Here is a 72,089-nt window from a genome sequence, read left to right on the forward strand (position 1 = left end):
GGGGCGCCAAACTTTCTGACAAGCTCAACATCTTAGCCACTGAGACACCACGTCCCTTTAAGGATACATAAAATAGTATAAATAGGGCAGTGGTGGGTTCCGAATCCCGTTGCAACCGGTACGGCGTCCTCCACATGTGTGCAGCATGCATGCACATCATGCATCTTACTGTCCAGCACGCCTCTGCAAGCCTTCATGACGCTCCAGCAGCTTGGCCGTGCATGGAAGCGCTGGAGTTTAAAGACAGGTAAGGACTGCGTGCAGGCAGGTGGGCCCTCCTGGAGCACCGTACCAGAACAGTACCCGGTTCTTCGGGCAGTCTCCAATACGCTTGTACCGGGGTGTACCACCTGCAACCCACCACTGGAATAGGGGCATTTTTAGCCGTCACATGACGTTTCTGAATAGCAAAGCAAAATCTACCAGTGGAAGTTGGAGAGCTATCTTCTGTGCGTCCAACTGTAGAAGGCATACACATTTTGCTTCCTTTGAAGGGTAACTAGTTGACTTAAGTAAGAATTAAGAATATTGAAATCAACTAGTTTCTAGCACTTAGAACTATTTTCACAGATGTTTTTATTCAGTATTTTATACCAACTCCATAGTCTCACGACAGTTGTCTATTATGTTGACTTTTTTTTAATTTAAAAAAAGCACTTTAAAAATTTTCTGTTTTATTGCAAGATGGTTGATTTGTCCATTTTATAGTTAAGACTTTTTCACTGTTCTCTCACAAACTGCTGTGGGGTCCTTTGAGAGAGAGGGCAGGAGATGCAGGCCTAGAAGGATGATGGTAATGATGAGGGGGTGGAATAATTTGTGTAAACAGCCCTGGTGATAAGGACTTTTGCCGCAAGCAACAGAGGAGCACAGTTCCTTTCCCTGCAAGCCCCGAATCGATCAGCCTTTTATGTAATCTATTTTTAGTCCGCTGGCAAGGCTTCTCTGGACGGATTACGTCGAAGCCCAAGGGCCCGCTCTGCGCTTAACTCCCGCGTCGAAGCGCCTTTCCCCACGACCAGGTGAGCCTTCGCCATCCCGAGCCGCGCCCGCCAAAATAGAAGGAACGCCAGCCACGACGCGCATGCGCCCAGGGCTCAGCTGGCGCGTGCGCCCCCCTCCCTCCTCCGGCCTCTTCATCCCTTCGGTTCTTCCAACAAGCCGGCCGGAACGGCCCGCGCCCCAGTTATTCCGCGCATGCGTCTTTGGCTTGTTCCGAGCTGCGCTCGTTTAAAAAAAAAATTGTTGTGGGAGTTTAAAGGCGAAGAATCGAGCCGAGGGGAGGCGGTGGAGGTGAGTCAAAAGAAAGTGGGGACTGGCAGGGGAAAGTTAGAGCGTACCAAGTGGGGGGGGAAGTAGAGGGGTCCCCCGCTCTTTTCCTTTCCCCTCCTTTAGTCCCAGAACTTTTTGGAGTTTGAACTTCGGTGTGGGATGGAGAGGGACTCCGCGCGAGGCGGGCGCCGAAGGACTCGCTTGGCCTTCTCTCTCCCCTAAAAACCATTTTTACCGTCCTCCACCCCATCCGCCGAGCGCCCCCCCTCTCCTCTCACCGTTAGGCTGCGCTTCCTCCCGCCATTTTGTGCCTGAAGGGGAGAAGCCCGGGGTGTGGGGGGCGACGGTGTCCCCGTCCCCCCGCCTCAGGGCAGAGACAAACCCGGTGAGGAAGGAGAAGGGGGGGGGAAGTATGGAGGTTTCCCTTCTGGCGGCTCGGAGGGTGCTCTTTGGCCGCCAAAGTTTGGGGGCTAAAACCGGCTGGGGAGTTTAGTTGGAATAGCGTAGCAAGTTGTTCTCTCAGAACGACCTGCTCCCCCCCCCCCCAGAAATGGCTGTTATGACATAAACCAAACAAACGTCAAGCAGAGGAAGGAGCCTCGCTCAACTGATGCTCTTTTCCTCAACCTGGTTTGTGTGGGTTTGTTTGTGTGTGTGTTAGATGACAGCGCCGTCCGCAGCCTGAGGCCTTCCTGAACTGAATGGGGCCACTCTTGGTCGGACGGGATTGGGGCTACCACCTCCATCTTCAGCAGAACGACTTGACTCCAGAAGTTGTGAATGCTCCAACACTAGAAGTGTTTTTAAAAAGAGATTGGACAACCATTTGTTTGAAACGGTATAGGGTTTCCTGTTGCAAGGACGTTTGCTTCTCATCCAAGAAGCTTCTTCAGCTCTGACACTGCCCCCCTACCCCCCCCCCCCGTCAGAGTTGAAGAAGCTGCTTGTGATGAGAAGCGAAACTTCTTAAAAAAGAAAAGGGGGAAAAATAAGTCCAGTTGCCTCCTAAAAAAGCACCTTTGGGATTCCAACTCCTCTTGTTTTGTTGTTTTCCCAACCATCGCAGTTATTTGGAAAGGGTGTGCGTGAAAAAGCTGCTACACTGGCACATGAGGCATGAAAGTTGAGGGGATGGGGACATCATGATGTTTGTGAGGGTGGTTCTTGCTCTCTTTGGTGTTGGCTTTATCCTGTATCTGGTCATTAAGCAAAATTAACTTTTATCTGAGATAAGGCATCCAGAGCGTGGCTATTAAAATGGGTTCAACCACCAGGTGGCAGCAAAGTGGGGAAATGATTACCTCTTGGCTGCCATCCAGTGATTGCTTGGAGTTTTGCAGGCCAGATCCATCCCTGGATTTTAATTCTGAATTACATAACATTTTTCTTCTGTTCGTAGAAAAGATAGCGCTTGCTTCTTCAAGCATTCCACTCACATTTGATCTGTCTCCTTGTTGGCATACTAAAACATTCACAGAGAGGGACAGATGGGTTATGAAATGTTTTATGGATATCTGTGTCTCTGTAATAAAGAACTCTCATAAACCATATTTAATGGCCTAATGACCTCACTGTTTATAATTTTGTGTCTATTTAATTGTCTTACAATCATCTATTTCGACAGGCATCAGCTATTCCGAGTTTCATCAAAATACTTTTTAAAAAACTTTTAGTTGGATGCCAGGAATTAAATTTTTGCATTTTTTTCTACTGTACCCTTCCTTGATAGTCAGAATTCACTGAACTCATTCCCATTTGCTATAGCCAGGATTACTGATATAAAATATACAAACTAATAGTACCTGGAAGGTAGATTGTGTATCCCTGTATCATAAACAAACCACAAAAATAAATAGCAGAACTTTGTGTCCAAAATTAAAATGAGTGTAAATGAAGTTTCTGCATCTGCAGAATGTTCTTTACGTATGAGTGTGTATTTGAATATCAAAAACATATGCAACTAATTCTGAAAAGTGACACCATTGGGATTTTTTGTGGGGCTCCTCTCCCTGTCCTTGAAAGGAAAGGAAATCTAGTAATAATATTCAGTAAATTGTTTTAGGTTTCCTATGTGCTTTTGTACACATAGAGTAATATTTGGTACATTTAATGAAAGGTGTGTAAAAGTTTAAATCTTAATAAACTTTTACCTTTAAAATACGTAAAGGCTCACATTAACATCTGTATATACACATACATGAGCCTATACATGTACATGTGTGCATTAATCTTATATAAATGAGATATTTGAGATGTATATAGTCATTGAATTGCTTAGCAGAACTATTAGTATAATTGAAATTGCTCCTTTGATGAAACTGCTAGCCTGGTATTAACTAACATATTCAGATGAAGAACATCTTTAAATGTAGTTTTAGTACTGTGTTCTTTGAGTAATAAATAAGAGGGGCTGTTAATGCTGGCCACAGTAATTGTGCATGTGAACATTTTGAGCAGAAATAATTGTATATTTTAAAGACATTTTTCTCTGCTGGAATTTCTGTTTTGAAATTACTACCAGCCTTTAGTGTACAGTAATAGTGATAATGCATAGGAAATAAATGGAAGTTATGGCTTGCATTTCTAACATAAGATTTGTTTAAGCTTGTTTCAGGATCTCTAGGTTGCTAATACTGTAAGTAAAAGTGGTAGGAATATACAGTAAAATGGTAGAAATTGTCATTGAATACAGTACTGGATATCTTTACAGAGGGAAGAGGTAGTTCACTATCCTATTTTCCCCTTTCACAATATTTTTCAGCCTTGTTTATTAAGACTTTAAATACTGGTATTTTTTTTCCTAATTATATGACTAGGTAATTAATTCAACGTAAGGCTTGCAGGTCCGTGATACTTATCAATATGGGGGAGTTAGTTTATTCATGGAGTGCTTATCTCTTGATTGTAAAAGGCCTGTGTCAGGTTTTGACTGAGTAGTCCTTCACTATGCAAATGTTCCACACTAAAATTAGTTGCTTGGGAAATGTATTTAATGGTGCCAAAACAGATACCTGGATTTGAAGCTATATGGAATTTCAGTGCAAAATACGTGATGAAGATTACTTCTCATTTGCCCTGATTAGCATAAACCTCTATCGCTTTATGAATGTTCATCACAACAACGATCAACAGTGTTAATTTTAATGAAATGAATAGCAGAGCATTATAGTCTGTGAATATCTTTCTCTCTTAAATGTGTTGCTTTTAGCATATTACATTACATTGCCACTACTCTAAATTTTGGATATCTTACTGATTTCTTGATGTGGAAATAGTTGTTGAAATTAATTTTTTCTGATTACGTAATCTATACTCCATACCCCATAATAACAAAAGTGAAAGCAGAATTTTAGAAATATCTGTAAATTTATTAAAAATAAAAAATGGAATATGTGGTATCATATTAGTATTACCCAGTCACAGTAATTACTTAAAGGTAGACTTTTCAGAAGTAAACCTATTTTTATTTACTATTGTCACTTAAGTCCTATGCCATACTTAAGCCATACGAGGAAATTATTTTAAATGCAGTCATTCCCACAATTGATCTAACATTTTACATATTGTAAAATTTTGTAAATTTAAATGTATATAGAAGGAAATAATGTATGGTATCTTAATGATGAGTATGTCTGTTAGCAATTCTTTGTAGCTGCTTCCTAACTGCACATAGTTTGTTTCTTACTCTGCTGAGTCTCACATTTTGGGGGGTCCTTGGTGATCTCTTAGTTGTTTTCTTGCAGGCGTTTAGAAATGTCTGCAAGAAAACAACCAAACTCAGAGAGTGCCAAGGACTCTTCATATCAACCTGAGCTACAAATATCCTTTATTGGTCTCACGTTGGTTTTTGACATAGTGCTACAGGTGGTTGTGTGCACTCTATTGCATATATTAACACTGGTTCTCTGTATTTGTGAGAACTTCAAAAAGTCTTAAATTTCATCTTGAACTAAAGGAGCCATTATTAGATCCTTCAAATTTAAACAGCTGCATCAGTAATCAATATTGTTGAGAGTAGTAGATTCTTAGCTCTCTGACTTTGGAAGAAATTCATGCTTAAATAAGAATGGATCTAATAACCAGTTTGGGTTTGGCATACACTGGTGGGAAAATTGGAGGTTTTACTCCTGGATGACCTCCTGAGGACTATATGGAAAGAATGCTAGTTATTTGATTCTTCTGGACTTTTCAATGCTAATTGAAATTGCAGGACTTGATGTCTATGGAGATTCTCAATCATCCAGATCACCATTGTCCCAATGGTGCTTTTCCAAAAGGGAAGTGGATTTTCTTGAGTTTTTTCCTTGAAGATATTTCACTTCTTATCTTCTTCAAAACTAAAGAAACTTCTTGGATGAAACGCTAAATGTTTTCAAGAAATAAACCCCAAGAATGTCCAGTTGCCTTTTGGAAAAGCACTTTTGGGACACAGGACTTGATATTGTATCATACCTGTCTGGATTTAAGATATTAAGGTGATGTCAGTCTTTGATAATTGATGCTAAAAAGTCATGCTAAATAATTCACATTAAAAATGTAATGACTGTAACAGCCATTACATAGGACAAACAGGCAGAACACATCCATGAAGACCAACTAGCAGTCAGAAGACATGATGAAAGCTCTTTAATTTCACAGCATATAAACAGACTTTGCCATAGCTTCAATTTGGAATCTGACCATCCTAGACCAAGCCAAATTCAAATCCAAAGTGCCAGGCTTCTAGGGAATTTCTAGAAACCTGGCACTCTGACAAATTAGCCATCAGTAGAAACATAGATATAAGCAAGAGATAAAAAGGGTAGAAAAAGCCCCAAATACCTCCCCACCAGCAGTCAGCACTTAGAGGAGCATAGATTAATTCCCACATTAACATCAGACCAATCATCAAGTAAACTATACCCTCATCAAGAACCTGCCAAAGAAGCCAAGATTACAAGCCGCCCAACCAAAGAACATCTACCTTCCCTCACCAACATTGACAGGGCAAGTCACTAGAATATAAACAGGAGAGCAAACACCACTCCTGACTAGCACTTCCCTAGTTTGTGTAGTGAAATTAGAGTTTATGGATCTACTGTTTTAACCTTACATTGTGCTTTGCTGTCATTAAAGACAATAGTTCTTAAGCATTACCCACAAGATAATTGGAGGAACTGTTTGATGTTAACTGCCCAAAGTTGTTACACAAATTGTGCCTCACTAATCATGTATGGTTCTTCAGACCAGAAGACTTTTCTGTTTCAAAGGATGTCTTTTTAATTAAAGTGAGTGACATGATGTTCTATCTTCAGACAATAACAGACAGGGAGCCCATGCAAATGAAATGATAGTCTCCTTTCCCAAGGTTTTTTTTTCTTCCCAGCAAATGAAATGAATTGGCTATCCATACCTCTGCTCTTGATTAAGTGTAATGCAGTTTGCAACCGAAAGATGATTAAGAATTTGTGCAAAGGTAGTCATTTTTCATCAGTGTTATTTAAGATAAGGCATGTTTTCCAATTCAGTTATTTTCTAGAAAATAGTTGTATAATTATTGGCACAATAATGCAGTAATAGTCCCCATATCATTGTGAGCATAAAACAGCTATTATACCATTAGCAAAGCTGAATAGAGCGAAAACTAGCTCCACACATTTAAGTCCATGAACTCTAAAATGAGTATTTTTGCAAGCTAGCTCAAGTTTTTATATTCATGCAATAATGAAATAAAGGAAGGTGAGTTTAGAATTCTTTAGAACTTAATATTTCTGAACTTAATATTCCAGAGCCAAACTGATAAGAAATTTTATATTTTTCAAGTGGAAGAATTTGAGTGATTAATGTGTTGCCAGGAATGTGAAGTGACATCTCTCAAATAACACTGGGACAGAGATTATTCATGGTAGAGAGTATAGTGTGTGAGTTAGTGTTTTGAGTACAGATGAGCTTTCACAGTGTATCTTTAGAATTTCTGAAATGAATCTAACAACCGTTCTTAAACAACTGTCTGTCTAGCAAGATTTTATTTATCCTGCTTGATAGCAGCTCTCCAATAGTGTCAAATCATAGTATAGAAACAAGTTGCCTAATATTCTTTTGTCTAGATAGAGAAAATGTATTGCCCTCCTTCATAATTTGCAGACAAAAGGAAACAGATGCCAAGGCTGAAATTTATGGATGTCTAGTGTTGGCTCACTGTGCAACAAATATGAAGTTTCTGGAGACAAGTTTTAAGAAATGCATTTTTACCCTGAGATAAGTTGTTTCATACATTTACAGTTCTTAAAGAATACTTAACTGAGAAGAAGAAAAAAGTGTCCTAAAAAACAATTTGTCAGACCAAAAATTTCTCTGATCAATTTTCATTGGTCTTTCCTTTGTTCTGTCTATGTAGTAAATGGGTTATAGCGTCCTTCGGACTTGCTGGCATACACAGTCTTCCCCCGCTGTGCTTTCTTCTGCATTGATATGGATCTGTGGAAACTTGAAAACACAGTTTTTGGTTCTATGATATTTGAAAGCATTGTGGAATAGTCTGTAGCTCTGAATAGTCAGAACCTGGTTTGAGAACTTGTTCCATATCTGTTACCTGTTGAAGAACGTACTCTTAGCCCCACCTTTTGGGACTGTCCGAAAGATGCTTTTCAAAAGGCAACTGGGCTGTTTTTTTCCTTGAGGAAGAAGAACAAAATGTTTTGTTTCTCACCCAAGAAACTTCATTAGTTGTGATTTGGGGGTGGGTGAGTGGGGGAATGGAAGGATAGGTTCTGACCAGATGGTAGGGGTGGGGGTGGAGATGGAAGGATTGTGTTTCTTTGCAGTCACTGCAGAGTTGTGCCTTAGTACAGGCAAATTTTATTACACCCAAAATAGTGTTTCATGTACTGCAACTTGCATTATATAATTTATTCAGTTTACTCTGATAAAGGCTTTCTTTATCAGCCTTTCTTAGTATCATTAAGTGCTAAGTAGCATTACAGGATTTTATCTGATGCAGAATTCATTTAGTTATTATGAAATACAATTATCCAATAGAACAGAATACGTGTAGTTCTGAGTTGAACCTTGCAGGGTCCTTGCAAAGTACCCTCTGAGCTTTGCTGTTTGCTTACAGACCTTCCATTAACTCACTGTGTAACATTGTCAGTGAGACTAATTGTGGGATTTGCTCCCCCTTTTTTCAACCCAGTAGTTTGTTCTGCCAGTGTTGGTGGAGATTTGATTTTCTTGATAGTTCCTTGATTAGGTTATTGTTTTCTTAATCCCTGCTTATCTAGGGGTTGATTGCTGGAGAAGATACATTCTGGTCTTTTTGTTTCCTTCTTAAGTTTTTTATTCTCTTTTTAAAATGGGATGTAAATGTGGTTTATCTCTGTTATCTATTGATGTCTGATTTCTGCAAGCAAGCAACCAAGCTGAGACAGCATCAAGAATTCAACAATAGAAGTATCTAGAGAGTGTTTTTTCTGACCTCAGAACTGAGGCTTGTAAAAATCACAGAGAATGATGTTTAAAGTTAGCTTAGGCACATTTTCTTAATCAATAACAGGCATATTTAATCGGTTAATTTAAAGAGTGGTGTCGTGATTAGCATAATTTTAAAATAAACAATAATATTATAAGAATATTCAATAATATGATCATCTCCATGTAATTTTATTTTATATATATATATTTATGCTGAGGTCATGATTTTAACACCCTTTCCCCATGTGCATTCTCTTGTTGTTCCATTAATAAAAACCATTGGGTCAGTGTATATCTATTGACCAATAATTTCTCTGAGCTGCATTTTTTTAGTAAGACACTGTTATATTGACCTGGGATAAATCAATTTAATTGTGGAACAAATTATATAATAATATTCAGTTGCTATAATCTAGTTAAAACAAAAAAGGTTTTCCCTTATTTTTCAGGGGTTTGCATACTTAATTTTCTATCATTTTTTCTGTATTTTAAAATATGATATTGTCTTTTAAACATGTCTATTGCTAAAGTGGGATAACGTCCAATCAAAACAGATCAACTTGGATTTAATGCACCTTCTTAAATCTCTTATACTGAAATCATTAGAACTTAATGTTTAACATTGATTAAAAATAATGACTTAGTAGACAATAGCAGATACTAATTAAGTATTAAAAGGAGCTTATGTAGAGATATAAATTATGCAATAGAAATGTTATCTACACTCTTTAAGGATAGCTAAATAATTACAACTTGTTATCTGATTAGTAAAAAAAAAAACATTGCTTTGGATTATTACTTGTATATACTGAAACAGTTTCTCCCAACCTGGAAGATTTCTAAAGGTATGGAATTTTACTTTCAGAATTTCTCAGCCTCTGTGTCTTTTCTTAAAAATTTGAGAGCTAAACCCCACACATTTGGAAAGTCCAAGATGGTATTTTGAACTGTGACTAAATATCAACATGATCTTCTGAGCCCATTTCAAAGCACCAGATACTGGCAGTCATTTTTCTCTTTGCAGATTTGGATTTCATACACACACACACACACACACAGACACACACACAGACACACACACAGACAGACAGTGGGGCAAAAAAGTATTTAGTCAGCCACCAATTGTGCAAGTTTTCCCACTTAAAAAGATGAGAGAGGCCTGTAATTGACATCATAGGTAGAATGTGATTGTCTGGATTTGTTTTCTCATTTTGTCTCTCATAGTTGAGGTCTACCTATGATGTCAATTACAGGCCTCTCATCTTTTTAAGTGGGAGAACTTGCACATTTGGTGGCTGACTAAATACATTTTTGCCCCACTGTGTGTGTGTGTGTGTGTGTGTGTGTGTGTGTGTGTGTGTGGCCATGTATATGGAATTCTCTGTCATACCTAGGTTTTTGCCAATAATATTTGCACCATGAATATGGAGGTAAATTAATACATATTTCATATGTGTCTATGACATAGTGGTCATATTTTAGAAATGGTCCCCTACATTTCTTTGATAGAAATGTCTTCTGTACTTCCTTCTATAATTGTTGGGGATGAGCACAGTGGAGGTGGTTGATTGAGTAATAACAAATCCCATCTAACCACCACCACCCGCCTCCACCCTCCTCCATGTGTTTTTGGTTTTAATATTTGTTTTTAACTTTTTGTTTTCATTTTTATGTAACTGTAAACTGCCCTGGTATGGTATGGTATGGTAATATGGGTGCCAATAAATTTTATAAATAATAATGCTAATAGTGGGTCACCTTATCAGTGTCTGCAGCAAACTCTCATGGACTAATTATATTCAACATCATAATTTTTCGGGCACTGGTGCCTGGCAGGGACCCACCCCTGGTAATCTCCCCAGGTGCCATGTGATGAAATGGGTAGAGGGCTAATCCTATCATGTCCTGGGGGCTATGTCTTAATCTCATCACCCTGGAGCTGAAAGCGGGAGGGGGGGGGCAGGGAGCTGCAGGAAGCTACTTTGTCTTTAAAAACTTGTTTCTCCTTTTCTCATCCAGGGAAACATTTTTAATATTTCCTAGAATATTTCATTTTTCTAGGAGAGGGGTGGCTGCTGACTTCCTACAATATATTGGAAGCTTTTCAACTTACTGACTATGACTGGGGTTAATGTTCTTTTTGGATACAGAAGATCATTCCTGACTTAATTTTTCTTATGGGATCTACCAGTAATTTTGGCTTCATCTTTGCCTTTGATTAATGAGACATCTTCCAGAGATATTTTTGCTGCTTAGTAATGAAATCTGATCTCAACTCTCATTTTTTCCTGTATCTCCAAGCCTGCGCATCCAATTTATATTGTTTTTCAACCTGGGTCTACACATTTACGTAAATGAATGGTTCATTACACTCAAGTTGGAAACCCCTGCTTAGTTGAATATAATTTACTCTTCAGATATTATTATTATTATAAAATTATTATTGCATAAAAGACTAAAACCAACTTCTGTACATGTATTTTATGTAAAAAAAATCATATATTCAACTATAATACGTTATTTTCAAGGCTACAATATCTAGTTACAGTATACTGTATCTCTCAGTTTTATTAAACATTACTGGTGTTTAAGGGATTCATCTTGGTTAGAAAGAAGTTCTGAAATTCAATTAAGTCCTCATACTTAGTTCAATTACTCATTTTTTGACTGTGTCCTTAAAGGGATTTTCTTTTTAATGAAATGTCTATAACAACTGTTAAAGTCATTTATTATTCTTTAAAGTACTACAACATTCTCCTGTTATTGCAAAGAATACAGTTTTGTCCTCTACATTTTTTCAATGTAAATGAGTATCCAGAGGCGCTCAACAAATTTTCAGACTTCTTATCTCAGAGGTTTCTTCCACAATTAAAATATCACCGGATATGTCAGCTGTTTGTGATTTGGGGCTTAGGTATGAGTGGCATAGCATTTTCATTAAAATCCATGGTGATTAATTCAGTTGCAGGAGATTGTGAGATTCAATTAATGAAAGGCTGAAAAAGCAGAGAGAGAGAGAGGGAATTTGTTATGTAATAAATATTTAAAAACATTTTTTTTTCCGTTCCCAACTCTTGGATTTTGCAGAACCAAGACAGGAATCGTTCTAGACCAGAACTCAAGAATCACCTGTTCTGGACAAATGGAGACTTTTGAGAATTCTCACCAGGAGAGTAAAGACAGGTAATACCTTTTGCTTGCTTTCTTCGTTTCATTAAAATGCATTTTAACATGGATATACTCTTGGGGTACAAGCTATATTTACAGGTACTCCTCAACCTATAACAGTTCATTTGCTGACCATTCAAAGTTACAACAGGAATGAAAAAAAGTGCTCTTAGGGCTGTTTTTTTCAAACTTACTACCAAACCTTTTGGGGACCTTCTGACAAGCAAAGTCTATGGAGAAGCCAGATTCACAACAACCTTGTTACTAACTTAGCAACTGCAATGATTCAATTAACAACTGTGGCAAGTGTTGTGGCCTGCCAGCAGCCAGCAGATTCAGACAGTGAGGAGGTTGGGGAGCAACATGGGCCAGTCCTGGAGTTTGTCCTTCGCGGACCCTTGGGCCAGATCTAAGCACCCCTGCTTTAGAAGAAATAAGAGGATACACGGTTCACATCCATAGTTTTTGAACTGTGTAAATCATTTCTAAAAGGCTTCTGGATTCTCATGCCCATGTTTTGGAAAGGATATTGAAAACCAAAAGGAGGGCAAGAAGTGGGACTGTAAATGACCCAAATGATATATGTAAATGATGAGGGACGTGGGGGTTAAGTGGGTAAGATCCTGAGTTTGTTGATCAGAAAGGTCAGCAGTTCGGAGGTTTGAATCCCTAGCACCGCGTAATGGAGTGATCTCCCATTACTTGTCCCAGTTTCTGCCAACCTAGAAGTTCAAAAGCATGTAAAAAATGCAAGTAGAAAAATAGGGACTACCTTGGTGGGAAGGTAACAGCGTTCTGTGCGCCTTTGGCGTTCAGTTATGCTGGCCACATGACCACAGAGATGTCTTTGTACAGCGCTGGCTCTTCAGCTTTGAAATGGAGATGAGCACCGCCCCCTAGAGTCAGGAATGACTAGCATGCATGTGTGGGGGAACCTTTACCTTTACCTTTAAATGACCCAGTCATATCAGAATATCAGTAGCAGAATTTCATTTGCAGAGGAATCTCAGTTTGCTTTAATTCGGTTTAATGTTTTTTTTTTAAGTAAAAATTGAAGATGGGCATTGGTCATCATAGTTTCAGAGAGATACAGAAAAAGGAACCCTAACTCTTATGGTGTTAATACAAAATGCAATTCTTTTTTTAAAACTTTGCAGTGCCCCTCCTGGATTTCCCCCGTTGTAGGCTATTGTATCATACATTCTGTGTGCAGTTACACAATGTATGTATATATTTATTTATTTCCATTTATATGGTCACCCGTCTCATCTGTGCAACTCTGGGCCAATGCTTCAAGTGACATCATCTTTGTCTGTGGTTTTTGTGTCCATAAAATCCATGCATTTCTGATTAGGGGAAACTAATATTGAACAAATTTACCACATTCATATATCATGTTAAGTCAGACTGATATGGGTGGGTTTGTTTAAGTTTCATAATTAGGTTAGGATAAATGCAGCATGTGATTTCCAAATGGGGAATACCCACTCTTTGCTGAGCAGACAACACAGCCTTAAAAATCAGATTGGAACGTAGAACTAAGAATGACAACTGTTTGCTAAGCAGTTGAATTAATGCTCTCTATATTAAACCATTCTTGTGGCTTACTATCCACGTGCCTTAGTGTCTGTCCTGGATCAATTTAGAAGACTTTAATATGTTGGCTTGTCAATAATATGAAAACAAGGAATTAAAAGAGCAGTAATACAAGAGACTCAGAGAGAGAATGGTGCGGTGGCCTAAAGGTGGAGCTCTCGCCTCACAATCAGGAGGCTGTGAGTTCAATCCTAGGTAGAGGCAGATATTTCTCTGGGCACACCAAGAATATATTTGCTGAACAAAACTCTGTATTGCCAATAGGAAGGCATCCGGCCATTAAAACGCTCTGCTTTGTCCATTCAGTTGCCCAGACCCTGGGTCTTAAATGAAGATGAATACAGAAGAATCAGCAATGATAAATGGAGCACAACCCTAAATGCATACCAAAGTACCAATGCTGATTATCTAACTTATGAATGAGAGTTTGACACAGGCAATATCAGATATAGCCACATATATACCTGTGTGCACATTACCCCTGAAGAATGTAGAGCCTCACAATATTATTTAAATTTGTAGAGTTTTGTAGAGAAGAAAATGGTGCAGATTTAAAATATGTTAACCAATGATGCCATCTTAGAGTACAATGTTTTCTAAGTGCATGTGAATTACATCTTTTGGTAGACTGTCTAAGGACAATACCACCAACTGTGGGAAACAGACAAATAACAGTCAGACTCGTGAAACCGATAGACCCTCCAAGCGGCTTCGAAGGAAAAGGAAGCTGCTTTTAGATTCTGAAGAAGAAGAAGAAAATGGAGATGAGGATGAGGTAATTAAATGTGATTTCTTTAATTGAAAGAGTAGCTAGAATGCTGTAATGAAACTTGTAATGATAAGAATTTACCAGGTAAATTTAATTAATCCTTTTACATTTAAGTAATATTTTTAGAAATATTACTTACTGTGTCAAACCAAACGAAACCAAAACATACACATTGTATACATATAACTCTGATAACATTGTGATTTTGCATTAAAACAAAAGGGGGAAAAAAGATTATTGGACACATTGTATACATATAAATCTGATAACATTGTGATTTTGCATTAAAACAAAAGGGGGAAAAAAGATTATTGGACACATTGTATACATATAAATCTGATAACATTGTGACTTTACATTAAAACAAAAGGGGGGAAAGACTATTAGGCACATTGTATACATATAAATCTGATAACATTGTGATTTTGCATTAAAACAAAAGGGAAAAAAGAAGATTATTGGACACATTGTATACATATAAATCTGATAACATTGTGATTTTACATTAAAACAAAAGGGAAAAAAGGAGATAATTGGAAATCTTGATGCTTTGCCCTTTTAGCAGAAAAAAAAATCATTGCAGAATCAGATTTTGAAAAGTAACACATTCCACCATTTCACTACTGGAAAGTAGAAATTAGTTGACATGTTGAAATTCAGCCATCAGAGAACACTACTTCATTAGAAAGTTTAAAATTGTTATTTTGCTGTAAATGGTAGCTAATGTGTTTCAATGTATTTAGTTTATTTGTTTCATTTATATTCGATATTTCTGCTGGTAGTTTAAAATGCTAAGCAAAAAATAAACATTGCAAAAGAATGAAAATGATGTTCAACAATATATGAAAAACATCAGTGTATTTTCATCTGGTTTGTATTATCTAGGAAAAGAATAAATTGAATCCGAAAAACCGCAAGAACGCAAAACCAATGAAGCAAGGTAAGGGTGCAAAACTCATCTTTAAACTGTTCCATGGCAAAATGCTGCTATAAATTCAGTACTTTGGCAACCTTTGTAATAATACCCAGAGCACTAATGTTCCAAAGAGCAGTCCATCAATTTCACACTTATCTTTATAGTCGGTGAAATGTATTACTTGTAATCCTTGACTTAACAACCATTCATTTAGTGGCCATTTGAAGTTACGACATTAAAAAAGCAACTTATGACTATTTTTCACATTTATGACCATTGCACGTTGCAGCAGCATCCCCATGGTCATGTAATCAAAATTCAGGCACTTGGCAACTGGCATATATTTACAATGGTTGCTGTGTCCCAAGATCGTGTGATCCCCTTTTGCAACCTTCTGACAAGCAATGGGGAAGCCAAATTCACTTAACAACTATGGTAATAACTGCAGTGATTCACTTAACAACTATGGCTCAAAAGGTCCTAAATTGGGGCAAAACGCACTTAACAACTACCTTGCTTAACAATGGAAATGTTGAACTTAATTGTAGTCATAAGTCGAGGACTACCTATATTAGAAAGGCTACAATATTAGAAAGTTTTCCTTCATGTCATCTGGCCACAGTCTCTTCTGTAAACAGTAATCTATATATGTCCCCTCCCCTCCAAATTGCCAAAATTGTTTGTTTATGCTCTCAGACCAATAAAAAACAAGTGCAAAATTTGAAACGCAGGGAAAAAAACCCCAAACTTGATAGAAGAGGTATCAGCTGGCTTCTGCAAGCCATAGCTATTGCTAGAAACTTGACAGACTTTACAATATTTGTCCAAGTTAAATCTTGCAGAAGGAAGATTGTGAATTTGTTGATGGAAAAAGACAACTGAGATTTCTGATATTTTGGGTTTTGAGTGGGGTGATGCAATGGGCAGTGCAACAATATATATATAAATTGTAGGTATAGTATTATATTCCTACTTACTTGTAAGTTCCATTCCAAAGAATTTAATTCTGAGTAAATATATAATACGAGTTTGTGTTGTAAATGTTATAAATGAGAAGATTCAAGAAACCCCTAAAAAGAAGGGATGATTATGCCATTGGAATTGTGATTTTTGAAATCTCCTATCCATCTATTGTGATGAGAAGGTTAAGTCTGTCCAATCATATTCACATGATGAATAGAATTATTATATTTATTAGGATACACACACACACACACACACACACACACACACACACACACATATACACATATACACACACACACACGTAAAGGTACCCCTCCCACTGTCCGAAGACATCTCTGTGGTCATGTGGCTGGCATGACTAAACACCAATGGTGCATGGAACGTGTTACCTTCTCACCAAAGCTCTAACTGTTCTATTCCTTTTTTATCACAATGTTGCACACAATTGCATAAGTACATTATGACAAGTGTGCTATCGCTTGTCCCACGTGGCTCTCTCTACGGAGCATACTCTTTGTCTCCCAGAAGCAATTTTTTTTTTCATTCTATCTTTGATTTCTCAGCTGCACCTGCAAAGAAGAACGTTTGGAACTGGATGACATACTTAGAAGAAGAACGAATGCCAGCTGCTCCCTTGAAACTTTTCAAAGAGGTTTGCAATCTCCTAGGTGTTTTCTTGTGGATGAATATTGAATACAGGTAGTCCTTGACTTAAAACCATTTGTTTAGTGACTGTTCGAAGTTAACAACAGCACTGAAAAAGTGATGTGTGGCTGTTTTCATCCTTAAAACCATTGCAGCATCCCTGTGATCATGTGATTGAAATGGAGGCGCTTGGCAACTGGCTCATATTGATGACGGTTGCAGTGTCCCAGGGTCATGTGATCACCATTCGTGACCCTCTGAAAAGCAAAGTCAATGGGGAAGCCAGATTCAATTAATCTGTATTGCTAACTTTAGATCTACAGTGCTTCACTTAACAGCAGTGACTAAAAAGGTTGTAAAATGGAGCAAACTGTCTTGCTTAGCAACCGAAATGTTGGGCTCAATTATGGCTGTAGGTCAAGGACTGCCTGCAAGTGACTGCCTTTGCATTTGCCCTTACACCAGATTTTTTTGGGGGTGGGAAACTAAAGAACCAGATCCTGTAATGAGATGGAATGTGTTAAGGCTATTGAAATCCCGTAAAGAGCTTCTTCAATGCTGCAGGGAGACCAGCCTGGGTCCATCATCGTTCTAAGAGCAGAGGTGGGTTGCTCCCAGTTCAGCCTGGATTGGGCGAACTGGTAGTAGCGGCAGCGGGAGACTCTGCCCACCCACCTGGACACTTCTGTGCATGCGCAGAAGCGTCATGCATGTAGGCAAGTGTGCATGCAAGCGCACCCGAACCGGTAGTAAGAAATTACCAGTAGCAACCCACCTTTGTTACAAAGGCCCAAAAGTTGTTGTTATGATGATGATGATGATGATGATCTTTGGTGAGATTCACAGTCTTTGGGGCTGGTTGGTAACTCAACAGCTCGAGTCCTAACCAAGGACCTAGGAACTGTTAAGGTGGTGGTATTATGATGTTGATGATGACGATTATGTTTTAGGTTTAGGTTTATTGGACTTATATGCCGCCCTTCTCCCAAAGGACTCAGGGCGGCGTACAACATGAAAAACACATATTACAAAAGTTAAAAGAAAGATTAAATAGAATATCCAAAGAACCCAATAGACATTTACGATGAGATTTAGAATTAGATTAAAATTAACAATTAAAATTAAATTAATTTTATTCAGGCCAGGCCAGCTTGCTGGAAAAGCCAACTTTTTAGGGCACGCCAGAAGGACCGGAGGTCGGGAATTATGCGAAGCTCCGCAAGCAGCTCATTCCAAAGGGAATGCGCTCCCACAGAGAAGGCTCTCCTGCTGGGGGTCGCCAGCCTACACTGCCTGGCCAACGGCACCCTGAAGAGGCCAACTCTGTGGGATCGTACTGGACGGTGGGAGGCTACCGGTGATAGTAGGTGGTCTCGCAAATACCTTGGGCCTAAGCCATGGAGTGCTTTAAACATCATAATTAACACCTTGAATCGCACCCGGAAAACAACAGGCAACTAGTATAGGCCAACTAAAAGGGGTATAACATGGGAGCACCTAGGTACCCCCATGACAACCCATGCGGCTGCATTCTGGACCAGCTATAGCCTCTGGGTGCTCTTCAAGGGCAGCTTGTTGTTGTTGTTATTATCGCATTTCACATTGGTTTTGCATCTCCAGAGTTTGTTGATGTGGAGAAGAGAATTCCTTCACCACCTTCTTCATTCTCTCTTCTTCTCTTGCACAACTGCCTGTAGAAGAGAGATACTAGTTTTCTCATGGCATCCAAGTAGGGAAACACATCTCAGCACTCCTTACGAGTGCTTACGAAGATTATTAAATCTTCACACTGCATTTACTTTGAGTTCAGTAGAGAGAAGTTGCAACTAGGGTTAAGGTTTCTTGTTGGGAGGAAATGGTGGGCATCAGAAAGAAGGAACAAGACAAACCTCTATCGGTTTTTGTCTGGAAAGGGATTTGGTGCAAGTTGGGGTGTGTGTGTGCTTTATTGTGCATTTTGCTTGTTAAAAGGGTAATATGTGAATTAACCATTGTAAGCAGTTTAATCTTCACATTTAATTTTACCCACAACCCCTGTTTTAATTTGTGTCTATGAAATTGCTCGACACCAGTATTATATCTCAGCCAGCAACTGTATAAAGCTAGTTTTCAGCTTTGATAATTAGCATAGTGCTGACATTAATTGGTTCTTGACTTTTAGCATGTTGTAGATTATCTTATTAAAAAGTAATCATTACAAGTGAGGGTACAAGTAGCAGCCAATTGCCATATCTAACAACATGCACAAAATCAAATCACAGAAAATGTGAACATAGCATCCTTCCCGTCCACGCTAAATTATTTCAATTTCTTCAAATAAAACGGACATAATCGAAAACACAGCATTGGGAAGATGCTTGATTTGAACCATATTTCACTGCCAGTTTTTATATGTAAAGCTCAGCTTCTTAGAGGAATTTTCAAAAACATTTTCATCTTTCTTATATTACTATATTATGACATTGTAAGCCGCTGAGGGTCACTTGATAGTGATATGGGCAGCACATAAATTGAATGAATGAATAAATGAGCCAAGATTTTAAAAAGTCTTTCAGCTTTCAGCTTAATGTTTGTCTGAGTCCAAATTTCAGAATAATACTGTCTCTTGGTCTGATGCTTCTCCAGGTCAGATTCAGAAATTCAGTTCAGACACTATATAATATCATGGTGTGAGCTAACTAAAATTTAGGATATGAAGCCATACTTAGGGTATCCAAGTGTAGAAATGTCAAATTAAATATTATAGCAATTTGCCTCCATTTCCCGCTTTTCTATTTAACTTCTTAGGCTTATTTCCATCTCCAGAGTGTAGCAATCTCAGAGTATAGGTAGTCCTCAACTTATAACCATTAATTTAATGACCATTTGAAGTTAACAACAGTACTGAAAAAAGCATTTTATGACCTTTTTTCACCCTTCATGTAGCATCCTTGTGGTTACATGATCAAAATTCAGACAGTTGGCAACTGGTTCACATTTATGACCGTTGCTGTGTCCCAAGATCATGTGATCTACTTTTGTAACCTTCTGACAAGCAAAGTCAATGGGAAATCCAGATTCACTTAACAGCCATGTTACTCACTTAACAGCTGCAGTGATTCACTTAAGAACTGTGGCAAGGAAGGTCATGAAATAGGGGGAACATTCATTTTACAACTGTCTTGCTTAGCAACAGAAACGTTGGGCTCAATTTGTAAGTTGGTTGCAAGTTGAGGTCTAATTGTATCATAACAGCAATCTGTGTTTTACCAGTTAAGAAATGAACATTCCATGGATTGTCATTAAGGCATCATTTTAGACTAGAAGCACAAGTCTGTCAATTCAAATGCTGCACTAACTGATCATTAAACTTTAACAGTCCTTCATTTCTATAAACAGCTTACTCCCACATAAAAAAACAAGAAAACATTTTTAAAATCTCATTTAAACCTTAATTATAGAAAAGGAATACTATACACTTGATATTCCTGCTGTTCTGACCTAGGCTTCACCAGAGCAGTGTTTCTCAACCTTAGCAACTTGAAGATGTCTGGACTTCAACTCCCAGAATTCCCCAGCCAGCGAATGCTGGCTGGGGAATTCTGGGAGTTGAAGTCCGGACATCTTCAAGTTGCCAAGGTTGGGAAACACTGCACCAGAGCATAAAGCCAACTCCTTGTCCCAACAAAAACCCCTTTTATTAACTTATTGTGAATTCTTCTCATTCACATCCAGCAAAGTCTTTCAAGGGGGAGGATTTATGGTCACAGACCTTATCTGGCTTGAAGAGCTGCCAGGCCAATATCTGCAAAACGTGGCAAGGAGTCTCAGAGAGTCTCGAACTAATTGTCTCCTGCAAACTCCACTCCCCTTTCTCTCCTCTGTTATTTCCTCTGGGAGAGGCCATTCATCATCCACCTGTGGCCTTTATCCCAAATCGACCTCTGTTCTTTAGCTGTTCCCTTTGTCTGGCAACTCTGTCCATGCGCACACTGGGAACAGGCTCCAGCTGTTCATCTGCCTCACTGCTGTCCGACTCCGAAGGCAGCTGATAATTGGCATACGGCTCTGGCCCCCTCTCTGCCTCCGACACAGAGCCTTCATCAGAGCCTTCCCCAGACTCCAGGACTGGCCCATGTTCCTCCCCAACCTCCTCACTGTCCAAATCTGCTGCCAGCTCCACTGTCTGCTGGTGGGCCACAGCACCTGCTTCCTTTTTTTTCCCCCCGGCAACCTGGCAACAAGGAGTTTGTTAAGTCTACAATAATATTTCATTTCTTTCTACCGTAGTCTCAGTCATTTCCACAAAACAAAAATGGATTTAAAGTTGGAATGAAGCTTGAAGGACTGGACCCTGAACATCCATCTTTATTTTGCGTTCTTTCTGTTGCTGAGGTACTGGTCTGATTTTTTCAAATAACAAAGAAAATAACTGGGAGAGAGATGAAAAGCATGTCAATGATCAGTTAATTAATTCTGGCCGAAGTTAATGAAATGCCTACTGGCTTAAGGAATGCTTTTTAAAAACATTTTAATATACTGTCTTGGTGATGTTGATATACATTGGTAAATTAACTGAATATTTTTCACCCTCAAAAAAAAATATTGGCAGCCTGAAAAGATATTGACAGATAAGACCAACAATCTGAACATTTTTAATTGGTTTTTTATATAGTTCTTATACAGGTGGCTCAGTGGGTAAGTTGCTGAGCTTGTCGATCAGAAGGTCGGCAGTTTAGTGGTTCGAATCCCTAGAGCCACGTACAGCGTGAGCTCCCGTTACCTGTCCCAGCTTCTGCCAACCTAGCACTTCAAAAGCATGTAAAAATGCAAGTAGAAAAATAGGAACCACCTTTGGTGGGAAGGTAACAGCACTCCGTGCGCCTTCAGCATTTAGTTATGCCGGCCACATACTTGAGTTCTGCTAAGTAAAGTGTGCAAAAACAGTGTCTGTGAACTATGGCGCCACCAATAAATTAATACAATTAATGCATCCACTGTTAAAAGTTAATCTTGTTGAAAAAGAAATAAGAGCAGAGCTTTTTAACACAGGCTTTTGGTGTGTTTTGCAAAAGTAACAATCTCGCCATTGTGGTCGGTTGTAGGTGCAGGGATACCGACTGCGGTTACATTTTGATGGTTATTCAGAGTTTTACGACTTCTGGGTTAATGCTGATTCAACAGACATCCATCCTGTTGGCTGGTGTGAAAAAACAGGTCACAAGGTGCTCCCTCCTAAAGGTAGAGTGTGTGTGTGTGCGTGTGTGCATATATGTATATGTGTGTATGTGAATGTGTATGTATATGTACATGTACTGTATATGCATATGTATCTACCGGTTATCTATCTATCTATCTATCTATCTATCTATCTATCTATCTATCTATCTATCTATCTATCTATCTATCTATCTATCTATCTATCTTTCTATCATTTGTCTGTCTGTCTGTCTACCTATCTTTTTAACCATTCTAATCAGAAATGGGACTTTGGACTGCAATATTTGGACTACAGAGCCTCTTGTAAGTGAAATCTTTCAGGAGAGAAAGTTATTTCTAGGTTGATCATTTTGAGGTGTAACTTAATTTAGAGACCTTAAATCTTTCTTCTTCCCCTCTTCTCCATATTGTACTGAAGCGAGTGGACACGTCTTCTCCTTCCACCCCCCAAAAGAACAGTGCATTCCCATTTTCTACAAACTGGGAGCGCTGCTCTTTTTGAACTACAATCTTATCAAGGCTTGTTTCTGAGAAACTTAGTTTAAACTAATAATACTTGAACCAAGTGATAGCTTTAATCAAGAGTCTAATCTCCTGTTAAATCACTGAATTGGCTAAAAAGGAAAGAAGTGAGATTGATCCTTTGCACAATAGCCACAAAATATAGATTTTTTTCATGAAAGATTAACTACATTTTTCTACTACTATGTGTGTGTCTTCGAATCAGTGTTAACTGCTGGTGATTGCCTGAACTAGTTCCTGCAGTTTTCTTGGCAAGTTTTGGGGGAATGATTTGCCATTGCTTGTTCCTAGGGTTGAGAGAGAGAGAGAGAGAGACTGGCCCTAAATCACTCAGCTGGATTTATGCTATCATGAAAACAAATGATTAGGATCTTTTGTTTTGTTCTGAGGACTATATATTGGAGAATCTAATGGAAAGTAAAGCTTGCATGTATTCACATTATTATTTAAGAAGTAATGCATGTTGTTCCATTAAAGTTGAGCATTAGAAATGTTAAACAATTGGAAATTCTTTCAGCGATACATAATTTAACCAATGAATTCAGTACTTATTTTGTTTCATACGGACTTCCAAATTTTCAGATTAATGACTCATAACTGCACTATTGTATTTAAAACACACAAAAAAAGAAAAAAAGGAGAAATATTTATAAAAGCCCAGAGACCCTAATTGTTCCACAAACACAGCTATCACGCACATTTCAAATGCTTCCCATACTGTTTCTAAATGTGAGAACGCAGTCTGTGGTACACCACAGGCTTTTTTTATTTATTTATCAAAAATCTTTTTTTCTTTCTTTCTTTGTCTAGGTTACAAAGATGGGGAATTTAACTGGGCTTCCTATTTGAAGACCTGCAAATCTCAGGCTGCCCCCAAAAACCTTTTCAAGATCCTAAGCACAGTGAGTAGCAACGCCAGTTTCTAGTTTGTCTGTTTTGGGTCTTTTCTGTCGAAGGTATCAAGGTGCCTTTGGCTAATGCTTAAAATTGAAACAAAACCGCTGAGAGAGAGCGCGAGAAGGAAGCAAAAATAAAATAGGAACTATTATCTCTCACGTTATATTTAGAATTCAGAGTTTATTGCCTGCATTTGTTTGTTTAGAATTCAGAGTTTATTGGTTTGTGTTTATCTGAGCAGGGGAGTAAATTAGCCAAGCACAGCTGGCACAGAGTAGCTGGCTTTTTATCTCCTGTGTTAACCCTGCTCACAGAACCTCCGGCATTTGTTCAGTGTTCGAGCTGAAAACATTTATTGATTCATGTTCCTGCTGCTCATCTGGGTATCTTTTTCTAGTTGCACATCCAGTGTTTTTCAGGTATTTTGGTTCCTTTGGATTCTACTCTTGTCAAGTAGCCACATTTCTTCACTCATATGCCAATCCTTTAGATTTCAGTGAATTAAAAAGATGTTTTTAATTTTGCATTCAGAGTTTCACAGCTTTACGGAAACTTAACGATCAAGGTCACCCATCTCATGAAGCCAATAGTTCAAATTATGATTTCTTAAATAAAGCACAAGTCTCACAGCCTATTAAACCAAAATCAAACATGTCCTGCAGGGGTGGGCTGCTAGGGATTCACAGGGGTTCAGGAGAACCTCTAGCTAAGTTTCTGTACAGTTTGGAGAACCCCCAAATCCCCGCCCACCCCTCCCCGGCCTTCCCAAGAGTCCCCATGCAGCCCATTTTGGATGCAGGTAAGTGCAGGGCATGTGCGGAGGCTCAGGGAGGATGAAAAACGGGCCTACTAGAAGTTCAGGAAGGCTGGAAATGGGCCCATTTCTGGCCTCCAGAGCCTGGGGAGGCCATTTTCGCCCTCCCAGAGGTTAGAGGAAAGCCTCTGGAGTCCGAGGAAGGGCAAAAAGGCCCTGTCCTCGCCATGGTGCAGGAGGCCAACTAGGCCACGCCCACCATGGCCACACCCATTCATCAACCGGGCAGAGAACCCCTCGCTAAAATTTTTGAAGCCCACCCCTGAACATGTACTATTTTGATTTAGAATCTTATGTGGATCCAGCAGTAAGATCAGATTTTTTTCAACTCAGTGCAGACTGAAATACATCTAATGGCAATGTTTTTCCCCTCCCTGTTTTCTCCTATCCAATAGCCAGTCACACCTTCTGGTTTTCGGGTGGGCATGAAGTTGGAGGCAGTGGACAAAAAGAACCCTTCCCTGATGTGCGTGGCAACCATTGCAGACATGTTGGATAATCGACTGCTAGTTCATTTTGACAACTGGGGCGAAAGCTATGATTACTGGTAAGAACAAGAATTGGTTGTGTTGGTCAGAGCAATCAGGTATTGCTGAAGAACTGCAGAATGTAAAATCATTTTGAGATAGGGACACCTCTGGAGCCAGTTCTGTGTTCAGCTGCATCCAACTTTATTCACCATTCGGTTTGTTGAAGTTCTAATTGTAAGCCCCTGGTGAAATACGTGCAGCATTCCATCCAGATAACTATATTTTGGACCACATAGCTTGTCTACAAACTGTAATGAATAAAGAATTAAAATCTAAACTTAGTTTGGTCTAATGTAGAGAGATAAATTCAAACCATATAGCTTACCATGTATGAGATAATACAGGAATGTGCAATTAGAAGAGAATATTTGTATCAATTAGAAGAGAATATTTGTAGCTCAAAGTTGAACTGTGAAGTCCTTGGTGCTCTCTTGGTGCTTTTCTTGCAGACATTTCATTACCAAACTAGGTTACATCATCAGTGCACTGATGCATTGCAAGAAAACCACCAAGCTCAGAGAGCACCATTTACAACTTAAATTTACTCAAAAGTCTGTTTGACAGGTGTTTGGGATAATAAAGGGTAAAATGGGTGTTTTAACTTCCTGGAAATTGGATTTTTCAGTTAGAGCTTGTTAAAAAAGCTCCCTATATTTCATAAATACAAAAAAATCATTCTAACTCTGGATTACCATTTTCGGATCTTGAAGGCTACAAAAGAGATGCTATTGACTTGCCCTATTGCATCCTTGATATTAATGCTCAGCATAGAAACATTAGGCAAAGTTTACATAGCTGTATTTCATCGTGTATAATATACCTTTGGTGCAGGTGTGATGCAAGCAGTCCATATATTCGACCAGTTGGTTACTGTCAAGAAACTGGAACTCCCTTAACAACACCAGCTGGTAGGTTAAAAGCACCTCATTTTCAGATGGTAGCATCTGCACGAAATTTAAAAGCTGCAACAGAATTATGTTATGTGTCTTATTTCAGTCACTCTGCTTACACTGAGGAAGTCCTACTTACTTGTGCATGTTCTACAGATATTTTTAGAAAGTATGTGTCCCAACCAAATTCTTATTCCTTGGAGCAGGGGTGAAATGCTCCCAGTTCGAACCAGGTCGCCCGAACTGATAGTAAAAAAAATGCTACCGGTTCGGGTGAACTGGTATTTCCGAAGGACATCATCACGTCCATTTTCGACGCTCTGCGCATGCATGGAAGGTCCTGCACATGCGCGGAGGTGGCGTGTGTGCTCACATTTGTGAACCGGTAGTGAAGGTAGGTAGATTACACACCTGCATTGGAGTGCTAGACAAAATTTGGCTCATGTAAATTTATCTGGGAGTTTCAGCAGAAATTGATTAACAACAGTATCATACAAGGGGAATGCAGGATCTGAATATTTTCTTCAAAAGGAGCAGGACGTTAATAAAAGAGAAAGACTAACTTCTTCCATTAAGTTGATTCAGATTTACTGGCACAGTTTGGTTAAAGCCTCAATTGATTCTTACTTTGTTGCTTGCCATGTTTCTGTAGATATTCCATCAATTCCTGTAGTCATCTGGCTTGGTAATGACTGGAGTGCTAATCTCACTTAAACCTCTAGTAAGACTAGAATACTAGAATGATGCTCTTATAAATAGGGAATACCTTCCAAGATATCTTAGATGCTGCTATTTGATTGTATAGAATTTTGGTAGGCTTTTTCCATCTTTGATCTTCTTTCAGTCAGTTACTATCAGTCCATTGGCAGCTTTGAACTTCAAGCTTGAAACATCGTCCTGAGTTCAGAAATCTTTTGGAATATTGTCCTTGATTTTCCATGTCTATTTCCATCTTTCATATCTTTACAAATGTCATTATACTCTTCTAACAGCTCTTTGAAATTCTTTCAGTTCCTTCCTAAGATATTTCTCTTTCTTGTCTTTGGTTTTTGACTCTGCTTTTTTTTTCCTGTTTCTTGATCTTTTATTGTTTGATTTCATGCCATATTTGTTCTGGTTTCCACTCAGTGAGTTCCTGTGGTTTTCTATAAAAGTAATTCCTGATGTTTTCCTTGAAAATGTTAACTCCAGATCATATCGTGGAAGCTAGCTTTCTTCTTCCACTTTAGCTTGACTTAGAATTTGCAGATGAGCAGAGTGTGTGATCTGTTCCACAGTCAGCTCCTTACTGTATCTTTGTTAATTTTTTCCACCTGCTTGTACCAATATTGTAGTCAATTTTGTTCTCTGTATTCTTTTTGTTGTTTGAAAACTATTAGCAATGAATAAATCATTGGCTTGTCAGAACCGGGTAAATTCTCCTGTTTCATTTCTATTTCCCAGGCACATCCTCCAAATATATTTTTCTCCTTACTTTTTCCCAGTTTAGCATTCCAGTTTCCAACTGCAAGCAACATATCATAAAAGGGTTGTTGTTATAGGTAAAATAGGAGGAGGGAGAAGCATTATGTATGTTCGGCTCCTTGAGTTACCTATAAAGTAATAAACGCAGGATAAAAATCAAATAAATACCTTGCATGTTCTTGTCAATTTCAGATTGAACTTGATTATAAAACCTATCAACAAACTCTTCTTCTGCTTCAGTGGGTGAAGCATAAACTTGGAAAATAATTGGATCAAAGATTCATTATTGCGATATTATGGAAGCACTGCGGACATTGTACCCAAATTATGTCCTTGAGATACCCTTCCTTTTTTGTTTCCTGAGTAGTAAATGATCTTTTTAATGGAAAGTGTCCGATTCAGTCCATTTCAATTTGTTGATGTCTAAGAGTCAATATTCCATTGATTCATTTCATCTTTCACTGTATTGAACTTTTCTATGTTGATGCTGATGTATTGGTTGGTTAGTACAATATAAAGGCCATCCAACTCCCAGGGAATCTTACATTAAAAATGACTAAAATAGGACGGCATAGAGCCTGGGCGAGTGGGCAGGCCCACCCAAGATTTCCACTACCAGTTCCACTATTCAGCTAGTTCAGTATTCGGTGTGCTTCCTCCTCCTATATTTTTACTACAACAACCCTGTGAGGTGGGTTGGCCTAGAGAGAGAATGACTAGCCCAAGATGACCTATCTGGCTTTCATGGCTAAGGTGGGGTTTGAATTCACGGTCTCCCCTTTTCTAGCCTGATTCCTTAACCACTAGACCAAACTAACTCTCCGTTATCACTAAAATGATCATCTACCACCAGCATCTTGCAATGTTGCTGTCTAGTTTAAGTGCTTTAATTGGGCAGCTGGGATGAATGACTTTCACACCTTGGGTGACCTTGCTTGATTATATACTCTTCGTACGCAGATACGTGCCAGAAACCAAAAGACCAGGTACAGGTGGTCTTCATGCGTGCCAGAAATCAGAAGACCAAATGGCCGGTGCGCATGCGTGCCAGAAACCAGAAGATCATCTTCCTGGTGCACGCATGTACACCAGGTGGCTGTTCTTCCGGTTTCCTGCTCTCCCGCGTGCATGAAGACTAGGTGGCTGCCATGCTGGAATTTGGAAGAGCAATGGGAGATGGCTTGCGTGCCCAGAGAGATGGCTCTTTGTGCCACTTCTGGCACTCGTGCCATAGGTTCGCCATCATGGGTATAGAGAATACCTACTTAAAGACATTCTTTAAATCCAGCTCTTTATAGAAAGATAGTGGTGGAAATTCCTTGTCAGCTTCTTAGCATTTGTGTTGCTACTTCTGTTATTGCTCATGGATGTATTTCAGAAACCAACAGTTTCATGTGCAACACTAAGATGGCCTCCCCACATCGGAATTGGAATTGATTTGTGTTCTTATTTTCCCCTCTTACTCTCTTTTTACCTCGTACTCTATTTCTCTCCTGACAAACCATAATTTATAGCTTTGGTTGTCAATCAGTCTCCGTTGCAGATGCAGTGACAAGCGAATGGTTTGCCGGAAAAAGAGAGACGTTGGGGGAAGCATAGGGAGGGAGAAACTATATTTGAACGCAAGGTTCGTTTTGTGTAGTTGCAAAGTGGAAGCTTACAATAGTTAAAAGCAAGTGAGCAATTGCATAATGAACGTGTTTTTATGACGTTATTTTATTGCTTGAGTTGTTCTGTTCTACGGCCGCAATTCAGCTAAGCTAACGCAAGCCACTCATAACGTAGGCATGCGATCTCAAGCTCAGTTATTATCACAGCCATTCAATAATGAATTGGTCTTGCATAGGTAGGTGTAAACTGAGGATCATCTGAAATCTCTTTACAGAATACAAAGATTTCAAAAGCTTCTCATGGGAGAAATATCTGGAAGAAACTGGTTCTCAGGCAGCACCAGCAAGAGCATTTAAACTGGTTGGTCAAGAGCTTTTTTTTGTTTTGTTTAGTTTTGTTTTATATTAAAATAGCTGATAACCTGATGTTGCCCTGGTATTTATTTATCCTAATCCTGTATTAGACAGGAAAAGCCCTGATTTCAGCCACAATTAAATTAGTTACAAATGTTTACCCCGTGGCCCAGAAATGTTTTATTGATCATGGCCATACATTTGTCCTCAAAGATAATCAAAACCTTGTTGAAACTGTCTAGGCCAAACATAATTTCTAATGTTGGATTTTCCCCCTTACCAGAGGTGTCCCACCTTGTGGAGTAGTGTGAAGCCTTTACCATGGCAACTCCAAATGCGCTGTATAGTAGAAGCCATTTTACGGCAGTACGAAAGAAGCCATTTTAAGGCACAACAGAGTGTATCTTAACAACACCTCCGCCCCGCCCCTGAGGAGTGTTAGGGGTGTCTTACCACCACAGTATTTGTTTCCAGAGAGTTAGTCATCTCTGTACCAAGCTTAGTTGAAATTGCTCGAGGCGTTCCAGAGTTACACTGGAACACACACACACACACACACCCCACACAGAGCCATTTTATATATAGAGAGATGAACCATATCACCGAATGATGTAATTGCGTTTTTGTACTATCTCCTAAATAACCATAGTCAGGGCACATTTATTTTGATTATGATTGTCGTCATTGTTATCAATTTCCCCTATTGCATTAGAAAGTATCTAGATAAATTAGACAGCAATCTTGGCCTTAAGTGCCTATTACCAATGTAACACACATGCCAGAAGAGAAAGTCGGAAGCGCCTGTTTCCGCAATTGAACAAACTAATTTGTTGTGACATACAAAAAAATGAGAATTGAATCGCCATATTCACAACTCGGTCCAGTTGCATGTAACAGCAAATTACATTTAAATTAAAGTAGAAAATAGACATTTTCAATCTTTTCTTAAAACATGTGATGGGGAGGTGGGGCACTGCTCCCGCCTAGTCCCATTAATGCCAGGATATGATGTAATGAAGTCTTCAAATATGCCCTTTAAATGATATAGCTACCATCCTTAGTTGCCTCTGACTGCATGTGTAATTTATTTTATAGCGTCCAGCTCATGGATTTCAGCCTAATATGAAACTGGAAGCAGTGGACAGAAGAAACCCTATGCTAATTAGAGTGGCAACTATAATTGAAAAGGATGACCATCGTGTCAAGGTATGTAAACTAATAGCAGCATTGAACCTCATAAAAATCCCTTAATAATTCGAAAGTGAAAACTTTTATTTTGGTTCTTCAGGTGAAGGTGGACTGCAAAGCCAAAGCCAGTCAGCCAGTTTATTTGGGAGGGGGGGGGGGAGGCTGAGAGTTGGAAAAGAAGGCAGAATTTGATTTAGCTTTGTTCTCTAAGGAACTTAAAGTTGGGTTTATTTATGTTGCTGAGCCAGAGGGAGCAACCAAGCAGGGAATTAGTCTGGAATCATTGTGTGGGCACATAAAGGCAAGATCCAAACCCGCCTTGAATGCTGTTGAATCTTACCTAGCCTGGGCCAGGTGCAAATTGCCAGTCTGGGAAGATTTCTGTGAAAGAGGCATTGAGCAATAAAGTAGTTAATTGAACTCTTCACATGAGGATCTGGTTTTTCATGCCTGACAATTTCTATGCCATGAGATTCAATGACTGGAGGAAAAAAAAACTTTCTACCATAGAATCTGGAGGCATGGAACTCTACTGATTTAAAGGCTAAATCTTGTAATCTAAAGAGCTACTTCTATTCTTTTATTATTATTCATTGATTGTCAAGTTATATATGGATCCTCCAGGTAGACTAGTCTGGACCCAACAGAGACAATACTGAGTTAGATGGACCTACAGTATAATAGGAATCTTCCTGTGTTACATAGTAGTTGGATTTTTCTCCTAACTTAGCTGCCATAAAACTGGGTTAGGTTCAATTCCAAAACAAATCCTGAGTATAAATGTGAGTTACAGGTAGTCCTTGGCTTATGACCACAGTTGAGGCCAAAATTTCTGTTGCTAAGCGAGACCATTGTTAATTAGCTTTGCCCCATTTTACGACCTTCTCTCTCCGCAGTTAAGTGTATCACTGCAGATGTTAAGTTAGTAACAAGTGAATCTGACTTCCCCACTGACTTTTGATCACATGACCATGGAGAAGTTGCAAGGGCCATAAGTGAAAAAACAATCACAAATTTCTTTTTTCAGTGCCATTGTAACTTCAAACTGTCACTAAGCAAATAGTTGTACTACCTGTATAAGTAAACTTTGTCTATTATCCCCTTTCGATCTGCTTTATTAAGGTGCACTTCGATGGTTGGGATCATGCCTTTGACTTTTGGGTTGATGCTGACAGTCCAGATATTCATCCCATGGGCTGGTGTGCCAAAACTGGACACGCCTTGCAACTCCCACCAGGTAAGAGGAGAAATAACAGGAGGGTTTTTTCCCCCTTCCCTCCCACACTCAGATCTTATAATTTGCAAAAAGACAGAAACGAGAGCCATGGTGGCGCAGTAGTTAGAGTGCAATACTTCAGGCTACTTCTGCTGACTGCCAGCTGCCTGCAATTTGCAAACCGGCAAATAAGTTGGCCCTCCCCCACTGCCTCCCTGATCTTCTTTTGTTGCCCTGAACAAGAGAACAAAGCTAGAAAGCAAGTTAGTGGGGTGGGGAGTAGGGATTTTGCAGTATCTTTCCCTTGCTACATCCACAAAGCCACACCCACAAAGCCACGCCCGTAGAACCAGTAGTAAGAAGTTTTGAATCCCATCACTGGCAGAACTACAGGCCACTTCTGCTGACTGCTGGCTGCCTGCAATTTGGCAGTTCAAATCTCACCAGGCTCAAGGTTGACTCAGCCTTCCATCCTTCCGAGATGGGTAAAATGAGGACCCAGATGGTTGGGGGCAAGAGGCTGACTCTGTAAACTGCTTAGAGAGGGCTGTCAAAGCACTATGAGGCAGTATATAAGTCTAAGTGCTATTGCTACTCCTGAACTGGCTTTGTTTTTCTAGGGACTTCCAATGCAGCATCAATGCCAGCAGGACAAGTATGCCCTACTCCTGGTTGTCAGGGATTGGGTCATGTCAGGGGACCGCGATACGGAACCCATTACACGTATGTATTCCCTGAGAGTTACAGGACAGCTTTCCCGAGGAGTGTATCTCCTGTATTTAAAAAACAGCACACCGCTTCAGTCAACAACTGTAAATACAAATGCGGACCTTAGTTCTAAAGTGTTGTGTTGTAGCTCCCTCTTGTGCTTTGTGTTTGGCGTCCTTTGACCGTCAGGCAAATAACTACTAGCATGATAAGAAAAGCAGTATCAACATCTGTCTTACCTGTTAGGGAGATCCACGTGATTATTTGCTAGCTCTAAGCATTCAAAGTCCCAAAGTGATCCTCTCATATTTATTCCAGGAGGTGGGGAAAAGCTGGAATGGCTCAAAACAATATCCCATATTTTCCCTAGCTTTCCCCACCTAGCCAAATTTAATAGAGAATTGCTCCTTGCTTCAGAGAAGAGGTTGTGTATCACAGATTCTTTGACGATAGAGTACTATACATCAGAATAATAGGGGCAGAATCTATATTCCAGATCTCGAGGTCGGTAGAGATTCTCAGCCATCCAGGTCATGGTTGTGCCAGAAGAGCTTTTTCAGGAGTCAACTGGACTTCCTTGTTGTTTTTTCTTAGAAGACATTTTGCTTCTCATCCTAGAAGCTTCTATATTATATTCCTTCTGCGAGGAATATAAATCCTTCCAACATTATCCTGTAGAGAGAGAGAACACACCAAGGTCTGTGTAGCAATTTTTAAAAAAATGTGCAGTAGAAATCTGGTGGCGCGGATAAGCATATAAATAATAGAGATCCTGAATCCTATTATTTTCAGCATGGGAAACTTTGCTGATGGCTACGAAGAAGAGAAAGCCAGAATCTACTCTTTTATTCTCCTGCTTCTTCCTTCTAAATCCATTCAAAGCCATTTGTTAAATCATTCTTCTCTTAAAACTCTTCCTGCATGCTGCCTCTAGCTAGACCTTTTGATGCTCTGTATTCCGTGCGAGGTTTTGCTTTGATTTAATGTTGCTCCCAGCTCAGCCAGGTTCTCAGCCTTCCTCAGGAGCATTTGTTTTGTTTTCTGCTCGCTGGGTCTGAAAACGTCCTCCCCCTCTATAGAATTTCTCATTTAGTAAACAATTCGATTTCCTTCCCGAGCTCCATTTGCCTACCAATCCTACCATTATTTTTGCTCTTGCAGGGTTGATGTGTTATATGCCCGCTTGTTTATTTAAGGTAGCCTTCTGTTAAAAAAAAAAAAAGGAAAAGAAAAGAAATCTGCATGGTTTTTTTGCAATGGAAACGTTGTTTTGTTGCTTTTGATGTAGGTTAATTGGCTGCCCTTATTCCGAAACCAGCCGCACCCGAGATGGTTTGTTACAGGATCGCCTTGGTGGAGAAAAACCATCGCCTGGGAGTGGTGCTCCCAAACCCAAGAAATCTGACATTTCAGCACAACTTCCAGATTTGCAAGGAGATTCTCCACAGTCCAGGTGAAGCTGTAGATTGCATCCTGAGACCTGCTTTACCCTGTTTTATTAAGTTTTTATTTGGACTGACTACTGCAAAAGAATTCTTGCCATTTTGCTGGCTTTTATTCTCTCGTGTCTGTAAATCCGGTTCGTAAAGTTTGGCAAACTTTATGAACTTTTAAGTTTGAGTTGGATTTTTTTGAGGGGGGAGGTTTGCAGCACTGTGCTTCTCTGTGCTTTGGTAGGAAGTGTACAATACAAGTCTAGCTGGGCAAATTGAAATGGGGCAAAGCAATGATTCTTAGCCTATGGTCTGCAGACCATTGGGAGACGGCGATGTCACAGAGGTTTAGAGTAATAGATAGGATTAAGAAATGTTATGATTTAAATCTTGAGTTAAGTCTTTGGGGTCCATGGCCACATTTATTTTTTTTATTATTATTTTAGGTGACAAATAAATTTAATAAATTAATACATACACCAATACATAAATTCCATACTTTATGATAATTATCTTGAAATCACATACAAATTCATGCTAGTTATAATGCCCAAATGTTTCCTTTCCCCCCCAATCTGAAACCCACTTTTTACAGAGAGTTCGTTTCGATCTTCCATCGTCATGTTGTTTAGCAACATCTTTGCTTTCTCCTTATTAATTTTAAATCCAAACAATGCTCTAAATTCTCTTACTTTTGCCATTAACGCGTCTGTCCCTTCAAGACAGTCCTCCTGAATTAAAACCAAGTCATTGGTGAAGGCTCTTAGTTGTATGCACTTCTTTTTTAACTTTCACCCCAAGCAATTCTCTCATTTGTTTTATGTCCCTATTCAAACATTAAGGCCCAGGATGAATAGCAGTGGTGAAAGTGGCCATGGCCACTTTTAAATGGTCCGTGCTAGTGAAGCATGGTCCGTGGTGAAGAAAAGGTTAAGAACCATTGGTGTAAAGTCTACAGAGTACAAAATTAGTTGTATAGTGGAATGTTTATTCCAGTATAGTTATATCCCAACTACACGATTGCCTCAAAGGACTTAATGAGATGAAACTGACATCTGAGCCAGACCTTATCAATCTAGCCATGCGCATGAAACTCTCCTGGGTCCTGTTCTCTAGATAGGTAGATGGGTTGGAAGTGACAAGTATGGATGGATGGATATAGAATGCATATTTTTCTTATCAGAAAGTCATCCACGCAAGAAGGAGAGGGGTCAGGGAGAAGCAGCGTTCATAGCTTTTCTGAACAGTCTGAGACCAGCCAAGAGAAAGACTGGGCCGAAGGGGAAAGACCTACTATTACTAAAATCAAAGCAAAAGGGTAAGCAACATGTTTCAATCAGAGTCCAACCTATCAAGCGGTTTAGGTTTGAAGAAAGTTTGGAAATAGGTGGGCTGCAGATAGGAAGGGGACTTTATTTTACAAACGCATGGACTCATTCAATGACACAAATGCGTTCGATGGGTTCATATCCAAACAATCTCAAAATAAATTCAAGTTGTTTCCCTCAGTTCTGAAGCCTGTAAAAATGACCATTCCTTTGTGTACTTGTTTTGATCAAATGCTGGCTAACATAAGCCGTAACGCAGCTACAGGCCACAATATCCCTGTTAGTCTTTGAAGTGCCATCTTCAGGAAATATTTTAATGCAGGTAGTTCTTGACTTCTGACCACAAATGAGGCCAACATTTTTTTCAAGACAGTTAAGTGAATTTCCCCTATTTCACAAACTTTCTTGCCACAGTTCTTAAATGAACCACTGCAGTGATTTAAGTTAGTAACATGATTATTGAATCTCCTTCCCCATTGATTTTGATGGTTAGAAGGTTACAAAACTGAGACCGTCTGGGTCCCCTGTAAATTACATGCCAGTTGCTAAGCATCCAAATTTTGATCATGTGATCATGTGGCTGTAATTATCATATGGTCTGAAAACTGGTCATAAGTTCCTTTTTTCAGTGTTGTTGTAACTTTGAACAGTCACTAAATGAATGGTTGTAAGTCAAGGACTACCTGTACGGCCTGTCTAAAAACACACTCTCTCTCTTTTAACAAACTATAATACTTTCTTGTGTTGATACCGAAATTTGATTTTGCAGGATTGGCTGTTCACATAGCTATATAAAGCTCCAGCTAGTGAAGCAAGAGGCCGATGGAGAAAGAGGTTAGTGTCAGTTTTTGTGCTAATGGATTCTAAATATTGAATAAGGGGGTTCCATGATAACTAGAACCCCATTATTTTGCTCTTTGGTTCACGTTTGCCTTGATTCTTCTTCCTTTCTTGAATTGTAAGGGCCACTGTTGTCTCGAACATCTGTCTGTTCTGAGAGAGCAGAGAGAACAGAGAGCTCTGTTTCTGCCAGCAATCCATAAAAACAAATTCAGTCCCCAGAGAATTTTGTCTTCCCTACAAAGGAATTGGGATTTTTTTAAAACATACTTCTCGAGTACAGAAGCAAAAAAAAAAAAAAAGTGGGATCCATAATAAAATGCTGCTGGGTGTTCCTAGCTTTTAATGCTGGGAGGTTGTTTTAGGGACTCCAATCTAGCATCTTCTAGCATCTTCCCAAAAATATATCCCAATTCTAGACTTTTTCCTTTTTTAATCCTTTCCATCGCGTCACCCTTTGTGATCTCTTCACCTAACCTTTAAATTGTCCCAAGTGTGCTTCTGATTGACATAAATAACCCAGGCCTAATTGTCAACCAGTATACAGGCGGTCCTCAAGTTACAACTGGTTGGCTTAATGAACGTTCAAAATTATGAACGTTTTATGAACCAGGCCAGGTGTGAATCTTTTAAAATAGAGTTCCCCAAACTTTCTGGGTTGGCAGCCCAGAGGAGAAGGCCCACAACTTGGAGCCCCTTGTTTTAAAACATCTGAATTATTTTAAAACTACCGGTAGGAGTGATGCTAAAAGGAGCAAAAGGACAAGCCACCATCCTTTCCTGTTGCCAGTAGATGTCACCAGAGCTGTTTCCAATCATCCTTTTTTTGGGGGGGGGAGGGGGGAGTCCCAGTGTTCAGTTACATTGCCTCCTTTTCATTTGTACATGGAGGAAGAGAAGCTGGAACTCTAATTAGCCAATATTGTCAATCAAGGGTTGCTATGCTGTGTTCATCAACAATTCCTCCTCTTCTTCCTACCTAGAGTCAGGCCCCTGGTTCTTACCGCAGTATGAGACAGCAAAAAACCAAATGATCTCACATACGTCACATATCGGAGGGAAGGGGCAAGGAGGGGCAGAGGGAGAAAAGATTGAACTGCTTTCCATTTCCTTAGCATCTCTCCGGTCTTTTCACCCAATGGGGAGCGATGCTAACGTCCGGATGGAGCTGCCAGGCTCCCTGACCATGGAGGCTGCTCTCCTGGGAGTCGGCCAGTGCCTGTCATTATCTGGCATGCTGAGTGCTCTTAGCCGGCTGGGAACAGACCGTAAGCTGGAATGGTGCCATTAATTTCCAGCTGAAGATGCAGTCACCCAGCCGCCTCCTCTCTGGTAATAGATTGCTGGCAACTCCTCCGGTGTTAGCATCAGGACATCTCTAACAGCCGCCAGAACAGTACGGGGTCCTGCTCTCCCCCCCTCACTCTTTTTGGGGTGGGGTGGGGAGAGGGATGTTCTGAAGAAAAGTGATTTCTTGATTTCCAAAGTGCATCTGAACCAGGATTAACAGATATATTTTTCTTTCTTTTTCTCTTCTCTTTCTCTCTCCCTTCCCCCACCTCCTTTATCCCTGACCTCCTACCAGACACTGCCTTTGCTCTGCAGCAGACCCTCCACCAGTCCGTCTTCATGCCTTCCTTGTCTGCCAATCCGACCCACCGTCTCCATCTCTGCTGGGAGCAGCACTGCAAACTGCTGCCGGAGGTCTCGGGCCTCACCGCTAAGAATGTGGCCAAATGGAGCGTGGAAGAGGTAAGTTCTGCTTTTGTTTTCTCTCCCTCCCTCCCCTCCCCTCCCTCTCTCTCCCTCTCTCCCATCCTTATCCTCCCACAGTGATTTTGTTCCTTGCTCTGCTGTGCAGCTGGGGTTAAATTTGGGAGCGAGGGTTAACCCAGCCAGAACTTTTTAACCAGCCAGGATCTGGAATGTATGGATAGATATCGATCCTGGGTGTTGCAGTGAGCCCTCCTCTTTAAGCAGCTGCCCCTTTGGGGGCCTCCACTGACAATAGCTTTTTCTGTGCTTCTCTGGGCTGCTGACTCACTTTCCCTTGCCATTGGCCCTGCGCATGCTGGCGTGGCTGCGTCACAAACCATCCCCACAGTGTTACAGGATTGCTGACACACAGGCTTGTTCTGCCAAGGCTGTCATTGTATAGTGGAAGCTTAATTTGGGGACCAGGCCACACATTGTGGTATTTTCCCTTCTAGCTGGCTGGCTTTAGCTGTGCATCCTTACCTATCCCAAAGATGCTTTTTTTTCTTACTTACCTTGTCTTCCCTACCTATGTTGCACAGTCCATTTGTTTTTCATTTTGCTGAGGATCACATATGGTTGAATGAGGGATTAAACATGGTACTAAACGGTTCTGTTGCAGAGCTATGCATAGCCATGTGGGTGGATGGAAATCTAGCTTCGGTTGTATATTAAGCTATGGGTACTTCCAAACCGAATCCCTAGTGCTGTGTAATGGAGTGACATACTTATCCCAACTTCTGCCAACCTAGCAGTTCGAAAGCATGTAAAAATGCAAATAGAAAAATAGGAACCACCTTTGGTGGGAAGGTAACAGCGTTCCGTGCGCCGTCAGCATTTAGTCATGCTGGCCACATGACCACAGAGACATCTTCGGACAGCACTAGCTCTTCAGCTTTGAAACAGATATGAGCACCGCCCCCTACAGTCAGGAATGACTAGCACATACAGTATGTGCAAGGGAAATCTTTACTACCAAACCAAACATCTTGGAGTGCTTTGCAATTGTGCTGGAGAAAGGAAGGTGAAGTTCAGGAACCCAAAGACTCCCTTTTGGCCCGCTGAGTTGTACTTTATAGAGGCACAATGCAAAGTTCCTGAAGGGAGCACCTGGGTCCAGCTGGGCCAACTTGATACCTTGCAGATGTGCAGCACCTATTATCTCCAATTGGCACCACCAAGGTTGCTGTTGATGGGGATGGGTGAGAGTGAAGAGGCTGTGTTTACATAGAAACCATAAGGCTGGTGGAGGTTAAATATGTTTTATTTTGAGAAGGTGTCTGGCGGTGTCTTTTAGCTTTGCTGACAGAGCTGCTTGGCCACTGTTAATGTCAGCCTCTTCTGAGTATAGACAAAACCTGTTGTAAGTTTGGAATAGTTGCTCTGAGTTTTAAAGTCGACATTGGCAGAGATCTGGGAGCGATTACTTTATAAAGGGACATTCGATTTATATCTTGGAACCCTTCTGCATTTAACTCATCCTATTCACATTTGGGGACACGGTGGCTCAGTGTCTAAGCCACTGAGCTTGTCAATCAGAAAGGTCGGCAGTTTGGCGGTTCAAATCCCTAGTGCATGCCAGACAAAATGGGGTGCAGGGGGAGGGCTGCAAGCCCCTGGCCCCGTTTTGGCTGGCAGGATGCTGCAGGAGGCCATCCAGGCCGAAAATGGGCTGCAGGGAGGCTCAGCGGCTAAGACGCTGAGCTTGTCAATCAGAAAGATCGGCAGTTTGGCGGTTCAAATCCCTAGTGCCATGTAACGGAGTGAGCTCCTGTTACTTGACCCAGCTTCTGCCATCCTAACAGTTCTTAAGCATGTAAAAATGCAAATAGAAAAATAGAGACCATCTTTGGTGGGAAAGTAACAGCGCTCCGTGCGCCTTCGCCATTTAGTCATGCCGGCCACATGACCAGTCTTCAGACAGCACTGGCTCTTCGGCTTTGAAACGGAGATGAGCACCGTCCCCTAGAGTTGGGAATGACTAGCACATATGTGCGAGGGGAACCTTTATTGACGTTTATTTGAATGGAGGTCTAGTTGAGTTCAACAGATCTTACACATACGTGAAGAGCAAAGCTGCATTTCTGGGCATACTTTTATTTAGATATCAAATACATCGTAATGTTACTGTCTGCCTTACCTATTAGGACTAAGACAATCTCTTTATTTTCACAATGATAAATGTTCAGCCTGTTTCTTGTCCCCTGGGCAAACGATCAATTTGCAAACCTATCTACAAATTCTCTTCTACTTCAAAGGAGATGAAAACATGGAGCATTGGCAGTGAAGAACATTTATTCCATGAAAGACCACACTAATATAATGCCTTTAGCCCTGCAACACAAAGTTAACTTCCACCAATTTTCAAGGGAGCTGACAGTCTAATAAATTGCTTTGTCTGTAACCATTTACATCACAAAATAGGATCGCTTTCTTTAGTTTTGTGTTTTAGATTTCTAATATAGTAGAATCAATGTTATATACTGGTCAGAGCATAATATAGACATAGCTTGTTTTGTTGCATATGAAATCAGAGGTTGACTGGAATGATGTAGATCAGGGGTGCCAAACTTGGTTTCATTGAGGGCCGCATCAGGGTTTGACCTCAGGGGTGTTTGACCTCAGGGGACTGGAGTGAGTGTGGCCAAGGTGGGCGTGGCCAGCTCCACATCACTTATGTCAGGAACGCCTATGGTGGTCCAAGTGCTCTGCCAGAGAAAACGGGCTCCCGAGGTCTGTTTTCGGATGCAACAGCCTCCTGCAACCCTCTGTCAGTGAAAACAGAGCTCAAGTGGGGGAAGGAGGCGTGCCATTCTGTCTTTTTCCCATCCCACACACCCTAGCTGGCCCATGGAAGAAAACTACAATGCTGATCTGGCCCACAAAGAAATCCAGTTTGACACCCCTGTATAGGGGATAACATACCAAGCCTGCTGGGGCCCATAGAATACTAGCTCTATTGCTGTTATTTGATGTGTGTGGTGAAAATAGCTATGTACTTGGCTCACTGTTTAGGCTCTGTCTTTGGGCCTGTCTGCCTACCTGCCAGGGTTCTTGTGTCCCAGGTAGCTAGCCTTTACATATTTCTGCCAACTTCATTAGTAAGTATAATACATTTTTGATTTATAAGTTGCAGGATTCTCTCGACCGAGAAAACCCTTTACGTTACATTTTTGCTCAAGCTAAAGAAATGGTCAAGTCCCTAGTTGTCCTTGTAACATTTTTGTTTTTTTTATTTCTAACATTTTTTTTTCTAGGTGGCTGGCTTTGTTCAGCGTCTGCCCGGTTGCAAGGAACAGGCCGCGCTTTTTCGACAAGAGGTAAGTTATCTTGCTTTAGGCTAATCTTCCTGCCCAAGGAATGATCTCAGGAATGGTATTGGAGACTAAAAATTGTACCAAATTAACCCAGCTTTAGTTCCAGAGAAACCTTGTGGATGCCTTCTGTGAAACAGATGCATTCCGCAAACCACTGGATCTGCCTACTCTCTTATTCCTTTCATAGTCCTTGGCAAAAGTTGCCACATAGAATAGGGTTGCTTCGGCTTGTTGGCATACCCAATTGTTTTCAGTGGACATTTAATCTTGAGTTGTATTCGAAAAGTGGGATAGTTAAAGTCATCTACATTTGTAGAACAACCAACTTATTTGTAAGAATGTTACACCCATGTTTTTCAGCTTTAAGATGCTGAGTTCTACTGTTGATCAATGGTTCACTCAAATGAAATCATTTAGAGCAGGGGTGTCAAACTCTCAGCGGTGTCACGTGACGTTTGTGATGTTTTTCCCTCCTTGCGGAGCAGAGGTGGATGTGGCCTGCGTGTGATGCGCCTGGCCCGGGGGCCACCAGTTTGACACCCATGATTTAGAGCAGTTCGAATTCCAGAGGCCGTGCCAAAAGCACTAGAAAATGCTGTCCAGGGGTTTCATTAGATCAAGTTCTATAAAAAGGAAAACCAGGGGATCAAAAAATGAGATGCAGGTAGGATTTGATGTTTCAGAAAAGAGTTGTTTACTCACACATGTCTGTTGATGAAGAACACATTGGTGGTCTTTGGAATTGGTTCTGAAGCCAAGAACCTGGTAAACAGAAGCTGGCATCTGGGACAACAGGATTGGAATAAACAAAAGCACACAACTCCCTCTGATAGACCTATGGCTGACAAACAGCAGTAGAAGTGTAATAGCAGTGTAATAATTTAAGCATTCTTTGCTTCACTGTATAGGCTTGTAGTAGAGCAAGGGTGTCAAACTAGATTTCTTTGAGGGCTGGATCAGCATTGTAGTTCTCCATGGTGCGAGGGGGGGGGGAGAGATGGGATGGATGCCTCCTGCAGCACCGTGCCGGTCAAAATGGGGTGTGCAAGGGGGGGGACGCACGTTCCGGGCCCTGTTTTGGCTGGCAGGGTGCTGCAGGAGGCCGTCCATGCCGTAAATGGGCTGCAAGGGGTTGCACGCAGCCCCCCGAGCCCCGTTTTGGCTGCCAGAGGTACCATGGACTGGTCCTTCACGGCTTCCAGGCTGGCCCTGTGGACCAGATTTAAGAACCCCGCAGGCTGGATCCAGCCCGTGGGCCTTGAGTTTGACACCCCTGTAGCAGAGCATTGCAGAAAACACGAAACATTTCTAGCCAAGCAGGGTTGTTGTCCATGATTATCATTCAGTAGTATAGAAAAATTGAGAAGAAAGGCATTTATGGGATAAGCAGCTATAAAAACAAATCAAATGCTACTAGTACAAAGCTGGACTTAATCTGCAAAACATTTTGCTATTTGGAATTGAACCCATAGGGGGACTCAGACATAAATTAATAAAAATAGGGAAGAATTTATAAGAAGGAAACGTGTGTTGGTATGTAGAACCAGATCCTGAACATCTGGTTTCAGAAAGCAAAAATATGGTTTGTGGGACACTCTACACCTTGTATGAAGTAGATGCAGTTCTCATCGGGCTATTAAAAATGTTGGACTGGAATGAAATCTATTTTAAGAAAGAGACTTGGCTTGCACTAAGATGTAAATGACAGAACTGCTGAACTCGGCTATAATAGCCCATTAGAAGCAATTGAGCTGCCCAAGCATATTACGTTTAAATAAATAACTTTAGGTAGGGGTGCTTTCAGTTTAATTTTTATTTTTATTTCCTAAATAACAACAATAGGAAGGAAAAAACAATTTGTGAAAATGATAAAAGGAATCCCAAGGGATTGGGCAAAATTGCTAGCAAGGCCTAGCCAGAGAATAAGGGCGTTTTTTTAAAAAAAAATATGAAGTCATATTCTGAAACAGCATCTCTAAAGAGCAGGGCTTGATAGTCCACAGGTTGAAAAGAAATTAAAAAGCGAACTTTCTACAACATTCGCTCTGCATGATTAGAATTTGGGGGCGCTATGTAGTATAATAGGCGTGTACATAAAAGGAGATGTCCTTTGGGCACTGGCTGCGGGACAAAGAGAGCCTTAGTGAAGAGGTCACAATCCCCACATTGTTCTTAACTTTTAAAAAAACCTGCAGACCTTCTAGAACAGGGGGGTCAAACTCAAGACTCGCAGGCCAGATCTGGCCCGTGGGGTGTTTAGATCTGGCCCACGGGTTCGGTCTGGAAATAGCAAAAGACTGGCCCGCAGTGCCTCTGCTAGCAGAAATGGGATGCAGGTGGGGGGAGAGTCTGTTTTGGCCACCAGAGTGGTCCAGGAAGCCAACCAGACCCAAAACGGGGTCTCCGGAGTGCTACAGGAGGTCATCCTTGACTCAGAAGGTTATAAAAGGGAGGAAAGGTAAAATATTTTACCTTTCAGACTTGCATGATTCTGCTACTATAGCCTGTGTCAATAATTTATAGTTCCTAAGGAGTCAGTTTCTTGATCTGGTCTCTCTCTCATAAGGTGATCAAGTAAGTATTAAAAAAGCAAAACCACAGAAATGTACGACTCTCTTTAAGTGTATAAAACCATGTGTGGCGGTTCGGTCCTGTTTCATGCCCACCATGGCCACGCCCACCCCAGCCATGCTTGCCAAGGCCATACCCAGTCCCTGGCCACTCCCACCATCCCACCCTGGCCCTCCGAGGTCAAACACAACCCTGATGCATACCTCCATGAAATTGAGATTGACACCCCTGTTCTAAGGCTTGAAGAGTCTGAAGCAAAATATGTCGACATCTGGTACGTACTCTAAGAAAGAATTGGTTCCCTTCTTTCTCTGTTTGTAACCAATGCTACAGCAATTGGGAGAATTACAGCATTGTCTGTATTACAGCATTTGCATTAAAAGCACCAGAATTTGGAGGAGGGGCAGGGAGAGAAGCCAGGAGAAATAATGGAGGATTTAAACTCAAGATGTCCAGACTTTTTCAGTTTACCCATGGAAACAATAGATGTGCTCCACAAATATTGAGACTGCAAATTGTTGATTTGACAGATTGGTGTCTGGACTATGTTTGCTGTACAGTCCTTTTATAAGAAATCATACTCTGGAGGCTGATATGCTCTTGGTGCATCTGTTTTCTTTCCTCCCCTCTCCAGTTCTATTATACAAGTAGTCCTTAACTTAAAACAGTTCATTTAGTGACCATTGGAAGTGTTACAACAGCACCAAAAAAGTGACTTATGGTAGTTTTTCAAACTTATGACCATTGCACCATCCCCATGATCATGTGATTAGAATTCATACCTTTAGCAACTGATTCCTGTTTATGATGGCTGCCGTGTCCTGCAATCATACGATCACCTTTTGTCACTGTTGTGACCCACTGGGGACCAGCAGAGCTGGCAGCAGATTCAGACAGTGAGGAGGTTGGGGACGAACGTGGGCCAGTCCTGGGGGTTGAGGAAAGCTGAGACGAGGGCTTTGCATCGGAGGCAGAGAGGCAGCTAGACAGCAGTGAAGCAGAGGAACAGCTGGAGCCTGTTCCCAGTGTGCACATGCACAGTAGTGAAAAAATTGCTTCTGCGCATCCGCAGAAGCAAAAAACAAGATGGCAGCACCTATGGTGCCGCTGATAGAACCGGGTTGGGGGCATGAGCAGCGAAGTTACTACCTGCTCTGGTGAACCGCTCCGAACCGGTAGGAACCCACCTCTGGCACCACCATGGTCATAAGTCACTTTTTTCAATGGTTTTGTAACTTTGAACAGTCACTTAAACAAATGGTTGTAAGTCAAGGACCACCTGTGTACTGTTTTATGGAATCTGTTTTATTTATCTGGTTTCTGTTTTTTTTAATATACATTAGAACCAGAGCTTTGCAAAGTTTTGATCTCTTTACGTACATTTGCAGGATCTATTATTTTGGGTGTTTTAAATTTGCAATCTTAAGCGTATCATTTAGCTTTATGAAATATTGTTCTTTTCTCTAATGAAAAGTGAGTGTAATGCTGAGTGATTATATATATATATATATATATATATATATATATATATATATATATATATATATATATAATGACCACCCCCCTCCGTACGGTGAAGCACGCCAACACAAGATTACTGCTAGACAATTTATTCACAGTAAATTAACACACTGACAAGACTTTGGCAGCAACCCAGACTTCTAAGATAAGAAATACACACGAGAGCTTCTCCAGCGTTAGTATATTAGTTGAATCCTGCAAACAGCCTCCTCCCAAAGTCTCTCCTTATATACTCTCTTGGGAGGGGCCTAATCTCAACCACCTGGGTCCAATTATCTCCTTTGTCTCCTTAATTGCTGCCGGTGTTTATACGCCCGCCTTTGCCGGGCATCTGGGACCAATTCCCTCTGAACCTCATCACTGCTCAAAGGCCTGACGTCTTTACCACTGCTCCAGAGCCTAACGTCATGGGCACACTCCCTTTGGCTTTCACCGCTGCTCCATGCCTCAGGCGCCTCCTGGTGACCAACTAGCCTCTGGTCCCTGCTCGGAGTCTGAACCCTGTCCAGGGTCCTCCACATCTTCCACAGCCGACTTATAGGGACCCAATGCGACTACTCGCATTTGTTTGATATTCTGTATCTAAGCTGAAAAGCATATTGCAATGTACAGATGGGAGACTTGAGTTAGATACTTAAAATATGTTTTTAGTTGAACCTGCTTTAAAAATTAAGTCACACACCATCAGTTTTAAATTTCCCAATTTTGGTGCTATAATTACCAAGAAGTATGATAAGCAAAGAATAGGAAGGCAGTTTCTTCTTTCTTGTTCCTCTGTTTTATCCATATGGATTCCAGAATTGCATGTTGGTCTATATCTATATATAAGCGAAATGCCACTCATGCATCATCACAAAATCTCCAGAACCATAAAGCCTACTAACTTGAAATTTGGCACTTCTGTTCCTCTTGGCTTCTAGGTGCTTGCTAAGAAAGGATTTTTCAAAATGACCATCAAATCATTAGTATTAATTATTTATTATTGACACGCTCTGATGCTAAGGAGTTAGACGTTCTACTCCCCCTCCCCACCCTAAAAGAACTCTATTCCAACTGCCACTTGGGCGTGGGTGTGGCCAGCGCATGACTCATCTGGCCTGTGGCTTAGACATTCCCCACCTGAAAAATGCTCTGATGCTAAGGAGTTAGACATTCTACTTACCCTCCCCTCCCCACCTGAAACCCTAACCCGAACTTCTGGTAGGCCCATTTTTCACCCTCCCTGAGCCTCCTCATGTGCCCTGCACGTACCTGCATCCAAAACGGGCCACGTGGGGACTCCTGGGAGGGTTGGGGGCGTGGCCAGCCAAGAGTGTGATTTGGGGGTTCTCCGAAATGGCACAGAATCTTAGCTAGGGGTTCTCCCGAACCCTGTGAACCCCCAGCAGCCCATCCCTGCCAAAATCTCCAGGTTTTCGGAGTACCAACAATTTACTTTTCCTATACTTTTTCAAAAGCCAGTTATCCTTTGCAGAGCTTTCTCCACACTCTTGATGTTTGAAGGGTTATGGCTTTCTATCTCCACTCTGCCGGTTCCTTTAAGAAGAATCTGTGCTTATTCTGTTACTATTTGGGTCAAGGCAAATTACATAATTTCTCCTTAATATTTTGCTAAATGGGTCACAGCCCTTACTAGGCTACGTTATAGCCTAATTAAGCAGCCATGCCTTGTGGGTAATCAGAGTCATGTGATAAAAGGCCATGACCTCTTCGTGGCCACGATGAAAAAAATAAGTTGTCCTCAAGTCAACTGATTTTTTTTCATCTGGCCGATCTCTTTGCTGCTCTTTTGTTTCAAATAAACGAACTACACAGTTCCCCAATGAAGATGTTGATATATCACAGTTTTTGGGCCAACCGGGCATCCTCTGCTCTCCTTAAGCTCAGTGATAATTTATCATGATTAGGATCTGCAGGAGTATTCAGAACTGAGAGAAATTTAGATTTCAACATTAAACAGTAGATCACATGTGTTATGGAGTGGAAGGACTCACACACCCAAAAAATAGTAAAATCTGGGGACATCCAAGTAACCTATTTCACTAGCACAGACCCCTTATATATGAATTTCATGGCTAATCTCTTCATGAGCCTATTACAGTTAAGGGACCAGCTATTTTTCTACCGTCTTATTATTGCTAATTGCCTGTGCTAATTCAGCTCATTGCCACCAATATGGGCCGTAACGGTTAGGACAGTGGTAGTCAACCTGGTCCCTACCGCCCACCAGTGGGCATTCCAGCTTTCATGGTGGGCGGTAGGGGTTTGCTGTAACTCTGCTTTATAAATTTTATAAAGTAAAGTTACTTCCCTACTTTATAAATCACCATTACTGTGGAACTGGTGGGCGGTTAGAAAATTGTACTACTAACAGAGATACAAAAGTGGGCAGTACGTATAAAAAGGTTGACTACCCCTGGGTTAGGATCATATTTAAAAAGGTAAACATTTCCCTGACAGTCGCGTCCAACTCTAAGGCACAGCACTCATTGCTGTTTCTTGGCCAAGGCAACCCGCATTGTTTGAATACTTTTTCCACTATTACTTTCCTTGAAGTGGTACCTATTCATCTACTTGCATTTACATGCTTTCGAATTACTAGGTGGGCAGGAGCTGGAGCAAGGGATAGGAGCTCACCCCATTGCACAAAGCTCGGGTCTCAAACCGGGCTGCCAGCTGCAAGCTCAGCGTCTTTAACCGCTGGATCAAATTATCCTTCATCAAAGTTCTAATGTGATCTTGGGAACGTAAAAATGCAAACTACGAAAAGGTATTCTGTAATCATCGTTTCTGGGAGAAACCACCTTATCCTAATCAAGATAGTTCTAGAATTCATATTAATCTGCATTAATGGTACCATAAAGTGGTAAGCCTAGGGTTGAGCGGTTAGATGTTGGTGGCTAGGAAGTGAATTGTGAAGTTTTACATGGGAATACAAAGTAATTATAAGAGTTCAGACGCAAGGAAAACAAAATGCACAGGTACAGTATACGTGGTACCTTGCTTAGTAGTGATAACTATTAATGGACAACCATTTAAATATGAGCCAGCAGTGTGCAGCAGCTGCCAAAAAAGCTAACACAGTTCTAGGCTACATAAACGGGGGGATAGAATCAAGATCACGTGAAGTGTTAATACCACTTTAAAATGCCTTGTTAAGGCCACACTTGGAATACTGCATTCAGTTTTGGTCGCCATGATATAGAAAAGATGTGGAGATTCTAGAAAGAGTGCAGAGAAGAGCAGCAAAGATGATTAGAGGACTGGAAGCTAAAACGTATGAAGAACAGTTGCAGCAACTGGGTATGTCTAGTTTAATGAAAAGAAGGACTAGGGGAGACATGATAGCAGTGTTCCAATATCTCAGGGGTTGCCACAAAGCAGAGAGAGTCAAACTATTCGCCAAGGCACCTGAGTGTAGAACAAGAAGCAATGGGTGGAAACTAATCAAGGAGAGAAGCAACTTAGAACTGAGGAGGAATTTCCTGACAGTTAGAACAATTAATCAGTGGACTAGCTTGCCTCCAGACATTGTGAATGCCCCAACACTGGAAGTCTTTAAGAAGATGCTGGATAGCCATTTGTCTGAAACAGTATAGGGTTTTCTGCCTAGGCAGGGGGTTGGACTAGAAGACCTCCAAGGTCCCTTCCAGCTCTGCTATTATATATTGTATGTGTGGACAATGTTGAGTGTTTGAGGCACATGCAGGAAACGGAAATGGAAAGGAAATGTAAATGTTGGTGAAATAGACTTGAAACTAACCAGAGGAGCCATAGAGGAGCCAGTGTCATAGTGATTAAGAGCTTTCAGTACTTGGACTTCCTGAAGCAAGAGGCAGAGATCCCAAGCTCCCAGTTTGTCAATCTAGAGCTATTTGGGGTCTGCCATTTTATTTTCTGATTGTTCCTTTTACATTTTAGTGCTCTGTGTTTAATGTGTTTTATAGATTTATATTTTAAGGCTATAAACTGCAGAAAATTCTTGTAGCTTATAATGGATTTCATAGTTATGGGCTGTATTGTATTATTTATAAATACAATTATAAATACAACCCACCAGTCAGTGGATTATGATAAATAATGAGCCTTCCCAAAATAGAACACACAGGCTGCCAGGACAAATTCTGCCAAGCAAACAAATCACATAACCATGAGGTGGCAGCAAAAAGCTAGCTTTCTGTGTCTCTTTGCTGCCCTTTAATGGTCATTTTGATTTTGCAGCCTTGGACAGGAAGCTCCAGGAAAGCCATTAGCACAAGGGTCATTATTTAATCAAGAATCAAGTTTTCTTAAAAATCCTAGCTCAAAGTTATGACTCAGCATAATATGTTCAGTGAGTGTGAATAAGAAATATGGATAAGATACATATTTAAAGGAAAGGATCTGAATAAGAAAGATAATTTATTGTGCTATATTCCTGTCCAGCTTCCTTCCCAGATTAATTCCTAAAACTGCAAACTTAAACACTTTTAAAGTGATGAATTGGTCCATATAATTTAAGTAAAACTTAGCCCAGACATTTAGCCCCCCCCCCAAAAAAAACACCAGGTACAGGTAAAATTTTGCCCTTAAAGAAGGCATTACTTTTCTCCTACAGTAATGCTATATATCAAAACAAGAGAGACAAAATTAGTTAACATCACAGGAAGGAGATATAATCCAAACATGTTCTGGAAATTTTAGAGACTGTACAAACATCATCTGTCATGATGGCCTAAACCTAAAGCTTCTTGGCAATTATGCATAGATAATGCTAATCAACTTTGTAAGTGCTAATTGCGGTCCTTTGGGCAGCATGTGTAATATTATCAGAATGGTTTTGAGTCCTTCGCTGATGTGGATTGTTCCTTCCTAGGATTACTTTCTCACTTACTGTGCTTTGTTAGACAAAACAAATCAAATCAAAAGACTTCTATATTTTCTACCAAGAATCCTGCAATCCATTTATGGAAAAGGTCATCAAAAGGGTTGAAGTACATTTGAGGATATTAATGTGGAAAGGGGAGACATTAAGGATGCCAGCGGCTTTGGGTGTCCCTCCAAGCATAGGGTGTCTCTCCAAACATAGGGTGTTTATGGTCCCTGGTGATTCAGTTTTCATCTTGTAAAGCATATTCCCAAATTCGGGCTTATTGTAATACATGAGCCAGGCAGTCATAACTACCAATTGTCGTTCTTTGTGCCTTTCACTTGCTGTTAACTTGAAGGATGTAGAAACTGGCTTCACTCAGTCAACACACTAATGCCATTGTTCTTTTTTTCCGTTCTGCAGCAAATCGACGGTGAAGCTTTTCTCCTCCTCAACCAGTCAGACATCGTTAAAATCCTGAGCATCAAACTGGGGCCTGCACTGAAAATCTACAATGCCATCCTCATGTTTAAGACAGCAGAAGAAGACTGATGGAGAGATTTCCCCTGGGCCAGGGGGACAGAGCTGTGAAGGACCTCCAAGTGCAGCTCCATAGCAAAGCGCCCAGTCTCCTGTTTGTTCCTAAAGACTGAGTTGATTGGAAGCTCAGAAAGAAAGTGGCCAGATCGTATTTCACACTGTTGTGGATAGACGACTCTGAAAGCGTTCTGAAATTCAGTCCCGTTGGCAGCTTGGAACGGATGCGATGGCTTCCCTTCTAGGAAGAGATGTTTATTATTATTATTTTCCTAATTGAATTTGGATATGGTTATATTGATCTTTTGTAAAGATCTTGATGATGCCTCTAGTTATAAGAGGAATCCTGAGTATTTCTATTGATGGGAAGCTAAGTTCAAGCAAACTCACTTACCTGTTGTAGTGCCTAACAAGACAATCCGGCTCACCGTTGATGTGCTTCTAAACTTACAACTGGGCTTAAGAGAGTAAGGGAAGAGTGAGATACTTCAAACCAGTGCAGATGAATTACTCATCAAAGTCCTTTGTTGGTAGCCGGTTAGTTTTAAACCTTGTCCTTGTATCTTGTTTAGCTATTTAAATATTGGCAATTAATATTTGATGAATTGGAGAAATGAGGCCCATCTCCAAGTAGATTAATTTTCAGGTTATTATGCCTGCTTTGCACACTGCACAATTTCAGAGTTCAAAATATTAAATTAAAACTGTAAAAGGAAGACCACTGGATATGGTTCCACTGGAAGGTAGACCATCTATTTAAGTATAGGATCAGAGTAACAAAACTATGAGACTATGTTGTTTTGTTTAGTTTTTTTTTTTTAAGTTCCTATCTTCCTGCAGGTCAGTGCAAGGTAGAATGAGATATATAAAGAGGAAGATCCAGCTTTGTCATGATATGTATTTCTGGCAAGGTTTATGGGAGATTTTGTAAAACAAGTACTAACAGTCCCTATTTCTTTGTTTTTGAAAGTACTGTTGTTTTACGAACAGGTCTATTCTCATTTTAAGTCAGAAAGAGCTAAGCATTTACCAGCCACAGAGAATTGCGTGTCATTTCAGCTGGGCTTTTGTCAAATTTTTCTCAGGTCTTGCTGAAATATAAAATATATTCCATCTGCATAGCAGTAGGGCCAGATGTCCTAAGCCTAATCCTTTCATATTTGTCCTTCCAATGACCTATGGATCTAAGGAAGCCTTTTTGTGTCACAGTGCAGGAAAAAAATGGAAATGTTTTACCCCCAACATTGCCATCATTTCCTCAGTCTTGAGAACAAAATCCAAATATTTTATTCTGCAAGAGCAGTTTCTCCAAACTTGGCAACTGGAAGACTTGTAGACTTCAACTCCCAGAATTCCCCAGCCACCCATGCTGGCTGGAAGACATTTTACATTTCATGCTGGCTGGGGAATTCTGGGAATTGAAGACCACAAGTTGCCAGGTTTGGAGATGCCTGTGCTAGAAGATACTCTGTTGTGAGATTTTGATAGCGCAGGGGCATTTGATTGGATGAGAAGATGAAAACTGAAATGTAAGGCATCAACAGGACATGGAAATGGACCAATATGGCAGAAGTCTTCTATGGTTTTCTAAAAGGACAGCACAATTTTGAAAAAAATGATTTGCTTGTCATGATGTTAGTCTTGTGCAAGTGATGACTGAGTACGTATCCTTTACATCTAACACTATTCAGATATTTTTTTCCACTAACCACCTACGCATAACTTGGGAACAAGGCATTCTTTCTTAATGGCACATAACCTGCTTTTCCTATGACACGTACATTGATCTGATGTTTTGCAAGCAAGAATTCTTGAACTAATCAAATGAGGTCTTTTATTTATTTTGTATGATGCCACTTGTTGGTTGAGTGAACATCAGTCTCAAAAAGCTTTTGGGTAGCATAAAAATGATAGTGTTCTACCGTAAGTGTCACACATCCCTTTCTAAAGCATGAGCTAACAAGGGATGTATGTTTTCCGGTGTGTTGGTGGCAGTGCACTTTTTGGTAATTTATCGTTGGCTTTGCAAGTGAATATGAAGCCAGCCTTATAAATGAATTTGAGAGAAAACAGGAATGATGTTGGCATTTGAGTTACAGCCTCTACACAGCTATCTCTGCTTCTGATTTTCCAAATTTGTAAGACTCCCTTCCTAAAATCAAGGTGACACAAAAAATAAATGTGGAAATATTGCACAATCCAGGCTGCTGAATCTGAACAATATTGAATAAATCTGCAGTGGCAAGATGCCTCGTATCTTTCTATTTGTATATAAATCATTAAAAGAATATAAGCCTTACCTACACTGGTCACTTAAGGACAAGGATTGAGAGACTCAACAAGAAGATGCTGATATGCCATAGACCAATATTCCTCAACCTTGGCAATTTTAAGATGCTGGCTGGGGAATTCTGGGAGTTGAAATCCACGTCCAAAAGTTTCCAGTTTGAGAAATTAGTGTATTTTCAAGAAGTTATGGCTCTACCTATAATGTTAAATCTTAAAAGGTTGAGAATCATTGTGATAGACAAATGCATCAAACAGTAACACTATATAACTTCTCTCCTACTAGGAGAACATTTCTAAAAAAACAATTTTAAAGTGATGTGAGAGAAGAATTGTAGAAGGTCTTCCTCTTTAACATTCTCTAGCTATATTTGTTTTTTTTTTTTAACCATTGGGACAAAATGTTTAAGAATGTCACATCTTTCAGAATCCTTTTACAAAGCAGAATTTTTTTTAACAGAAGCCTCATAAGTGAGTGTTTTTCCCCCCCTCTAAACTGACTTCTAGGACAATTTTGCTAATTAAGATTTTAAATGTAGGAATACTCTAGTGATTGCCTATGCCGTGTGAGATAAAAATGATAGTTACTAACAAAAGAGGTTATCAACCCTCTCCTATACCTCCTGTAGCACTTGGTCAGTGAAAGGTTTAATAGTTGAGGAAACACACACACACAAAAAAACCCTCAATTGACTTGATCAATTGATATCCCCAGGGGGTTACATTTAAATCCGCATATACCCAGCCATGTGCAATGTTACTTCAGCTCCACTCAGAGCTAATTCTGCCTTGAGGACATCTAAGCCTGATTACCTACTTAGTCCACTAAGGAGACAAAGAAAACTAGAAAAAGAAGGGCATCGGCAAAATGAGTTTCCTAGGTTATCTCATCTTAGAGAATATATTATTCCCCAACCCAGTAATAAAACTAAATGTTGGTGTTCTACTCTATGCTTACTGCATAAACATACTGTCAAAGTCATCCGGTTCCTTAGAAGTCTTAGAAGTAGCAATTTCTCAGTGTTTGTTTTAATTCAATATATGTTTCAAAGCACATCCGGATTGACTTGAGTTTCTACTCAGTAGAGTTTTGTATCAATGGAAGAAGATTGCAATGTCAGGAGTTCCAAATGACCCCCAACGACAGAAGACTCTGAGGATTGAGTTTCCTCAAAGTTCCATTTTATTAGAGATGCCATATGGCACATCTGGGAAAACTTGAATCTGAAAGCTTCCAGGTTTTCCCCACCCAAACGAAAGTCTGAGTCCCTGCCTAGCACACAGATATCCATCACATGGCCCAATCGGGCACCATCCAAAACTGGAGATGCCTCCCAGTCACACCATCGCAGCTGCCAGGCAAGATGTCCTTGACTCTCTGAGAAAGGAATGTTATTTAGACTATATATCTCCATACTCCATATAATCCCCCCTCCCATTTTCCCACAGTAGAAAATGTGGCAGGCCTGAAGGGCCAACGCAAAAGATGGCTTCCAAGTCCAACATGCAATGTGGCAGCCTTTGAACTAATCCTTGCGAAGATCCTTGTCCTAGAGAAAATGAATGGAGGCTTATTTTGCCCCAAATGATGTTTTTTTTGGGTTTTCTTTGCATGTTGTGGAGTTCTGGAGAACTTGAAAGCCTTTGGGTGATATTTTGGCCAGTTGTAATAAAATTATTCCTACCTAGAGTGTGGGTGGAAAGAAGCTTTAGATCTTGACTTATCCTGGATTCTCCCACGCACATGCACAATTTTTGTTTTGCATGCATATGTAGCAAAAATTTATTCCCACTGCACTTACACAACATTAATCTTCTGCAAAGGCTTAGATATTTCTGCTTGTCTATGCATTTCTATCTGTATGGAGAGTGCAAGTGAAGGACATAGAAAACGGGATAAGAAAGAGATTTATTTTTAAAGTTGACTGCTGGAGTTTGGTTTGTTTGCTTTTTTTAACTGCAAGTAATCCTCGACATATGACCACAACTGAGCCCAAAATTTCAGTTGCAAATCAAGACAATTGCTAAGTGGGTTTTTCCCCATTTTACGACTTTCTTTGCTGCAATGGTTAAGTGAATCATTGCAGTTATTAAATTAGTAACACAGTTGTTAAGTGAATCCGGCTTCCTCATTAACTTTGCTAATCAGACGGTCACAAAAGGGGATCACGTGACCCCAGGACACTGCAACTGTCATAAATATAAATCACGCAACCATAGGGATGCTGCAGTGGTCGTAAGTTTGAAAAAGTCCCTTTTATCAATGTTGTCATAACTTTGAATGGTCACTAAATGAATGGTTGTAAATCGAGGACTACCTGTAGTTACGTTAGCATCTTACATACAGATAGCCCTCGACTTGCGACCACAATTGAGCCCAGAATGTATGCTGCCAAGTGAAACATTTTGTTAAATGAGTTTGCCCCCTTTTACAACTTTTCTTGCAACCGTTGGTAAGTGAATCAGTGCAGTTGTTAAGTTAGTCACATGGTTATGAAGTGAATCTGGGTTCTCCATTGTTTTTGCTTGTCAGAAGGTTGCAAAAGGGGGATCACATCATTGGTGGGATTCAGCCGGTTCGCACCTATTCGGGAGAACCGGTTATTAGCTTTCTAAGCAGTTGGGAGAACCAGTTGTTGGAAGAAATCTCCTTTTGTGTTTTTCCCACTTTACAGGGCTAATCCTGTAAGGAAGGCAGGAAGGAGACATTCTGATCATGTTCCTAGCCTGATCTTTATTGCCCTGCTTACAGAAACTGCCTCTCCGGTTAACCCTTATCATATTAGATTTAGATTTAGATTTGTTTTATTTATATGCCGCCCTTTTCCGGGAGTGACTCAGGGCGGCGAACAACTCAAAGGGGGAAAAAGGGAACATAGAACACAATACAAGTAGTTAAAATAGCCAAGAATCACACAGCCACACAGGTCGAGAGGGGAGGGGAACTCATTAACCCCAGGCCTGCCGGCACAGCCAGGTTTTGACGGCTTTCATATTGTCAAAGTTAAGGTGAAGCGCCCACCAACGTGAGTGATGTTGAGTTGGCCATGCCCACATGGTCACATGACCACTGAGTCCCACCTACCCAGCTGGTCATTAGGGCAGAGAACCGCTTGTTGAATTATTTGAATCCCACCACTGTATCACATTGGCCCCAGGACCCTGCAACTGTCATAAATAGGAACCACCTCAGAAACACTAGATTGGTCGTCAGTGTGAAAAACAGTCACAGGTCCATTTTTTCCATTGCCATTTTAACTTTGAATTGATTTTATTTTATTATTCTTTTATTTGGTTTGTCAAACATGTACACCAGAGGAGGGTTGTAGCCGGTTCAGCCTGGTTCAGCCACACCGGTAGTGGAATTCAGGCCTGGGTCATAGAACTGGCAGCAATCTAGGCCTGATAGGCCCCCAAACCAGTTCTCCCGTGTCTTCTGCCATTGACGGCATGATTCTAAGGAAGCACAGAACAATGTTTAGTGAAGCCATATATGGCCAGCGCGCACGAGTGCCTTGAACAGTAGGAACCGGTTCAGGAACCCACCCCTATATACTTATACCTCTTATACAATAACAGGTGTAAGTATAAACATGAAGAAAGGAAATGAGTACAAATGAATGGGGACAGTAGGACAGGGACATTAGGCACGCTGGTGTGCTTATAGCAATAGTAATAGCAGTTCGACTTATATACTGCTTCATAGGGCTTTCAGCCCTCTCTAAGCGGTTTACAGAGTCAGCATATTGCCCCCAACAACAATCCGGGTCCTCATTTTACCCACCTCGGAAGGATGGAAGGCTGAGTCAACCCTGAGCCGGTGAGATTTGAACAGCCGAACTGCAGAACTGCAGTCAGCTGAAGTAGCCTGCAGTGCTGCATTTAACCACTGCACCACCTCGGCTCTATGCTCACCCACTTTATGGACCTCTTAGGAATGGGGTGAAGTCCACAGTTTGAGGTTGAAGCTGGGGAGGGGGGTTGAGGATGTAACAACGGAGTCAGATTGTAAGTCAAGGACAACCTGCATTAGCTCTGATACACTATATTGCCCAAAGTATTTACTCACCTGCCTTTACTCTCATATGAATTTACTGTAAGTGACATCCCATTCCTAATCCATGGGGTTCAATATGACGTCGGTCCACCCTTTGCAGCTATAACAGCTTCAACTCTTCTGGGAAGGCTGCCCACAAGGTTAAGGAGTGTGTTTATGGGAATTTTTGACCATTCTTCCAGAAGCACATTTGTGATGTCACACACTGATGTTGGACGATGTTTACGTGGCCTATCACTTCATGGCTGAGTTGCTGTCGTTCCCAAACACTTCCACGTTCTTATAATACAGCTGACAGTTGACTGTGGAATATTTAGGAGCGAGGAAATGTCACGACAGGATTTGTTGCACAAGTGGCATCCTATCACAGTTCCAGGCTGGAATTCACTGAGCTCCTGAGAGCCACCCATCCTTTCACCAATGTTTGTCAAAACAGTCTGCATGCCTAGGTACTTGATTTTACACCCCTGTGGCCATGGAAGTGATTGGAACTCCTGATTCTGATTATTTGGATGGGTGAGCGAATACTTTTGGCAATAGAGTGTACTTTGGACTCCGTTTAAGGCTTGCTGAAACAAGATGAAATCCCCATTCCAATTGCATGATGTTCTAAATTTAGATCCCCTCCCTTTCAATTTCCTCTCAGCAAGGGGCCTCGATTAAAATTTTCCGTTCTAACAGAAACGATCGTGGACATCATCTGACATTAGTACATTTCAGCTCTGGGAGATGCTGGCTATCGGGATGCGCACGGAATGACAGCCGTCGCCGGAAACATTACAGGGAAAGTTTCTGAAAGGGGGGGGGGAAGAGAGAGAGAGAGGGAAAAAAGTTTGCCCAAGGGGGAAGCGAGCTGGCCATGAGATGACTTCAGTCATGCTCCTTCCGCGCCCGGAGGAAGAGATTTCATCTAGAAAAAGCTTTAAGTGCTTGACAGTCTCTTCAACTGTGTGGTGATGAGTGAGCCCAGTTCTGAAATGTCCTATTACTTCAATTTGAGATACATGCAGAACAAGAAGCAGCTGTCAGAGGGAGTTTGGGTTTCAGTGCTGGACATTAGTTTCCTCTTTTTCCTGCCCTGAAAAATGGACCTTGGAAACGTATCCTGTCCTATCCCCTCAGGTCTGCTAGAAGGGGGCCAAGAATAGAATGGAATGGAATGGATTTGGAATTGGGATTAGACCTTGGAGGCTTTCTAGTCCAGTCCCCTGATCAAGCAGGAGAACCTGTACCATTTCAGATAAGTGGTTGTCTAGTAGTCTCTTCTTAAAAACCTCCAGGTATGGAGCACCCACGATTTTGGAAGGCAAAGCTATTCCACTGGTTAATTGTCCTCACTGTTAGGAAGTTTCTCCTTAGTTCCAGGTGGTTCCACCACAAAACTGCGTTTGACTAAAGTGCGCTCGACGAAACCGCGTACCTGATGTCATCACAGCACGACGAAAAAAGCACGCTGTGAGCGCTAAACCTAAAATTAACCCCTAAACCTAAACCTAACCCCCCGAAACCTAACCCTAAACCTAACCCTAAACCTATCCCTTAACCTAACCCTAAACCTAACCCTAAACCTAACCCTTAACCTAACACTAAACCTAACACTAACCCTTAACCTAACCCTAAACCTAACCCTAAACCTAACCCTTACCTTAACGTGAATCGGCTTGCTTTCAAAGCGCTTTTTAAAGCGCCCTTTTTTCTCCGCGGTCGCTGTTGTCGCGCTGCTGCTGATGTCAGCGATGCGCTTTAATCGGGCGCGCTTTACTGGACCGCGGTTTTGTCGTGCCATGGTTCCAGGTTGCTTCTCTCTTTGGTTAATTTCCAACCATTGTTTCTTGTCCTGCCCTGGAGAATAATTTGACCCCCTTCTTTGTGGCAGCCTCTCAAATACTGAAATTCTGCTATCATGTCGCCCCTCATTCTTCTTTTCTCTAGACTAGCCAAACCCAAAACCTGCAGCCTTTCTCCATATGCTTTAGTCTCCAGGCCTTTAATTGTCTTAGCTGCTCTTCTGTGCACTTTTTCCAAGATCTCAACATCTTTTTTGTAGTGTGGTGATCAAAGGTAGTGCTTGACTCTTAATAAAGTAGAATAAAATATGGATTAAAAATATAAGGTTAAAGACACAGCATAACAGGGACAGTTAGAAGTTTGCTTAAAAGGGAAGTGTCACCATTCTCTAACCACAAGATGTTCTAGCCAATGTCCCTATGTCAAAAGTCCAAACCACAAGGTTCAGATAAAGTTCTTTAATGACACGTAGCCCATACCTGTAACAAAAGGAGAAGTAAGACCCTCATCTACTTATAAGGCTTTCCCCCCAAAATAACCAATAAGAAATGAGTTAAACATTTCCCTGTTGCAATGCTTTTGAGAATGTATAATAGCAGTTAGACTTATATACCGCTTCATAGGGCTTTCAGCCCTCTCTAAGCGGTTTACAGAGCCAGCATATTGCCCCCAACAACAATCCGGGTCCTCATTTTACCCACCTCGGAAGGATGGAAGGCTGAGTCAACCCTGAGCCGGTGAGATTTGAACAGCCGAACTGCAGAACTGCAGTCAGCTGAAGTAGCCTGCAGTGCTGCATTTAACCACTGTGCCACCTCGAACGTGTGCTTCCATAATGAAGTTTGTTCAGAACTTGCAATGCTAACCATTTCGCTAGCTTTCTGAACCTGGCTGCCAAATAAAAATTTCCTGTATCCTGAGAAGTCTAAAGCCTGTCATTTTCTGCAACATTAGGACCACATGCGAGCCCAACGTTTCCACTGCTTAGCAAGAGACTTGTGAAATGAATCATTCCCTTTTTGCTGGGGTTGTTAAGCAAATCACTGGTGTTGTTAAGTGAATCGTGCGGTTGTTACATAAATCTGACTCTTCCCCCTCCCCCCCCATTCCCCATTTACTTCTCAGAAGTTCCCTAAGAAGGTTACAAATGACAATCCCAGGAAGCTGCAATCATCAGAAAGGCATGCTGGTTGCCAAGCACCCAAAATTTGATCATGGTGACCATGGGGGGCTGCCAGGCACGGTCGTAACTGTGAAAATTGATCACTTTTCTCAATGCCATTATAATTAGGGATAGTCATTAAATGAATGGTTGCAAGTCAAAGGCTACTTGAAATTCAGGACTACTTGGTTTTTTTTTGCAAAGTTCTGTTTTATTTGCTGGGATTTGCAATCTCACAGAGGGACGTGGTGACTCAGTGGCTAAGACACTTAGTTTGCTGATTAGAAAGGTCGGCAGTTCAGCAGTTCGAATCCCTAGCGCCACATAACTGAGTGAGCTCCCGTTACTCGTCCCAGCTTCTGCCAACTTAACAGTTCGAAAGCATGTAAAAATGCAAGTAGAAAAATAGGGACCACCTTTGGTGGGAAGGTAACAGCGTTCTGTGTGCCTTCGGCCTTTAGCCATGCCAGCCACATGACCACGGAGACATTTCCGGACAGCACTGGCTCTTCGGCTTGGAAACACAGATGAGCACCGCCCTGTAGAGTCAGGAACAACTAGCACATATGTGCGAGGGGAACCTTTACCTTTACCTTACAATCTCACAATGTTGGGAAGGTCTGACCAAGAAGAACAAACCGCACATTTAATATTAGATTTCTCTAAAATTAATTATAGGTAAGGGTTTAATTCAACAGTTCTGTGACAACTTTGAAAGCGGGGTTGTTCAGAAAGCTACCATTAAGAGATTAGTTTCAATTAATTGTATTGTCTCTGGTGATTTTGCCAATACCCTGATTATGGTAATTATTCTTAATTTCACCCTCTACACAGAATGCTTGCAAACATCTCACAACAACGCAATAATTTAGATTGGGGAAATGAATAAGAGAGGTAGGATTTGCTGATCGGTAGCCAAACAGCCAGTTTGAGAGAAATTGTACATTTTTTTTCCTTTTTAATTATAGGTCTGTTTAAAGCAGTATGGGACTGTAAATTCCCAAGGAACTGATGTTAGATAAAAGGACAGTTTACATTTCCAATAGGAGAAGAAGCTTGGCTTTGGATCAAAACATTGCAAAGTTCAATATTATCAATTTGATGGTGAAGCTTTTTTAAAAAAAAAAAGTGCACAGGCAATTTTATATTTCCCTTATAAAATTTAGATGAGAGCGTTATGTAAGTAGCACAGGGAAAAGAAACCAGACTCGAGTAGTTTTTGTTTCTCTCCCCATCATTATCATTTCTTTTACTACTGCAGCAATATTATTATCTTGAAATAAATCAGGGAAGTTTTCCATTCACCTACTGCTTCTTCGATCACTAAATTTTGGTTATGGAACAGAATGCTAATTATAAATCAATAAAAATGTTTTGTCTTTTCCTAAGTAAGTACATCGAGCAGCTCTGAGCAATTTTGTCTGTTGGCTCTTTTTTTTTGTCCAAATTATAAAGAGCTGAGGGCCCTATCCAGATCATTCTTCATATGCTGAATCCTACAATTCTCATCATTTGATAAAAGAGAATATTTGTAGCTCAGGGTTGAAATGAGGGATATTTGGTGCTCTCTGAACTTGATGGTTTTCTTGCAGATGTTTCATTATCCAACTAGGTAACATCAGTGGTGGGATTCAAATAATTTAACAACCGGTTCTCTGCCCTAATGACCATCTGGGCAGGTGGGGCTCGGTGGGCATGTGACTGGGTGGGCGTGGCCAACTCAAGGTCACTCAGGTCGATGGGCGCTTCACCTTAGCTGTTACAATGTCATAAGGGTCAACCGGAGAGGCAGTTTCTGTAAGCAGGTCAATAAAGATCAGGCTAGAAACAACACCAGAATGTCTCCTTCCTGCCTTCCTTACGGAATAGCTCTGTAAAGTGGAAAAAAACAAAAGGAGATTTCTTCCAACAATTGGTTCTCTGAACTACTTAGAAAGTTACCAACCGGTTCTCCCGAATAGGTGCGAACTGGCTGAATCCCACCACTGGGTAACATCATCAGTGCTTGTACTGGGGTAAGATAAAGGTAAACATTCCTCTCACACATCTGTGCTAGTCATTCCCGACTCCAGGGGGTGGTGCTTATCTCCGTTTCAAAGCCAAAGAGCCAGCGCTATCTGAAGACGTCTCTGTGGTCATGGGGCCGGCCTGACTAAATGTTGAAGGCTCACGGAACGCTGTTACCTTCCCACCAAAGGTGGTTCCTATTTTTCTACTTGCATTTTTAAGTGCTTTCGAACTGCTAGGTTGGGGCAAGTAATGGAAGCTCACTCCATTACGTGGTGCTAGGGATTCGAACCGCCAAACTGCCGACCTTTCTGACTGACAACCTCAGCATCTTAGCCACTGAGCCACAGCGTCCCTATTTGTACTGGTGATGTTACCTAATTTGGGTAGTGAAATGTCTCCAAGAACGCCACCAAACTCAGGGAGCACCAAGGGCCTGTCAATTCTCACCATTCTCCAGGAGATTTGAAAACAGATCACACAACAAGGTGATTAGGATTTTGAGAGGTTTGCAATTTTTGACAAATATATAATTTAAGTGTTAAGAGAGGCACAGGTGTCTCCATAGTTAGATTTTAGAAATCCTAAAACTCAGCTTTTTGCGTTTTGTGTACTATCGCCATGCCCAAATTAAATCTGGAATTTCAGTTCCCAAATTCCATCACCAACATAGCCATTGCAAAAAATGCTGGTACTCGAAATGTCATCCCTGGAAGATGCCCAGTGTGTGTGTGTGTGTGTGTGGACAGGTGTGTGTGTGTGTAACACAAACACAAACACACACACACACACACACACATTCTCTGAATTATTTTGCCATATAATTTGGCCTAGTAGTTAAGGTGCTGGCCTAGAAACCAGGAGACTGTGAGTTCTAGTCCCACTTTAGGAAAGAAAGCCTGCTGGGTGACTTTGGATCAATTACCAGGAGACTGGGAATTCTAATCCTGCCTCAGCCATGAAAGCCAACTGGGTGACTTTGGGTCAGCTCTTTCAGCCCAACCCACCTCACAGGGTTGTTGTGGTGGAGAGAATAGGAGGAGGTATTAGAAATGTTTGCTGTCTTGAGTTACTTAAAACTAATAAAGGCAGAATAAAAATCTAATATAAATAAATCATATAAAAATGGCTGTGTCTGTGTGTGTATGTATGTTCCAGCTTAACAGCCAAGGTGGCGCAGTGGTTAAATGCAGCACTGCAGGCTACTTCAGCTGACTGCTGTTCTGCAGTTCGGCTGTTCAAATCTCACCAGCTCAGGGTTGACTCAGCCTTCCATCCTTCCGAGGTGGGTAAAATGAGGACCCGGATTGTTGGGGGCAAAATGCTGACTCTGTAAACTGCTTAGAGAGGGCTGAAAGCCCTATGAAGCGGTATATAAGTCTAACTGCTATTGCTATTAACAATTTCAACCAAACTTAGTACACAGATGACTTACTCTCTGGAAACAAATACTGTGGGGGTAAGACACCCCTAACGCCCTTCAGGAGGTGTGTTCTGTTAAGAGCCTGTTGTACCGCAAAATGGCTTCTACTGTACAGCACAGTGGAGTTGCCATGATAACGGCTTCACAGTACTCCACAAGGGGGAAGTCCCTCTGGTAAGGAGGAAAATCCAACATTAAAAATTACATTTGGTCCTGACATTTTCCCCCTATAAATAAATACCAGGGCAACGCCAGGTTATCAACTAGTAAATAAATAAAAGTGTATTAGATTATAGGAAGGATGCAGCACCTGTAGCTTTCCAGATGCTTTGACTGTTAATTGGCATAATTCTTGACTATAATCACATTGAGTATGCTGTAGTTGATTGAATTTGCATTTAGTTGTTAGCCTCTGGTAGATAAACCCAATCCATAGAATCTGAGATTCGGGGAAAAAAATACAATTACGGGTATAAATTGGATCCAAAACCAAATGCTTTCACGTAATTACAGGTTTCTAGACATTCTCCATTGCATTCAAGAGAAGAGGGATTGACATACAGTGTGTACAAGAAATGCAAGCATATGTACCGCATGGGTTTGTGCACATAATTTCACAACCCATAAACACAACAAGGCACAAATTCGCCTCCATTTGTAGAAATTTGGCAACGGGCTTTGTCCTTTCATGCTCAAAGTCGTTCTAGCCAGAATCACCACTATAAATTTAAAACACTATTTAGAAAAACCCTGAAATCAAAATAGGTAAAAATATAGCATGGAGCCTAGACAAGTTGTTTGCATTTGTTGTAAAATATTCCCCTTAAGAATGCAAAGCACACATAATCACATTACGGGTTTTTTTTTCCCCACAACATCACAATGCTGACATAATTCTATCCCATTTTTTTTTCTTTTCTTCTTTTTTTAACCTATTATATAATTGAAACCATGTCAAGGAAAGCAGGATCCTATTCCATTACGCAAACAGCCAAAAAGATCTCGTTCCCCCAGGAAACTGTTTTCGTGTTCTACAACATTCAAACGTTTGTTCCTCCACCTACTTGATTTTGGGAGAAGGAAGGTCCACAAGGCATTCGGATGCACGTAAGATATCAGTCTGGTGGGGTTTGTAGGAAGTTAGCACCCACCCCTCTCCTAGAAACATGAAATATTCTAGGAAATGTTAAAAAGGCAGATTATTATATTTCCCTGGATGAGAAATGGAGAAACATGTTTTTAGGCAGGAAACAGACTCACTCTTCATAGCCCCCACCATCCTCAATAGGCACAGCAGATATCTGCACTTAAGAGATAAAGAGATAGCTAGGTCTATTCATAAAGAAATACACTCAAGATCCAACAAAGGTACAATTAACTCTCTACCCATCTCACCGCATGGCACCTGGGAAGATTACATCACCCAGCAAGAATCAACCAAGCTTGTGACTCAGGACAGTCTACAGAATTGCCCTTGCATGGCCCCATGGGAGTCTGACAACCAATCAGAATGCAAGCTCAAATTCAAAAGCCCAGAGAGGGTATAAAACTCAAGCACTCTCAGCATCTCTTCCCTTTCTTCTTCTTCACCCAACATCTTCAAGGCATGTGATCCTGTCCACCATTAAAACCATCTTTCCAAACAGCCTCCATGTTTCCAATGTTTTTTCCCCCACTTGGAACTGAACCCAGATGGACATTTCTTCCAACAGGTCCTTGGTGCTCTCTGAACTTGCTGGTTTTCTTGCAGATGTTTCATTATTCAACTAATGAAGTTATCTAGTTGGGTAATGAAACATCTGCCAGAAAGCCACCAAGCTCAGAGAGCACCAAGGACCAGACAATTCGACCCTGAGCTAGAAACATTCTATCGATACCATTCTTGTGCCATCCAAGACCCATGTTTGCCTTCAGCCATGTTGGCTAAAACATATGATGAACAGTTGTAGGAACTGGGCATGGCTAGTCTAGTGAAGAGAAGGGCCAAGGGAAACATGATAGCAGTGTTCCAATATTTGAGGGGCTGCCACAGAGAGAAAGGGGTGAAGCTATTTTCCAAAGCACCCAAAGGCCAGACAAAGAATAATGGATGGAAACTGATCAAGGAGAGATTCAACCTGGAAATAAGGAGAAATTTTCTGACAATGAGAGCGATCAACCAATGGAATAGAAGTTGCCTTTGGAAGTTGTAGGAGCTTCATCACTGGAAGCTTTCAAGAAGTGACTGGACTGCCATTTCTCAGAAATGTTGTAGGCAGGGTCTCCTACTTGGGAGGTTGGACTGGATAACCTACAAGGACCCTTCCAACTCTGTTATTCTGTTAAATCTGTTAAATAGAGTTTTCTGGTGCAACATGTAGCTCAATCTTTCATCATCATCATCTTCTTCTTCTGCGCTATGCACAAGCAAGATCACTGCTATTGAAAGCCTTACATTTCTAATCCTCTCCAACATTTGCATCAAAGCAGATGCAAATATTGGACAGGGGAAATGGGATGCTTCCTAAAGCTCTGGGCTGCCTTACCAACTCCAGATATCTTGGCAAAGACCAACAGCACCTATAGTGAAGATATTAAAACCCCTTCTTACCTAGGTATTATACATCTTCTGTGACAAGCTGCAGTTCCCTGCTAGGGATTTTGGTTGTGGTTTTCCCTGGCAGTAGAAGATCCCTTTTTTAGCTAGAAATCCCAAAGCTTAAAGGTAGAACATTCTGTACCTATGGTATTGATCTGCCATAAGAGACGGATGAGTAATGATAAGAACGCTGCAAAAAAGGCCAGACTTATGACTTCGTTTGGATCTCTCTTCCCTCCCTCCCCCCTCCCCCAAAAATCCCCCCCCCGTATTCTCATTTGGTATTCTTCGCACATAATGCTTACCTGTAAATCTTGCCTTGACCCACTTTTGCTCCAGCCTAATCGGTTTTCCCTTTCTCTTTTGCTTGGCAATTGGCAGCATGCTGGTTTTTTATGCCCCAGTCTCCAATGGGTTCTGTACGGATCCTTTAAGCAGGGATTGTGGTTCTCATCCGATCACTTGCTCTCTGATCCATCCACAGCTGGAGAGCTTTCCACCCAGGGATGAAATGGCAGCGTACGGAGTTGCTATCTTGATTGATTATGTACTATCACGATGATGGCTAACCTTTTTGTCCTCCTGTGCCGAAAGTGTGGGCGGGCGCATGACAGCACGTGCATGTGCCCCCACCCACAATGCAAAGTGCATGTGACATTCCCTGTGCCTCCTGCCCCCTATACATGCCCGCATGACTCCTCCGTGGCCCCCACGCATGCGCACACGATCCCCGCCATGCCCCATTTTGGGCTTAGCAGGCCTCCCTGAAGCTTCCTAGGACCAAAAACGGTGTGTGTATGGGGAGGGGTGCTGCACCCCCCTGTGCTCCCCCCATCCCCCTGTGCATGGACATGCATCTCCCGCATGAGTGGCAGAGACCTGAAAATCAGCTGGCTGACGGGAGGCATGTGCACATATGCCGTGAAGCTGAGCTGTGCGACGGCGTGCCATAGGTTTGCCATCATGGTACTATCAGGTCGTTTTCAACTCCTAGAGAACACAGTGATAGATTTTTCTCTACAATTGATAGGCCTCTGATCTTGTTCTTTCACGTCTCCCAATGGTGCACTCATCACCACCATAACTGGTTTCATCCACCTCGCTTCTGGTGATCATTATGTTTTCTTCCACCTTTCTCAGAATTACAGCTTTCTCCAGAAATCTGGGCCTTCAAACTGGGATAATTAATTTGAGCCTGATAATTTGTGCTTCAAGTGAGAACTGTGGATTAATTTGTTCAGTGATCCATCCATTGTTTTCTTGGCTGTCCTAAGCGTGCTGTTCACAGGAGTGAAAATGATTAGGGGGCTGGAGGCTAAAACGTGCGAAGAATGGTTACAGGAATTGGGTATGTCTAGTCGAGTGAAAAGAAGAACTAGGGGGGACACGAGAGCTATGTTCCAGTATTTGAGGGGCTCCTACAAAGACAATGCTTTTCCAAAGCACCAGAAACCAAGACAAGAAGCAACGGTTGGAAACTAATCAAGGAGAGAAGCAACGTAGAACTAAGGAGAAATTTCCTGACAGTGAGAGCAATTAAGCAATGGAATATCTTGCTTTCAGATGATGTGGGTGCTCCATCACTGAAGGCTTTCAAAAAGAGACTGGACAACCATTTGGTATAGGGCAGCGGCCACTGGTGGTCTGCAAGAAAATTTTGGTGGTCTGCAGAAAAATTATTTGCATTTTTTTTATATTGCACTAAATACTACTTATCTTTTTAAAAAATCATATTAGTGGTCCCTGAGGTCCGAAAGTTTGGTGACCCCTGGTATAGGGTCCCTGGCTCAAGCAGGGAGTTGGACTAGAAGACCTCTGAGGTCCCTTCCAATTCTTTTAATCTGTGTTCTATGACTCTTCTCCAACTCCATAAGTTCAAAGGCATCAATCCTCATTATATATGTATATATACTCTGTGTGTGTGTGTGCGTTTGTGTGCGTGTGCGTGTGTGTATAAACCATTTTCCATTAACCAATGTGTCATCTGGGTATACATATTTTGTGCCAACATTCAAATATATAATCTTATTCATAATTTAATCTCATATTATCTTAATTTCCAATACTATAACCTTAAGCATCTAATATTATAACAATCTCATTGTAATTTATTTAAAGCTATTAATTATATTGACTGTTAATACATTTTCTATACTTTAGATAACTTCTTTGACTATTAATTCTTATGTCTGTTCTCTAACCACCAGTAAAAAGATTCCCAAATCAGACACATTATGGCATTTTACTATCTACTGCCTGAAAAAAAAAAATAACCATCCTGGAAGAAGGCATTGGTAAACCATGTTTGTGTTTTTACCAAGAAAATTATAAGACCGGACTTATTAATTCATCAGGAAACAAACTTAATTCAGAGTAGACTTTATTTCTTTTACACACACACACACACACACACACAATTTATTAGAAAATTTATATTGCCACCTATTCACACATGGCGACTCAAGGAGGTTTACAGGGGTATAAAAACATCATATATAAAACTAATAAAATAAAATAATTAATAAAATAATAAAATAATCTAATAGCCCCCTACCCCTCACCCCAGCGACAACACAACACACAAGTCATTTAATAGGCTCCATCCCACTCTGGGTTCCCCCAGGCCCGCTGGCAGGACCAGGTCTTCAGCGGGTATATATTACCTGAAATCACAGACCACATTAGCCCATTACTGGATGTGGAGATTTTAGAGGGGACATGGTGGCTCAGTGGCAAAGACACTGAGCTTGTTGATCAGAAAGCTTGGCAGTTCAGTGGTACAAATCCCTAGTGCCGCGTAACAGAGTGAGCTCCTGTTACTTGTCTCTTCTTCTGTCAACCTAGGAGTTTGAAAGTACGTAAAAATGCAAGTAGAAAAATAGGGACCACCTTTGGTGGGAAGGTAACAGCATTCCGTGTGCCTTTGGCATTTAGTCATGCCAGCCATGTGACCATGGAGACGTCTTCGGACAGCGCTGGCTCTTCGGCTTTGAAATGGAGATGAGCACTGCCCCCTAGAATCGGGAACGACTAGTACATATGTGCGAGGGGACCGTTTACCTTTACCTTATACCTATGCATAGAAATCGACTCAATTGTTAGCACTATTTTTGTGCTAAATAAGGATCAATGGAATTCAAGAGGCCTTGGTCCATTTGTGGCTATGTAGAGATTCTAGGCTGATTCTTCTTTTGACTCCACCACCAGGTTCCACCACTCCTACCCAAACACAGCCATTGCAGCTTAGAAACCATGATTACCATTTAGTGGAACTGCATGGAACTCACATTGTTCAATGTGATGCGCAATGCAATCATTGTCTGTAACAATAATTGTCAAAGACCTTCTGGAAGGTTTTAGTCATGAATCTTTATTCCACCTGGAGATTTTAGAGAGTCTGCATAAGACGTTTCCTACCTGTCATGCCTAATTGATCTCCATGCAGCTGATGAACCCTTTCAAATAGTTCCAGGGGAAAAAAAATCAGGATTATTTTAATTTCTACCTCCATTCCATATGGCAAATCTGCATCAATCCATCTGGAAACCTCCGAGATGCCCTCAGTGTGTTTCTATGACCCTATTCAAGGTGAACACCAAAAGTGTCAGTCTTCCACCACCCACCTGCATTTGCAAAGTAGAGTCCATAGATCCTGCCAGGGAATTAGGCAAGGAGTAACACGAATTAATAAAGCCATTTATTAAGACCACACATATGCAGCCCATTAGCCAACTCAAGGTGGTGCACAGGACAATGGGGGAATCCCAAACTGTACAAGCAACTCAAAACTGCAGCCATATGAGTCTACCTTTCCTTGGGAGGTTGCCTTGCCTAAAGGATTTGGGCACATCTCCAAAGTGATGACTAGAGGTGAAGCTGGAACGGAAAGACAGAACCAGGATAACAAGGACATTTGCAGCGAGGTGAAGGCCTCCTTTGCTCATTGTCTGTTAGTGGGATTGTTTTTTTCCTTGTTACACAGCCTTTTCTCAGGAGGAAAAAATCAATTTGGATTATCTATGGGGACTCTCAGTCATCCAGGTCATAGATATCTCAAAGGTGCTTTTTACAAGAGGTGATTGGACCCGGGGTGGGCTGCTGGGGGGGTGGGGGAGGGTTCACAGGGGTTCAGGAGAAGGTATGGCTAAGATTCTATGCAGTTCGGAGAACCCCCAAATCCCACTCCTGGCTGGCCCTGCCCACCCCTCCTCGCCTCTCCCAGGAGTCCCCACATGGCCTGTTTTGGATGCAGGTAAGTGCAGGGCATGTACCCACCCAGCAACTGGGCAGAGAACCCCTTTCTAAAAAATTTAAAGCCCATCCATGAACTGGACTGTTTCCCACCCTGAAGGAGGAGGAGGAGGAGGGGAGGGAACAGGGGGAAGAAGAAGAAGAAGAAGAAGAAGAAGAAGAAGAAGAAGAAGAAGAAGAAGAAGAGGAGGAGGAGGAGGAGGAGGAGGAGGAGAAGAGGAGGGGGAGGAGGAAGGATGAAGAGGAGAAGAAGAGGAGGAGCAGAAGGAGGAGGAGGAGGAAGAAGAAGAAGAAGTAGTAGTAGTAGTAGTAGTAGAAGAAGAAGAAGAAGAAGAAGAAGAAGAAGAAGAAGAAGAAGAAGAAGAAGAAGAAGAAGAAGAAGAAGAAGAAGAAGAAGAAGAAGAAGAGGTGGTAGTGGTGGTGGTGGTGATGGTGGTGGTGGTGGTGGTGGTGGTGGTGGTAGTAGTCATAGTAGTAGTTGTAGTAGTAGTCGTAGTAGTCATAGTCGTAGTAGTAGTTGTTTTGCTTCTCCAAAAAGCTTCATCAGTTTGGCTGAACTGGTCCAACTTAATTGAGCCGAACTCAGGAAGCTTCTTGGAGGAGAAGCGAAATCCCTTCTCTTCCTCTTCAAGGCAAAAGAAAAAGCACGGTCCAGTTCAATTTTGATCATGCTTACTTCCTCCCATTTAAAAAGATAAAGAGCATGGTGGGATTCCAGACCACATGCGGAACACGGAATCCAGCCAACAAACCAAAATTGCTGCAATGGCCTGATTCACACAACACCACTGCTTGTATCTTAAAACTGGCGGCTGTATCCGTAGCAGAGGAAACCCATCAAACTGCATTAAAATTAATTTGCTGGCCAGCGTGACTGAATCAGCCCTAAAGTGGACGGGCTTTTCAGCACACTTGTATTCAATAACACTTGAAACCTAAATGAAATAGCTCAATTAATAAAAGCTTTTGCTACTATAGGAGCTCTGCAGTTGTATTGCAGTGCCCAATTAAGACAACGTAGCTGGCTCCGGAGAGGAGAAATCACTCAATTTAAGACGGTCGCCAGGCAGAGCCAGTCCAGCCAAGCAAGGATCAGATTTTGTCAACTGGCCATCAAAGGGAGAAAGGGATGGGTTCCCTGCAGAGATGGAATGAAAAACAGCCAAAATGTAAGTTGTTTTCAATGGATGGACTTGTGCCACAATTCTGAAAAATAACAGCAAAACTATGATAGCAGTGTTCCAATATTTGAGGAGCTGCCACAGAGAGGAAGGGGTCAACCTATTTTCCAAAGCACCTGAAGGTCAGACAAGGAACCATGGATGGAAACCAATCGAGGAGAGATTCAACCTGGAAATGAGGAGAAATTTTCTGACAGGGAGAACAATCAATCAATGGAATAGAAGTTGCCATCAGAATGTCTGTGGAGGTTCTCAGTCATCCAGGTTGTCCCAAAGTTGCTTTTTCAAGAGACAACTGGACTTTCTGTTTTTTCTTCGAAGACATTTTGCTTCTTCAGCTTCTTGCCTTCAGAAGTTGTGGGAGCTTCATCACTGGAAGCTTTCAAGAAGAGACTGGGCATCCACTTGTTAGAAAAGGGTTTCCTGCTTGAGCCACTGGGTTTGGACTAGATTAGGGGTCAGCAACCTTAAACACTCAGAGCCACAAAGGTCCTAACCGGAAGCCCCCCCATTCAATTCTGGAGCCGACCGGAAGTGTTCCCACACCATGGGGTCTCCTAGCACAGCATCCTTTTTCCTCTACTTGTCCTAATCGAAAGCCCTATCAATTATGGAGCTGACTGGTGACAGGGAGCCACAGCAGAAGGATGAAAGAGCCACATGCGGCTCCAGAGCCGCAGTTTGCCAACTCCTGGACTAGATGACCTACAAGGTCCCTTCCAACTCTGTTACCCTGAATCATACCTTTACAGGAAGCCCACAATTTACAATCATTCGTTTAGTGACCATTCAGTTACAACAGCACTGAAAAAAGTGACTTATGGCCATTTCTCTCACTTACAACTGCTGCAGCATCTCCACGAAAATTCGGACATGTCAACTGACTCACATTTATTATGGTTGCAGTTTACAGGAAGCCCACAATTTACAATCATTCGTACTAGCGTCTGTGCGATGCTCCAGCTGCTCCTGGAGGATCGCGCAGGTGCTGTATGCATCCTACGCATGCGTGGAAGCGCAGAACTCGTCAAA

General features: G+C 41.2%; 1 protein-coding gene across 1 annotated transcript; it reads left to right on the top strand.

Moving 5' to 3' along the window:
• Positions 1–1,168: 1,168 nt before the first annotated feature.
• On the top strand, positions 1,169–52,572 carry LOC106553699 (lethal(3)malignant brain tumor-like protein 4). The gene is made up of 20 exons (XM_087728193.1): positions 1,169–1,293; positions 11,809–11,904; positions 14,113–14,260; positions 15,140–15,194; positions 16,700–16,788; positions 21,051–21,155; positions 21,866–22,001; positions 23,313–23,404; positions 24,609–24,760; positions 25,575–25,651; positions 28,983–29,068; positions 30,157–30,267; positions 31,372–31,486; positions 32,086–32,188; positions 33,462–33,626; positions 34,790–34,924; positions 35,704–35,768; positions 37,360–37,526; positions 40,787–40,849; positions 50,211–52,572. The coding sequence occupies exons 2-20, from the start codon at positions 11,864–11,866 to the stop codon at positions 50,337–50,339; spliced, it is 2,034 nt and encodes a 677-aa protein (XP_087584319.1). The 5' UTR covers positions 1,169–1,293; positions 11,809–11,863; the 3' UTR covers positions 50,340–52,572.
• Positions 52,573–72,089: the final 19,517 nt, after the last annotated feature.

Source organism: Thamnophis sirtalis, unplaced genomic scaffold (genome assembly GCF_051295495.1).
Source record: "Thamnophis sirtalis isolate CommonGarterSnake01/CBP01778 unplaced genomic scaffold, rThaSir2_p1.2 scaffold_13, whole genome shotgun sequence".
NCBI lineage: Eukaryota > Metazoa > Chordata > Lepidosauria > Squamata > Natricidae > Thamnophis > Thamnophis sirtalis.

What these genes read in the sequence shown, in the direction of transcription:
- LOC106553699 (XM_087728193.1), top strand. Translation starts at nt 11,864, where the DNA reads ATGGAGACTTTTGAGAATTCTCACCAGGAGAGTAAAGACAG. An exon ending in CCTTGAAACTTTTCAAAGAG is followed by an intron (nt 16,789 to 21,050) that starts GTTTGCAATCTC and finishes TTTCTACCGTAG; the next exon opens with TCTCAGTCATTTCCACAAAA. An exon ending in AGGATGACCATCGTGTCAAG is followed by an intron (nt 30,268 to 31,371) that starts GTATGTAAACTA and finishes TGCTTTATTAAG; the next exon opens with GTGCACTTCGATGGTTGGGA.